This window comes from Nicotiana tabacum, chromosome 5 (genome assembly GCF_000715075.1).
Source record: "Nicotiana tabacum cultivar K326 chromosome 5, ASM71507v2, whole genome shotgun sequence".
In the NCBI taxonomy this organism is placed as follows: Eukaryota; Viridiplantae; Streptophyta; class Magnoliopsida; order Solanales; family Solanaceae; genus Nicotiana; species Nicotiana tabacum.
Genome location: NC_134084.1, coordinates 7,894,771 through 7,966,859, shown reverse-complemented (window position 1 = coordinate 7,966,859; position 72,089 = coordinate 7,894,771). Strand labels below are relative to the sequence as shown.

The following is a 72,089-nucleotide window of genomic DNA, read 5'->3' as shown; positions in this document are numbered from 1 at the left end:
CCGTACCTATACAACACACACACTGAATTTCACATTGCAAATAAGTCGAGGATCCCTATTCCCTCAAGTCAAGGTTAGACCAAATACTTACCTCAAGTCAACGAGTATTTCAAAGCTCAATCACCGCTTTACCTCTCGATTCCACCACCAATTCACTCGTATCTAGTCATCATTAACTTAATAACATCAATAAATGCTAAAGAACTCAATTTCATTGCATAATTATAGGTTTTCTAATAGTTTCCCCAGAAAGTCAAAAACTCGACACGGAGCCTGCTTAATCCAAACTCGAAATTCGGACCAACACCCGATTACCCATTCACCCCCGAACCCGGATATACAATTAATTTTGGAATCCGACCTCAAATTGAGGTCTAAATTCGCAATTTATAAAAATCCCTAGTTCTACCCAAACCCCCAATTTTTACCATAGAAATCGTAGATTTTTGGTTGGAAATTCATGAAATGTAACGGAAAAGTGAAAGGAAGTGGGTTAGGATCACTTACCAAAGTTTTGGGGAAGATTTGGTCTTGGGAGAATCGCCTCTAGGGTTTTAGGATTTGATAAATGTAAACAATGGGTGAAAATCCCGTCCAAGTTTCCTTTTGAACAGTTGCAGATATCGCATTTGCGATCAGAACTTCGCAATTGCGAACCTCGCAAATGAGAGACAAGCATCACAAATGCGAACCTATCGCATTTCTGCTACTGTCGCAACTGCGAACCTTTGGTCGCAATTGCGATGATTTGCCCCTCCCAGACTACTTCGCAAATGCAAAGAATAATTTTCAATTGCGAACATGCCCATGCCCAGCTTACTTCGCATTTGCGATAGAAGCCTCGCAAATGCTACATTGACAGTGGTCGCAATTGCGAATCCTGACCTCGCATTTGCGAGGTCTGAGGCCTACAACTCAGCTGAAGCATACCAACAATTCCCTAAATTCAAAAATCACTCTGTAGCCTATCCATAACTCACCAGAACCCTGGGGGCTCCAAATCAACCATGCACACAAGTCTTAAAACATCATATGAACTTGTCAAATCGCCAAAATAACATCTAGAATTATGAATTCAATACCAAAACTCATAAAATTTTCAAGATAGTTCAAAATTTCTATTTTCCCAACCAAGAGTCCGAATTACATCAAATTTCTTCCGTTTTTCACCAAATTTCACAAATAGGGTCTAAATACCATAACAGACTTGTACCGGGCTCCGAAACCAAAATGCGGGCCCGATATCGACAAGATCAAATATTATTCAATTTTCAAAAACCATTATATTTTCTGTTTTATAATTTTCTTCAAAAATTCATTTCTCGGGCTAGGGACCTCAGAATTCGATTTTGGTATATGCCCAGGTCCCATATTTTACGACGGACCCTCAGGGATCGCCGGAACATGAGTCCGGGTTCGTTTACCCACAATATTGATCGAAGTCAACTAAAATCATCTTTCTAAGCCAAAAATCATTATTTCTTAAATTTTTCACACAAAAGCTTTCCGGCAACGCGCCCGGACTGTGCACGCAAATCGAGAAGAGATAAAAGGAGATTTTCAAGGCCTCAAACACACGGAAACGGATTCTAAAACAAAAAATGACCTTTTGGGTCATAACACATTAATAGATATGTAGCCTTGCTTTCCATTCACAAATCCAACAATGTGACAATCTTGAATTAAGTAAAGAAGATGGAAGTTTTAAAAACTGATAATTATAATCTTGAATTCAAAGATCAATTCCAAGTTGGCAAGTGGTATCTTAGGGCCATCAATTTCCTCCCTACTTCCAAGTTCTTAGCCACCGTCAATCGCGAAGCCACATGTATTCAAGATGTGTTAAGTGATACTGTTTTGTCCGAAAATTATATTGTGTAGTTTGGTATACATTTCTCTCTCTATATATATTGACACCCTATAACTCTTATGAATTTACTTATTTATTTTTTTATTTTCTTACTGAAAATTTTTACTCCGCGGCAACCAACAATATATACCAAACAAGGGCTTGGTATAAGAAAACTTGTTGGAAAAAAATCAGATCCCTTTAGATTTCTGGGGGTCCTACAACAAATTCCAAAGGAAAAAATGGAGAAAAAACATGCAGGCCAAAACCCCACATGTCATTATATAAGTACGTGTTCATTAGGTAATAAAAATGTCAATTTTCTTCAAAATTGTGATGAGAAGTCTTGATTTGTCCTTTTGGAAAAATTAAGAGTAAAACCAGAAAAAGCTAGTAATTGACTAATAGATAAGACAAAGTCATAGTAGGAGAAATAAAGCAAAAGGACAAAGTATGCAGGTTTTTCAAACTGCTATTGAGTTCGTGAGATTAACTGGGGTTCAGTTTTGGATTTGACATCTAGGATTCTATGTTCCAAATCGACTTTATGAGAATATATATATATATATATATATATAAAATTATTTTCGTGTAACTTAAGTCACAGGTTTTAAATCAGGGTAGACGGTCTATATCCAGCATTTTGGATACGTTTGTTTTTCGATTTTTGCGTGAACGTAAGATACTTGATGCATTAAACTATTCATTTTTGTACTGATGATGTAACAAATATTTATACAATCAAGTCAATTGAAAACAATTAAAGATAAAAAAATTCAATTAGTATTAACTATAACCGAGAAAAATTATAAAGTATGTGCTATAACATACTACTCCCTTTGTCTTAATTTATGTGTTATAGTTTAGGCTTTGATAGTCAAAATTCTTAATTTTGACCATGAATGAATTTAGTCATAGAATCTTTAAATTTTTTGAAATAAAATTTTTATATTTGAAAACTACGTAAAAGTACTAACTACTTATAAATCACAATAATTAGCAATTCAAAATATTTAAAATATATATGAAAAAATTGCAATCAAAGAAAAACTCGTTTGACTTTCAAAATTCGCATATCACTACATAAATTAGGACGAGATAATACTAATAATATTTATATAACTTAATATTTGTACAAAAATATTTATGCTATAAGTGTTGTATAACTTAATTCCTTGACAAGGGGTCGTCAAAATGAAAAGGTATGTCCTTCATCTTTCCTTTGCTTTTGTATTTATTCTTATTATCACTGGCTTTTGATTCTGTATTTATATGGAGACTTCTCTTGTAATTTAAGAACCTCCACTTTAATGGCAATAATATTTAATTAATACAAACATTTTTAATTATATAGAATGTCGATTACCTATTGAACAAGGAAAGAACTAAGAATCCTACTGTATTTTAAGGTCATCTTGGTGTTGTTTTTTCTATATCCATCTTCTTTTTCGGTTGATGGTGTATAATGGAATAGATTTAATTATATACTTATTTATTCATTCATTTATCCAATAACTTTTTGTAATATGTAAAAAAAAATTATCGGATAACATTTACCCAATAACACTTAACCGATATTTTTTTCCGCTTATGTGACCATGGTATTGTTGTCTTTGTCGGTTGACCTATAGGCAGGGGCGGATCTAGAGCTCAAAGACCAAATTCACCAGTAGCTTTTATTTATATCTTATATATGTACTAAGAAATTCATTAAATATCTATAAATATTATATTGTGAACCCATAAACTATTGTATGTTAAGTTGAGATCGTTGTACGAACTCATTAAATTTAAATCATAAATTCACTTTTACTTATAGGTTATGTGTTCGAGTAATAGAATCAATCACTCCGATGGATAATAGTACTAATTAATATTGAGTTCTCCAAGTAATTAAAGATGTCGTGAATCTACCACTTCTACTAAAAATTACTTTTCCTACCTGAAATTTTGCACTCACTTTTCCTACCTGAAATTTTGTACAACTTTCTACCCATCAATTCAAGTACCTAATCCCAACTCCTTTTCCTACTTTAATCTTATATCTTTTCTGAGATAAATGGTTGCATGAGTTCGATTGAGATGCTTTTCTCAAGGATATAAATTCATGAATTTAATAAGATTTTGGAGTAATGAAAGTGCTTCCTATAAAGAGAAGGTCTATATATAGATGCAATCAAATAAGCTACTGATTTTCACCCCAAAAAAAGAGAGAAAAAAACAGATAAATTGTTGATTTGAGGTGAATCTAGAATTTAAATTTATGAGTTTCTAAAGCGATCTAAGTTAATGTATATTGATAATTATCATTATATATTATTGATATTAAAATTTTCATAACTAGGAGTCAAACTCAACAACAACCTAGTGAAATCCTACAAGTGGGTCTGGGGAGGATAGTGAGTACGCAGGCCTTACCCCTACCCCGAGGGAGCAGAGAGGCTGTTTCCGAAAGACCCTCGGCTCAAGAAGACGAAAAGAGACAAATATATCAGTACCATCAACAGAAACCATAGAAATAATAACAACGACATAAGAACTAGAAAATAGATGAAAAACAATAACAATAACAAGTAGATAAGGCCCGATACTATAAAAATAGGAGAATAATGTGAACACAATATTTACCACTAGCAATCTAAGATGAAATCCTATTAGGCTAGCCTCACACCCGGTACGAAGTAGAAAAATGCTCAACTACCTCCCAACCTACCACCCTAATGCTCGACCTCTACACCTTCCCATCAAGGGTCATGTCCTCGGAAATATGAAGTCACGTCATGTCCAACCTGATCACCTCTCCACAATACTTCTTAAGTCGCTCCCTACCTCTTCTCGTACCCGCCAAAGCCAACCGCTTACACCTCCTTACCGGGGCATCTGGGCTTCTCCTCTGCACGTGCCCGAACCATGTGAGCCTCGCTTCTCGCATCTTGTCATCCATAGGAGCCATGCCCAGTGGCGGATCCAGGATTTTATGTTCGTGGGTGCTTAATTTTTCTTGATGTGTCGTAACTACTTAATTTTTTGGTTGGTAGGTGCTTTCTTTTACTTTTATATCAGATGCCTCAAATTTCTTATATAACTATACCTATATTGTGTAAAGTTTAATGGGTGCTGAAGCACCTAAATTTAGTACGTAGCTCCGCCCCTGGCCATGCCCACCTTCTCCCGGATAACTTCATTCCTAATCTTATTCATTCTAGTGTGTCTGCACATCTACCTCAACATCCTCATTCCTACTACTTTGATCTTCTGGATATGTGAGTTTTTGCTGGCCAACACTCTGCCCCATACAACATTGCTGATCTAAACTAGAGTCAAACTCATGACATAAAATATTTTTTAATCCATTTTGCCACTACACTTTTGTTTTTGTGTGTGTTAATGAAATTCAACAATCACACATCAATTAGCTAGCTCGTAATGAAAACACATGAAGTTGTATATCAAAACTATTTTTAAAAAAAAAAAAAACAAATAACTAGTAGTAATGTTTTAATGTTTATTATTTATCATTTTAATGTCTTTTTAGGAATGGAGGGCCATGAGCAGCTATTATTCAAGACAGGTGGACCTAAGAAATTAAATAAACTCATTTTTTCCATTTTCATATTTTATAATGGTCAAAGAATGAACAACCTCAATAACTCATTAACTCTGCAAGTCAATTCTTTAGGCAACTTCACAAATATATTAATAGAGCCATAGGCATTTGTATCTAGTAGACAATGGACTTTCTTTCTCCTCTTTTTCTTTCTTCTCTAAATGGGACAGAATAGTCTTAGCATGTGTGTTAGCTGCTCATATTGTATAGTTTCTCATAATATTCTATATTGAAGTACGGCGGGAGATAGCAGGTATTAAATAAATAGTCGAAATGTATACAAACTGATCGGGATACCATCATTATTCCAAACAAAATCTATAGTGAAGCAAACGAATGATACTAATTTATTTAACGTTTGTAAGTATCTAAAACTATCTATTTAATGCAGAGGTGATTGTCACGATTCGAATTTTTCACCGTCGGGATCGTGATGGCACCTAACATTGCACTCGCTAGGCAAGCTAACGTTACAGAATTTTACACCTTTTTCCTTTGTTCATTTATAACTAAGGTCTAATAAAACTAAATCAGCGGAAATAAAAGCGAAAGTGCATGATTTAACTAGCTACTCTTATACTATTAAAGAAAACAGAAGTAAATACCACCCAGAAACTGGTGTCACGATTTACGAACAGTCTACGAACACCTGAATGCAGTAACTGCAACCAACCTTTTGACCAGCCACTAGCTCCAAAATCTGCATTGGAAGTGCAGAGTGCAGTATCAGTACAACCGACCCCATGTACTGGTAAGTGCCGAGCCTAACCTTGACGAGGTAGTGACGAGGCTACGGCGGGGCATAACAACATATATAACCTACAACAGTTGATACTAAACCAGAACGAAAATACATAATGAAATATAACAGTAACTTGCATTAAATAAATACGAAACCTAGTCTTCTACTAATACTTAGCTATAACCAATCCTTAAGGGAGATTCAACACTACAATAATGAGCCTCAGCAGAAATGAATATATAAACAACAATTGAACAGCACGCATCCCGATCCCACCATATAGTCAATAACGGTTTAAATATTCACTTTTGTTACTCCTTCTTGCGGCGTTCAACCCAATCCCACCAGTCCACCCTTATTACTCCTCAATATATCACCCTTATTCCTCATGTTGCCGCGTGCAACCCAATCTCACATTTCCATCCTTATTACTCTTTGTTGCGGCGTGCAGCCGGATCCCACCAGACAATCGCATTCATCCTTATTCCTCTTATTATATATATATATATATATATATATATATATATATATATATATATATATATATATATATATATATATATATATATATATATATATATATATATATATATATATATATATATATATATATATATATATATATATATATATATATATATATATATATATATATATTAACTCAAATCCTCCACAACACTTATACCTCAATCCAACACAATGGAATATCACTACAATTATGAAACTTCACCAATTGAAACTACACAGCGAGACCAACCGAAGTGTACCATGAAGCACCAATAAACCAATATAAACAACCAGTGTGATATAATGGAACAATTAACAACACCAATAGAGAAGCAATATTTAACAAGAAGCAATTAGACATGGAAGTATTAATAAGCAAGTAGCAAGTAAGACAAGAGAGCAATATATAGGGAAACGGGGCAACAGAACAGGCTAAACAAGTAATTTGGCGAAGCACAGGTGCTCGTCACCACAACTATACGCCACACACATGGTATTTCACATAGCAAGCAAGTCGGGGATCCCTATTCCCTCAAGTCAAGGTTAGACCAAACACTTACCTCAAGCCAACGGGTATTTCAAAGCTCAATCACCGCTTTACCTCTCGATTCCACCACCAACTTACTCATATCTAGTCATAATTAACTTAATAACATCAATAAATGCTAAAGAAATCAATTCCAATGCACAATTATAGGTTTTCTAATATTTTTCCAAAAAGTCAAAACTCGACTCCGGGCCCACTTGGTCCAAACTCGAAATTGTGGACCAAAACCCGATTACCCATTTATCCCCGAGCCCGAATATACAATTGGTTTTGGAATTCGACCTCAATTTGAGGTCTAAATTCCCAAATTTTGAAATTTCTTAATTCTACCCAAATCCTCAATTTTTACCATAGAAATCTTAGATTTTTGGTTGGAAATTCATGAAATATGATGGGAAATTGAAAGAAAGTGAGTTAGGATCACTTACCAAAGTTTTGGGGAAGATTTGGTCTTGAGAGAATCGCCTCTAGGGTTCTAGGATTTGAAAAATGTGAAGAATGGGTGAAAATCTCCTCTAAGTTATGTTTTGAACAGTTGCAGAAGTCGCATTTGCGACCTGAGCTTTGCAATTGCGAAGCTCGCAAATGCAAACTTGTCGTATTTCTGCTAATGTCACAAGTGCGAACCTTTGGTTTTGCGATGATTCCCCCTTTCCTGACTACTTCGCAAATGTGAAGACATGTTCGCAATTGCGAACTCTGCTGGCTCAGGTCTTCTTCGCAATTGCAATAAAGACCTCACAAATGCCATGATTGTTAATCTCGCATTTGCGAAGCCTGATCTCGCAATTGCGAGATTAAAGGCCTGCTACAGGTATCAGATGCAACAATAGATTTCTAAGTTCCAAACTTACTCCGTAGCCTATCCAAAACTCACCGGAGTCCTCGGGGCTCCAAATCAAACATGCACACAAGTCTTAAAACATCTTATGAACTTGCCCGCGCGATCAAATCGCCAAAATGACATCTAGAACTATGAATTCAACACCAAAACTCATGAAATTTTTAAGATAGTTCAAAACTCCTATTTTCTTAACCAAAGGTCTGAATCACATCAAATCACTTCCAAATTTCACAGATAATACTTAATAATCATAATGGACATGTATCGGGATCCGGAATCAAAATACGGGCCTGATACCAATAAGATCAAATCTTTTAAATTATTACACTTTCAGTCTTATCAATTTCTTTCAAAAATTTATTTCTCGGGCTAGGGACCTCGAAATTCGATTTCGGGCATATGCCCAGGTCCCATATCTAACTACGGACCTTCCGAAACCGTCGGAACACGGGTGCGGATCTGTTTACCTAAAATATTAACCGAAGTCAATAAAAATTATTTTTTGAAGCCAAAAATCATCATTTCTTAAATTCTTCACATAAAGGCTTTCATGCATCGCGCCCGGACTGTGCACGCAAATCGAGGAGAGATAAAAGAAGGTTTTCAAGGTCTCGAAACACAAATTCGGCTTCTAAACAAGAGATGACCTTTTAGGTCATCAAATTCTCCACCTCTAAAACAATCGTTCGTCCCCGAACGGACATAGAAAAGTACTTGAGTCGATGAAAAGATAGGGATATCTACTTCGTATATCGAACTCGGACTTCCAGGTAGCTGCCTCAACAGGCTGACCTCTCCACTACACGCGAACCGAAGGGTAACTCTTCGCTCTCAACTGACGAACCTGCTGGCCTAGAATATCTACCGGCTCCTCCTCGTAGGTCAAATCCTCGTCCAACCGGATTGTGCTGAAATCTAACACGTGGGATGGATTGTCGTGATACTTCCAAAGCATGGACACATAAAACACTGGATGTACTGTTGATAAACCTGGCGGCAACGCAAGTCTGTAAACCACCTCTCCCACTCGATGAAGGATCTCAAAAGGCCCGATGAATATAGGGCTTTGCTTGCCCTTCTTCCCAAATCTCATCACGCCCTTCATGAGCGACACTCGAAGCAACACTCGCTCTCTGCCTGGACTAAGCTACCCAAAGTCTATCCTGAATAATCTTAACCTTATCCAAGGCACCCTGTACTAAATCTGTACCCACAAACCGAGCCTCCCGCGGCTCAAACCACCCAACAGACAATCGACACTGTCTACCATATAATGCCTCACAATGAGCCATCTGGATGCTCGACTAGTAACTGTTATTGTAGGAAAACTCCGTTAATGCCAAGAACTGATCCCAAGAACCTCCAAAGTCAATAACACAGGCGCGAAGCATATTCTCCAAAATCTGAATAGTACGCTTGGACTGTCCATCCATCTGAGGATGAAATATTGTGCTCAAATCGACCCGCGTACCAATTCACGATGTACTGCCCTCCAAAAATGCAAGGTAAACTGCGTACCTCGGTCAAAAATAATAGACACAGACACACCATGAAGACGAACGATCTCCCAGATATAGATCTCAGGTAACCGCTCTGAAGAATAGGAAATTGCCACAGGAATGAAATGCGCTGACTTAGTCAGCCTATCCACAATAACCCATACTGCATCGAACTTTCTCTTAGTCCGTGGGAGTCCAACAACGAAATCCATAGTGATACGCTCCCACTTCCACTCAGGAATCTCAATCTGCTGAAGCAAACCACCAGGTCTCTGATGCTCATACTTCACTTGCGGACAATTCAAACATCGAGCTACATATGCAGCAATATCTTTCTTCATCCTCCTTTACCAATTATGATGCCTCAAATCCTGATACATTTTTGTGGCGCCTGGATGAATATAATACCGGGAACTATGGGCCTCCTCTAGAGTCAACTCACGAAGTCCATCCACATTAGGCACACAAACACGACCCTACATTCTCAAAACTCCATCATCTCCGACTGTAACCTGCTTGGCACCACTGTGCCGCACTGTGTCCCTAAGGACAAGCAAATGAGAGTCATCATACTGTCGATCTCTGATACGCTCAAATGATGAAGACCGAGCGACTGTACAAGCTAGAACACGACTAGGCTCAGAAACATCTAACCTCACGAACTAAATCCTGGACATCCAAAGCAAGCGGTCTCTCATTGACTGAAATATACGCAAGGCTACCCATACTAGCCGACTTCCTACTCAGAGCATCGGCCACCACATTGGCCTTCCCAGGATGATACAAGATGGTGATATCATAGTCTTTCAATAGCTCCAACCACCTTCTCTGCCTCAAATTGAGCTCCTTTTGCTTGAACAAATACTACAAACTCTTATGATCCGTGAACACTTCACACGACACGCCATATAGATAGTGCCTCCAAATCTTCAACACGTGAACAATGGTTGTTAGTTCCAAATCATGAACTGGATAATTCTTCTAGTGAATCTTCAACTGCCGTGAAGCATATGCAATCACCTTGCCTTTCTGTATCAATACCGCACCAAGTCCAATACGAGATGTGTCACAATATACTGTATATAGCCCTGAACATGTGGGCAATACCAACACCGGCACCGTAGTCAAAGCTATCTTGAGCTTCTGAAAGCTCACCTCACACTCGTCCGACCACTTGAACAAGGCACTCTTCTAGGTCAATCTAGTCATCGGAGCTGTTATAGATGAAAACCCCTCCACAAACCGATGGTAGTAACCCGCCAAACCCAAGAAACTCCAGATCTCTGTAGCTGATATGGGCCTAGGCCAGTCCTTGACTGCCTCAATCTTCTTAGGATCCACCTGAATATCCTTTGCTGATACAATGTGACCCAGGAAAGCAACTGAACTCAACCAAAATTCACACTTAAAAAACTTAACATATAACTGGCTGTCTCTCAAAGTCTGAAGAACGACTTAAAGATACTACTCATGCTCCTCTCGACTGTGAGAGTAGATCAAGATATCATCAATGAAAACAATTATAAAGGAATCCAGATAAGGCCTAAACACTTGGTTCATCAAATCCATAAATGATGCTGGGGAATTTGTCAACCCAAATGACATCATTAAGAACTCACAATGTCGGTACGGAGTCCGAAAAGCTGTCTTAGAGGCATCGGATGCCCTAATCCTCATCTGATGGTAGCCAGATCTCAAATCAATCTTCGAAAATACTTTGGCACCCTGAAGCTGATAAATAAATTATCTATCCTCGACAATGGATACTTGTTCTTGATGGTAACTTTGTTCAACTCCCGATAATCGATGCACATCCTCATTGATCCATCCTTCTTCTTAACAAACAACACCAGTGCGCCCCAAGATGAGACACTAGGACTAACAAAGCCCTGATCAAGCAGGTCTTGCAACTACTCCTTCAATTTTTTCCACTATTGTAGGGCCATACGGTATGGCGGGATAGAAATGGTGCTGAGTGCCCGGAGCCAAATCAATACAAAAGTCAATATCCCTGTCGGGTGGCATCCCCGGCAGGTCTGCAGGAAACACCTATGGAAACTCCCGAATAAGTGGCACAAAATCCATAGAAGGAACCTCAGTACTAGAACTACGAACATAAGCCAAATAAGCCAAACACCCCTTCTCGACCATACGCCGAACCTTTATATAAGAGATAACTATGTTGGTAGTATGACCAAGAGTCCCCCTCCACTCCAATCGGGGCAACCTCGGCAAAGCTAAGGTCACGGTCTTGGCATGACAATCCAATATGGCATGATAAGGTGACAACCAATCCATCCTCAAAATGACATCAAAATTAACCATATCAAGAAGTATGAGATCTACACTAGTCTTAAGACCCCCAATAACAACCACACACGAGCGATAAACACGATTTACAATAATAGAATCACCCACCAGCATGGACACATATACGGGAGCACTCAATGAATCACGAGGCACAACCAAATATGATGTAAAATAAGAAGACACATAGGAGTTCGTAGACCCTAGATCAAATAAAACTGAAGCATCTCTACTATAAACCAAACAGTACCTATGATAACTGCATCGGAGGACTCAGCCTCAAGCCTGGATGGGAAAGCATAACATCGTGACTGGGCCCCACCATGTTGAACCATATCTCTAGGACGACCTCCTGCTAGCTGGCCTCCACCTCTAGCGGCCTGGCCTCCATCTCTAACGGCCTCACCTCTACCTCTAGCGGGCTGACCCCTACCTCTGGCCCCTTGACCCCTACCTCTAGCTGGCTGGGCAAGCGGTGCCCGAATCATGGCTAAAGAACTCTGCTGCTGTGAATAAATACCCACTGATCTCGGACAGGTCCTCCGGACATGCCCATACTCACCACACTCAAAATATCCATCTAAATACTACGGCTGACAAAATTGAGACTGAACCTGATAGGCTGGATGACCGCGATAATAATTCTGAAGATGAGGTGCTCTGATGGGAGTTGTTGGTGCACTATAAGCTAGTTGTCCTGAAGGAGGTACATAAGGACCACGATCCCCTGAAGCTACATGGGATGTCTGAAGTGCTGAATGAAACGGCCTGGGATGATGGCTCCTACCAAAAGTACCTCGACCTCCAGATGAGGTCCCAGTGAATCCACCAGAGTGATGAGGCCTCTTATCAAACCCCTGACCACTCCCCTGAGCTAAAACCATCTCGACTCGCTTGGCCACATTGGCTGCATCTTGGAAAGAAATCTCACTCCCTGTCTCCTTAGTCATCTGCAATCTGATAGACTAAGTAAGTCCCTCAATAAACCTCCTCACCCTTTCCCTCTCGGTGGGAAGTATAAGAATAGCATGATGGGCCAAATCAACAAATCTGGTCTCGTACTGAGTGACGGTCATAGAACCCTGCTGAAGGCGCTCAAACCGCCTCCGATAGTCCCCTTTCTGAGTGATAGGAAGATACTTCTCCAAGAATAGATATGAGAAATGGTCCCAAATGAGAGCTGGTGACCCCGCTGGTCTGGCCAAACAATAGTCTCTCCACCATTTCTTGGGGGAACCCGACAGACAAAAAGTAGCAAAGTCGACCCCATTGGTCTCCACTATCCCTATGTTCTGTAGAACCTCATAGCAACTGTCTAAATAGTCTTGGGGATCCTCTGAAGATGTACCGCTATAGGTAGTAGTGAAAGCTTGGTGAACCTGTCCAACCTCCACAAAGCCTCCGAAGACATAGCTGATCCATCACCGATCTGCGCTACAATACCCAGCGGAACTTCCCTAACTTGATGAGTTGCTGGAGTCTGAAACTGGGGAGTCATCTGCTCCGGAGTGTGAGTAGAGGGAGTTTGTGCACCTACCCCAGTCCGAGAGATGGCTGGTGCTACAGGAAGTATTCCTGCCTGAGTAACACTCTCCATAAGGCCAACTAGACGGACCAAAGCATCCTGAAGTACCGGGGTAGCTATGAACCCCTCCGGAACCTGAGTTGGGCCTGCTGGAACGGTCTAGGCTGGAACCTCATCATCAAACTCTACCTGAGGCTCCCTGCTGGTGCTGCTGCTCGAGCTCTAGGTTGTGCCCTACCCTTGCCTCGGCCCCCGTCCTCTGCTCCTCATAGGAGCTTCCACTGGGGGCTCGGACTGCTAATCAACTAATGAAGCGGTACGTTTTCTCGCTATCTGCGAAAGAATAGAGTAGAAAGTTCAATTAGCATTGAGATATCAAACCGCACAACAGAGATGAATAGATGGGAAATTGTTCCCAACTTTGTAGCCTCTAGGGGATAAGAACAGACGTCTTTGTACCGATCTCTTAGAATCTACCAAGCTTGTCCGTGAATTGTGAGACCTAAGCAACCTAGTGCTCTGATACCAACTTGTCACGACACAAATTTTTCACCGTCGAGACCGTGATGGCACCTAACATTGCACTCATTAGGCAAGCCAACATTATAGAATCTTACACCTTTTCCTTTGTTCATTTATAATTAAGGTCTAATAAAACTAAATCATCAGAAATAAAAGCGAAAGTACATAATTTAACTAATTACTCTTGCACTATTAACAAAAATAGAAGTAAATACCACCCAGAAACTGGTGTCACAATTCACGAACATTCTACGAATACTACAAGTAATGGTTTGAAAGAAAATACATTTGTCTCGAAGAAAGTAAAACAGAAATGAAGTAAAGATAGGAGGGGAAGCCAGGGCCTGTGGATGCCTGTAGGACTACCTTGGGTCTCCTGAATGTAGTAACACCAACCAACCTCTCAATCAGCCACTAGCTCCAAAATCTGCATAGGAAGTGCAGAGTACAGTATCACTACAACCAACTCTATGTACTAGTAAGTGTCGAGCCTAACCTCGATGAGGTAGTGATGAGGCTATGGCGGGGCATAACAATATATATAACCTGCAACATTTTATACTAAAATAGAAAGGAAATACATAATGAAATATAACAGTAACTTGCATTAAATAAATACAGAACCCAGTCTTCTACCAATACTCAACTATAACCAATCCTTAAGGGAGTTTCAACACTACAATAATGAGCCTCAGCAGAAATGAATACATAAACAATAATTGATGCGGCGTGCATCCCGATCCCACCATATAGTCAATAACGGTTTAAATATTCACCCTTATTACTCCTTGTTGTGGCGTGCAACCCGATCCCACCAGCCCACCCTTATTACTCCTCAATATATTACCTTTATTCCTCCTGTTACGGCGTGCAGCCCGATACTACCTGTTCACCCTTATTACTCCTTGTTACGGCGTGCAACCCGATCCCACCAGACAATCGCATTCACCATTATTCCTCTTGTTGCAACGTGCAACCCGATCCCAATATATATATCAGCAACAATCACAAAAATAAAGACAAGTGTTTCACAAGTTAACTCAAATCCTCCAAAACACTTATACCTCAATCCAACACAATGGAATATTACTACAATTATGAAACTTCACCAGTTGAAACTATACAACGAGACCAACCAAAGTGTACCATGAAGCACCAATAAACCAATATAAACAACCAGTGTGATATAATGGAACAATGGAACAATTAACAACACCAATAGAGAAGCAATATTTAATAAGAAGCAATTAGACATGGAAACATCAATAAGCAAGTAGCAAGTAAGACAAGAGAGTAATATATAGGGAAACGGGGCAAGGGAACAAGCTAAACAAGTAATTTGGCGAAGCATAAGTGCTCGTCACCACAACTATACGCTACACACATGGTATTTCACATAGCAAGCAAGTTGGGGATCCCTATTCCCTCAAGTCAAGGTTAGACCAAACACTTATCTCAAGCCAACAGGTATTTTAAAGCTCAATCACCATATTACCTCTCGATTCCACCACCAAATCACTCGTATTTAGTCATAATTAACTTAATAACATCAATAAATGCTAAAGAAATCAATTCCAATGCATAAATATAGGTTCTCTAACATTTTCCCTAAAAAACCAAAACTCGACCCCGAGCCCGCTTGGTCCAAACTCAAAATTTTGGACCAAAACCTAATTACTCATTCACCCCCGAGCTCGAATATACAATTGGTTTTGGAACCCGACCTCAATTTGAGGTCTAAATTCCCAAATTTTGAAATTCCTAAATTCTACCCAAATCCCCAATTTTTACCATAGAAATCTTAGATTTTTGGTTGGAAATTCATGAAATGTGATGGGAAATTGAAAGAAAGTGGGTTAGGATCACTTACCAAAGTTTTGGGAAAGATTTGGTCTTGGGAGAATCGCCTCTAGGGTTCTAGGATTTGAAAAATGTGAATAATGAGTGAAAATCCCGTCTAAGTTATGTTTTGAATAGTTGCGGATATCGCATTTGCGACCTGAGCTTCGCAATTGCGAAGCTCGCAAATGCGAGACTGGCATCGCAAATGCGAACCTGTCGAACTGTCGCAAATGCTAACCTTTGGTCACAATTGCGATGATTCCCCCTTCCCTGACTACTTCGCAAATGCGAAGACATGTTCACAATTGTGAACTCTGCTGGACCAGGTCCTCTTCGCAGTTGCGATAAAGACCTCGCAATTGCCATGACTGTTAAGCTCGCATTTGCAAAGCTTGATCTCGCAATTGCGAGATCAGAGGCCTGCTACATGTATCAGATGCAACAACAAATTTCTATGTTCCAAACTCACTCTGTAGCCTATCCAAAACTCACCCGAGCCCTTGGGACTCCAAACCAAATATGCACACAAGTCTTAAAAAGTTATATGAACTTGCTCGCGCGATCAAATCGCCAAAATGACATCTAGAACTATGAATTCAACAACAAAATTCATGAAATTTTCAAGATAGTTCAAAACTCCTATTTTCTCAACCAAAGGTCTGAATCACATCAAATCACTTTCGTTTTTCACCAAATTTCACATATAAGGCTAAAATATCATAACGGACCTGTATCAAGCTCCGAAACCAAAATACGGGCCTAATACCAACAAGATCAAATCTTTTAAATTATTACATTTTCAGTCTTATTAATTTCTTTCAAAAATTTATTTCTCGGGCTAGGGACCTCGGAATTCGATTCCGGACATACACCCAGGTCCCATATTTTACCACGGACCCTCCGAAACCGTCGGAATACGTTTCCGGGTCCGTTTACCCAAAACATTGACCAAAGTCAACAAAAATCATCTTTTTAAGCCAAAAATCATCATTTCTTAAATTCTTCACATAAAGGCTTTTCGGCATCGCGCCCAGACTATGCACGCAAATCGAGAAAATATAAAAGGAGATTTTTAAGGCATCGGAATATGGATTTGACTTCTAAACAAGAGATGACCTTTTGGGTCATCACAGTGATTCGGGGTTTTAAGTTAGGGATACGATTTTCTACGCAACCATGGAGTTGAAGTGTGTGGGCTTATTGTGTGTATATACATACAAAGGGATTTGCATATATACCCAGTTTTGGGGTCATTAGTAAAGTTATACCCGTATTGTACAAAAAAATTACATGTTTATCCGCTTTAGGATCAACTTTAGATTTAGCGGGTCTGAAATGGGAAAAACTTACTTCTGAAGTTGCAAATTTAAGATGTACTTACTATTTTAGTCTGACGTGTGGCTAATTTTTTCATGCACTTAAGATTTTTTAGTCTGAAGTGCAAAAATTGTACTTAAGATGCACTTAAGACTTAATTGGTATGAAGTCCAGCTAAGGTTTGCATGTACTTAAAGACTTTTTAGTCTGAAGTACAAATTGCCTAGAAACAGAAACTCGTTATTCGAATTTTAACAATATATCCAGCATACAATTCAACACACAAATATACTCCAAATGAACTTAAATTTGAAACATAACTTTTAAATATCATGTTGGAACAAACTTCAATCATCAATTTAGATGGTTCGGGCATGTGAGAAGGAGAAGCCTAGATGCCTCAATGAGAAAGTGTGAACGGTTGGTGCTGGCAGGTAGGAGAAGAGGTAGAAGGTGGCATAAGAAGTATTGGGGAGATTTGATCATGCAGGACTTGGCGTGACTTCAGCTTACCGAGGATATGGCCCTTGACATGAGGGTATGTATGTCGAAGATTAGGGTAGAAGGGTAATAGGTCATCGCGTGTTTTTCTGATCTATTCCAGGTTTATTCAGGCTAGCTCACTAGTACATTGTCTTTGATTCTTAGAATGCCAATATAGGGTAGTTTTAGTACTATATTGTTTCGATTTTCTAGTACCCTATCGTGTTATTGCGTGTGGCTTTTGCTTTTGCTATTGATAATGCTTTCTTCCATTTATTTTTTCTCTGGCTCTTACATTGTTGATATCATTTTCCTCGTCTTGTTGTTGTTATTTACTTGTTTCTATTCTTCCTCTCGAGCCGAGGGTCTTTCGAAAACAACCTCTCTGCCCTACAGGATAGGGGTAAGGTCTACGTACATATTACACTCCCCAGACCCCACTTGTGGGATCTCACTGGGTTGTTATTGTTGTTGTTGTTATTGTTGTTGTTGTTGTAGCAATTCTAACAAATTCATTTTGCAATTAAGAGGAAGAGGAAAAAGAAAGCCTAAGTAGTAGCAAATAGTGGAGCGCCACAATATCTCGCTATTATAAAATATCATAAATTACCTTAAAACATGCTCACAAACATTATGTAAATTTACGGTCACCTTTGTTTTTACAACAACTAAGAAAAAGAAGAAAAGGAGGAAGAGGAGAAAAAGGTTTGAAATTATTTGTACTCTAATTAAGTATTAGTTAAACTTTTTTAAAAGTGAGTACAAATTAAATGGGATACATAAACTAAAATTTATATATATATATATATATATATATATATATATATATATATATATATATATATATATATAATAATAATAATAATAATAATAATACTTTCATTTGTTGCCATTCAATATAAAGTTTAAGGGAAGAGGACAAAAACTTATATAGTTATATTTTTTCCCAATTCACAATGTTGTTTCATATTCGACATTGTTGATTGCTACACAAATGAAAAACCTAAGTTTGCCTCCTATTATTTAGAATGTGTACGGTGTACCGACACCTTTTTTGTTTCATCATGGGTTCATATGGTTTGTTCACATTTAGCTTTAGACCAACGCCTTTTTATTTATTGAAAAATACAAAAAAAAAATAAAAAAAAACAGTTTACTTGACTTCAACACTAAAATATAATGTGCGAAAACTTTTGAGTTTTAAGATTAATTTATTTAATTAATAGAATATTTCGTGTTGATTTAAGTTGAACCACTGAGCTCAATAATTGGATACTATTTTGGTATATTAACCTGACAGTTTATTTTTCAAATGTCTATAAAATTAAAATGAAGATTAACTATTAATAAATATGGTAGCTAATTTAGATTGTTATTTCACCTTATCACTCCAAATCTTGAAAGGTTATCATACAAGAATTAAGTCAATTATTAATTTTAAGCATACTATTAAAATAAAAGCAAAGACAGTGTGAATATATTTAATTACATAATATTTAATTTTTAAATGTTCCGAAAATATAATAATTTTCCAATCAATATTGTATATGTTTCAGTGACTGAAACTGATATATTCCTTTTTTTTAACACTTACCCAGACAATAGCATGTTCTGTTGATTATAAATAAAAATAAAGGTGTATGCCTTTGTACCTTTATTTATTTGTTGAATAACAAGTAGCTATAAAGAATTAAAGTATAAAATCAAATGCTATATGTTTGTTCAACATAGATGTATGGGGGTTGAATTCCTAAATCCAGACTACCAAACAAGGCATAATAAATAAATGCCTCATCTCTAATATTTTAACTTAAACTTATAAAAAAAACAAAATTTATTAGCATAAAATTAGAGTAAGTGGACGCCTTGAGTTCAGAATCTCATATGAAAAAAATTAACACAATTTTTTGACTTGATTGGCCAAAAAAGGCCAGATCAGCACAATAGAAAATATGTTATAAATCTAAATATTGTGAAAATAGTCATTTTGGAATAATCATTTTTTTTAATTCATTCTTTGACTGGTCTGCTTTACGAAACTACTAAGATACTACTATTCATGCACGAGTTGCATAAATATGGTATAATGAACTTTAATTGATTATTGACCAACATGAGAGAAAAAATCAAAGAATTATTGAATTATAATTTAAATAATTTAAACTTATAAATGAGACCGTTCACACACTCTTACACATATATACTTCATATAGCTTTTCACTCTTTTCCCTCGTAGCAAAATAATAGGTTTTATTACCTACAAACTAAAATACTTGCATTAGCTCTTCCTGAAAGGAGAAGGAAGGCTTGTGTGCCAACATGCAAAGGCGGACCTATGGCTTACGTTGAGGGATCACTAGACCCCGTAAACTTCGGCAGAAATCTTGTATATCCATATGTATATGCTTTGAAAATGGTTAATTTAAATCACTTGTATCCTTAACACTAAAAGCCTTTAAGGGGCACTGATTGAACAGAATATTGTACCCTCGTCGCATCAAAATTTCTAGGTCCGCCTCTACCAACATGCGTCTATTGTTTGATTCACCCGACCCCTGACTCATTGTACTAGTTACTACTATAGATAGTGTTGTATTGGTGTATAGCTAGTAAACTTATAGAACGGACTATAAGGGTCGAAAAAACAAGATCAATCAAGAGATAATGGTTCGATTTTTTTCTAAGCAAAAATAGACGAGTGACGATTGGCCGAGAGGCCTATCAATATTTATTTATTTTTGGTTTTTTCTCTGATATTCTATACTCGCTTTTGAGTCAGATTAATTCGAATTTGTGCCAAATATTTTATTTAAAAAGGTAAAGTGCTCCCTACCAGAAACGAGTGAGGTCAAACCATTGGTTCTTATGCAACAAATGCCAAAAAATAAGCGAGTCAAGCAAGGATGGCCCAAAGCAAAAAGAAGACTACAAAGAAAGCCGTCCAGGGTGGTTTGAAGAGGACAAAGGTGGGATCCATCCGCCGCTGCTTCCATCTCCCACTTGGCCACTCTTCCCCATCCATTCATTTTTTTCTCTAATATAAAATTAATTTAATATAAATTAAAATATTAATTACAACTATAGTCTCTCTCTTTTTTTATAATCATTTAATATTAAAATTTTCGAACTCACCAGCCCTATTAATTCAGATTCGCATAAGTAAAAAAATATTTGTTGTCAGGGATTTCTCCATTTTTAGGGTTTGAGTCCAAATCCTTGATTAGGAGTGAAGTAATCTCATTCATTCACTATATCCACTGGTAGTAACGACGGAATCATGATTTGAAGTTTATGAATTTAGGATTCTAATTTTTTTATATTATAGAATTCTAAATTAATAATTTATAGATATAATAACTTTTAAAGAGAAATACATATATTAAAATTATAGGATTTGATCAAACCCGTAACTCGAACACTAGCTCTGTGCTGGTTGGTGGTGTCTCTCTCATCTTCACGTTTTTCTCTGAGTAGCATTAAAGCATGGTCAACACTTTGATATCCTTAACCATGATTAAGTTTTGTACACCTCACAAATCAATCAAACCACATCTAACCCTACCCACATAAATCTAAGCAAGGTTTTCATATAATACTAAAATATATTCCTTCATTATCATGTTTTTTTTATATAAAAATAATACAATTGTAAAACATGAAAGCCATGATTTTCTACGCACCCCTAATACAACTTGCTTCTAATTTCCTAAATATTGACTTCTTATAAACATTAGTAATAAATAATTCTCATTCATTTCACACAATTTTTATAATTTTCAACTATTTACTGTCACCGGCCACTAATATTATCCGCTTTTTTATTTTTTATTATTTTGTGTCTCTAGATTTAGGATTTTGCCCGGGACTCGGTGGAAGCAGAATTTTTACTACGGAGATTCAAAAAATAAAAAAATTAAACACGCCAAGTACTAAACAAAAAATATGAACCAAGTTTTCAAGAAACAAAGAAGAATAAATGAGCATTTGTACTAAATTCGTTGACATAAATTTACATTAGTCTTACCTAATTGAGGATAAGGCTTAGTTTCTGTCTTATATACGTCAACATTTATAATTTATAAACAAGTTGATATGAAAATTTAGTTTAATCAGCTATATAACACGTTATTGTAGTATATATTTGTCAATTTAATTTAATGGTGTAAATTAAAAACCTATAAATTGTCATTACACAAAAAATGAACTCTTTTTTATAAGATTCTCGTTTCTTTTTAGACTAAAATCTAGCCAGAATTCAGACTCAAAACTAAGGAGTTTATATTGTTCTTACATTTCATTGTCAACGTCGATTAATTTCAAACCAAAGAATATATTACTAATAATTTTAACCAAAAAAAAAAGTATAAGAATCCATTTGTCAACTAACGTACTCTATCAGTAAATCTGCTTCTTTCAACGCTCTACTTAACAAGTTTATTTTACCACCTAATCATATTGGATTTAATTTGTATAAAATATTAGTATATTATTAGTGTATTTTAATATGTTGTAGTAAGTAATTTATTGTATTTTTAGGATACTAATTTAAGTTATTATAGATTGTTACATGTAATTATTTTTTATTATGACCTAATTGTGTAACTTTAATATAATAGCGGAGCCAAGATTTTCACTAAGAAGAATTAAAATATAAAGAATTATATAAGCATATATACATAAATAAATTGTCTGGCTATACAATGCAATTTTCCGACGAAGTGTGTCAATCCTTAGACGAAGACGGTTCCGCTACTACACTATCGGTATATAAAAATTAAACTCTACTAATATTTCTCTTTTAATAAAACCTGTAGTAGTTGAATAAACAAAAAATTTTAAATCCCTTATTATTTTAATACTTATATATTTAAACTTTAGGGTGAGAGAAAGAAATGACTGCGTTTATTTGAGTCTTTGTCCCCCTCTCTCTCCCCTCTCTCTCCCCTCTCTCTCTCTCCTTCTTCCTCCCTTCCCTTTCTTTGCACTCAAAAACCAAATCCCCATAGCACAAACTGCAGGCAACTCTTGTTTTCTAATCTCTATATTCAAATCTTGATATTAAAAAAAAAAATTATCCCATCTTTTTTTAAGCCTTATATTTTTCCATTTTCCTCCACTTCCCTCTATTAAACAACAAGAAAAAAGCAGTTTTTTAAAATATTTTTCTTTTTTTATAGTTTTCTTGAATTTTCTTGTGTTTGTTGTACTTTTGATGTTTTGGTCAATATGGCTGGTTTGGATTTAAGCACTGCTTCTCATTTTGTTCATCAACTTCACCATCCATCTGACTTTAATCTCCAAAGACAACCTGATGATATTGAAGTTAACTACAAAAATCAATTTTCCGATGACCATCACCACGGCGATAGTGGCGGCGGTCACCAGAATCAAGGTTAGAGAGAACATACTTTTATTTACTTATAAATTATATTTTCGGTCAACACGTCCATCACCCTTGAAATCTTGAATCCAAGACCCTTTGTCTGGTATTATATTACATTGAGTTATGCGACACTCTCGTCGGGAGTGTCGTCGGGTAGGGTAAGGTCTGCGTACACTATATTCTCAGACCCTTCACCTGTGGGATTTTACTTTGTCGTTGTTGTTGTTGTTGTTATGTATGCGATAGTCTCATCTAAAAATTTAAATTGTTGGAAAGAACATACTTTTATTTACTTAATTATGTTTTTACAGGTGAAATTGTTGGTCGGCGACCTAGAGGCCGGCCACCGGGGTCCAAGAACAAGGCAAAACCACCAGTAATCATCACTAGGGAAAGTGCAAATACCTTAAGAGCACATATATTGGAGATTGGAAATGGATGTGATGTTTTTGAGTGTGTTTCAACTTATGCTCGAAGAAGACAACGTGGGATCTGTATATTAAGTGGTAGTGGGACAGTAACAAATGTGACCATTAGACAACCTGCGGCAGCTGGTTCTGTAGTTACATTGCATGGAAGATTTGAGATTCTCTCACTTTCTGGTTCTTTTTTGCCTCCACCAGCTCCTCCAGGTTCGAGATTTTATGACCATCTCATCTAAAATCTAAAAATTTAAAGAAAATCAATGGCAGAGCTAATTAGTTCGACGAAGAGGGTTCAGTTGAATCCCCTCGGTCGAAAAATTATACCCTAATAATAGGGGAAAGTCAAACTTTTGTGTATATTTGTATATTTAATGAAGTCGGTTCCTTATGTTGTGACAATCTCATCTAAAAACTTATGCTGTTAGAGAAAATCAGTAGCGCACATAGCTAAGTTCAAATGTCCTGCTATTACTTGCTATCAGTTCTTCTTCCATCTTTTCTTTAGTCGAGGGTCTATTGGAAACAGTCTCTCTGAATCTTTCAAGATAGGGGTAAGGTTGCGTACATCTTGCCTTCTCATACCCCACTTGTGGGATTTACACTTTGTTGTTGTTGTTGTTGTTGTTGTACATAGCTAATGTCAATAAAGGCTTCCTTTGTCGAAAAATTATACTGTAATAATAGGGTAAAAACAACTTTTTGTATATCTGTATGTAATTGAATTTCCTTGACATAAGGAAATTAAAGTCTTAAATGTAGTGGTAAGAGGGGTTCAAGAATTATACTATTAGATATGGCATTCTTATTTTTCTATTGAATCCCTTTATTAGGATTCTTGGTTCCATAACCGATGAAAATACAGTTCTATTTACTTAATTATGTTTTCAACAGGTGCAACAAGCTTGACGATATTCTTGGCTGGTGGACAAGGACAAGTGGTAGGAGGAAGTGTTGTAGGGGAATTGATTGCTTCTGGACCAGTTATTGTTATAGCTTCATCTTTTACAAATGTTGCATATGAGAGATTGCCATTAGAGGAAGATGAAGGAAGTCTCCAAATTCAACCACAGGTATCACAAGTTTCTAGTGGCAATGGCCCTAATAGCGGTGGCGGCGGTGGTGGTGGTGGTGTTAATAATAACCAATTTCCTGACCCTTCATCTGGATTTCCATTCTTTAACCTTCCTTTGAATATGCCTAATGGTCAGCTACCATTTGGAGTCTGAAAACTACTCCCTCCGTTCCACTTTACGTGACGTATAGTTTGCAGTACGAGAGTCAAGCTGACTAATTCTTGAAGATTAGAGTAATGGATGTTGAGTACTATCATTCAAAAGCTCAAGTCGCGTTGTTTATATCGAATGAAATCGATGAAGAAATTAGGGTTCTTGAATCATAAAAAGGTAAGAGAATTAGTGTACCATGTTTGTACTAGTAGTCTTAGTGATTGTTGGACTTATTTTCCACTTCTATATTAGGGGTTTTTAATTTTTTTTTTTCTTGTTTATTGTTCTTGGTTTTGTAACTCTATGAATTCTGAAAATACTTCTTCACTCTTTAATGTTCTGAAATGGTTTGAGAATGCAATCCTCATATTCACTTTTGTTGTCATGGGAGTAACACAAACATATATATACTTATACTTACTAATTATAGTAGTGCTATTACTATAACTGATTAATTGATTTATGTGTCTCTTCATGTTTTTCTGTTTTATCAACCATAGATTATTATATAGAAAGAGATAGAATCTTTTGCCATTAGCCTAAGGAGATCTTAGATAGAAAGCCTATATGTTACGGGTTCAAACCGTTGAATTAGTCCGTCAATAATGCTTGTATTAGGCCGGTTGGTTGCCTATATTACACCCCTTGGGGTGCAGCCCTTTCCAGGATCCTGCGTGAACGTCGAATGCTTTGTGCACCGGGTTGTCCTTTCATTTATTTTTAATAGTAATTAACTATACTTGAGCTGAGGGTCTTTCAAAAACAGTCTCTCTACTCCCTTTGGGTAGGGTTAAGGTCTGCGTACACACTACCCTTCTCAAACTCCACTAATGAGATTTTACTGGATCGTTATTGTAATTAACTATCGCGAAACATTAAAAATTAAATGTATGTAATGGCAATAAACTTTTTAATTAGTTCTTGTGCTGGATAAAAGCTCATGTGATGGGGTTTCTATTAATAACATGTCTTACATTAATGTTTGAGCTGAATTTTCTTGATTTTGCTACTAACTTTTTGGGAATTTGATCCCACTGGTCTTTGCTGAAAACAATGCTTATTTCTCTCAGCTAATTGACCTTTAGAAAAATGGCATTTTCATCTGAGACACATGACAAGTTTTCGGTACTTGTCTTTCAAATGTACAATCAATTAACCTACCTCTCAATCTGAAAGGAATTCAACATCTACTATATATACATAAAATAAAATTTTGACCTTATATATACGGCGTGATTTTTCTGGCAAAAAGGCTCGAATGAACCCTGTTCTGCACCTCTAGCTCCGTCCCCGCCTCTACCTCCTAGTTAGCTCATTATTTTCTTCCTTACTCTTTCTTTGTGTCATATGTGACATTATACTCCTTATTCAACAATGTAGCTAAGTTCATCTCCTTGTATATCAAGCACTATTCCCATTTTAATACATGGTTTCTGACGATCGAGAGACGAATCTAGGATCTAGACTTAACGAGTTCAATATAAGAACAAGCATATAATATGTATACATTTTAAGTTTCTTTTATTTTGCACATGATCATATAGATCGAGTTAAAAATAATAAATTCAGTTGAATCACATAACCTGTTTTTCCTTAATTAAGTAAGAAGTTGTTTATGAGTGAAATTTAGATTGTCAGTATTGAAAAACACAACTCCCATTGTTTTTCCTCTTGTGTTTGTTTTTTTCTTCTCTTCTTTGGGGGAGAGGAGAATATAAGAAGACGAACCGGATCTAGGATAATTTCTTTAGGTTCAACTGAATTCATTGCTTTCTCCTCGAACCTTATTATACATATGCAAAAATATACTTAAAATGTGTACGTATAATTAATTACGTACAATAAAATTACATTCATTCTTAACCTACCGACTCTAGATCTTGATTGCCTCCGTTAAGAAGAGGCCTCAAGTGTACAACATACTTTGTGAAATACGTGGGGCTTTTAATATTTCTAAAATGCAGATAATATTCTTCACCATAACCTTATATTAATCACTATTAATTAAACTGAATGATTCCATTTTGTCTTCCAATAAAGAAGATTTTCACTTAACAGTGGACTTTACGTCCTCAAGTAGAGCTTTATTCTCCACTGGGAATAAATTCAAAAGGAGCTATTGATATAAGAGATCTTTAATGCACTGAATTAGCTGTAAAAGATTCCTTAAATATGCTTAAAATCCATATTTTGTACCTCAAATATTCTTAAAATCCATATATTAATTGATCTCTTGAGGTCACGCCTATAGGCTTTAAGTTCAGATTAGTGGTGGGATTTGTTTGAAAATTGAAAGAATCATATTATATTATACAAGATGATAAAGATAGAAGTTAGGTATTTTAGTTATATAAATAGTTTTTACATATTTATTACTAGTATATATTCATTTTCGTTAAAAGATAGATTTCTGCTGGTTTCAACATCCTCTTTGGAGTCCCCATTAATTCAAATTCGTGCCGCATAAAACGAGAAAAGAGAAAGCATTTCTTACTAGAACTCACAAAATCTCTGGTAATTGAGAGATTTTATCCGTCTCATCACAACTCTTAGTAGTAAAGTTGTAGGAATTAATATTGATTTTATAGGAATGTATTGCAATTACTTATTTGCATTTTGTTATTTTGTCTTTAGAGGCTTTATAAGAATTTTGATAGAAGAGATCGTGCTTTCCTTTTTTTCTCGTACAAGAGATATTCATGATTTAAAGATTTTTAATTTCTATATACCGATAATGCACAAATTTTTATATCATCTGGCTGAAATGTCATATAATAATAGATGGATTTCGTCTATAGTAATTCTAATTTGATATTAAAAAAGAAAACAATAAATAACTTGTTAAATTTACCTGAAAGTATAAAATTCTTTACCATATCAATGTATTATATAAGTTAAACCCTAATCTAAAATGGAGATGTCATCAATTTACTGTTGTTTTCTTTTTTCTTCTTTTTGATAATTATGGAAGGTGTTAGTGTTACATATTACTACAAGATTATATCCCCTAAATCAACCTTGATCTTGTAACACATGAACATAATAAATCTAAGAATAGATTGGTAGTATTTATTAATTAGATACCTCGCAAATGTACCTATAGAAATTTAGTCTACATTTGTTTTAAATAAAAAATGGCCACTTATCATTCCCTTATCTAACTTTTGCTAATTTTTATTTTCTTATAATCGTAGTGTTCGGGTTATTTTGCTCGCATCTGCATTAATTTTACGGGATACCTTCTATCTCTTTACAGCACATATACTAAGTAACTCTATTGCTAGAGCTTGTACAAATAAAATTCTCTTAATATTTTTACCTCCACTGAAATTTGAACGTGAGACTTTACAAATTATTTTGTTAAGGGGGTGGGTGGGGGTAGAAGGTGTTGCTTCCAATTATGAGTTGTTAGGACATAGATATCTTAGCTTACCAACTAAATTTGAATAAAATAGGGATGAATTATTTAAGGAAGACTTGAACTCAAGTTAATTAAATAGTTTTTTGTCTTTTTATAGGCTATTATTAAACTATCAAACAACTTGTTTAAAACTAAAAATAACCCAAATAAACTATAGAGCTGACCAAAAACACGTCTGATAGTGATCTATAAATTAAATTGTAAATTATAACCTCCATGCTTAGCCCTCCGTTTACTCAACAAGCTACTCTAAGTTTAACGATTATTTTAATGAATAAATTAGTGGCAATTAATTTATGTCCAATAACAATTATTAGGATTTGATTAGGCCATTATTCTAATTGAAATGACAACTTATTGTTATTAATATATGGCAATTAATATATGTTCAATATTGTATAAAGAATTTAAGCTATTATTGCAATTAACTTGTTATTTCAAGGTATGTTTCATTTATTATAGGTCAACATGAAACAAATACTTATTTAAATAGGATTATTTATAATTATCTTTTATATAATATGATTGTATAAAATCTTACATGGTCAGTGTATAAAAATTAAACCTCTTGATTATTTTGAAACAATATAAAATGCTTTTTGCAAATCTCAACTTCGTAATAAGACTTTACTACTTATAGTTTAAGTCAACTAGTATTTAACCCCTCTATATTTTTATATACTTTATTTTATTATAACTAGCTAAATTTTGATCTTTACCTCGACTTTATTCCTCCATATTTTTCTTTATTTGACAAAGTTCCTTATTAATATATAGCACTTAATGCCATTAGCAGGCTAATAGCCCTAATAGTGGGAATATATATAAAGAATATGCCAAGGACAGCCAAATATTGAAGAGTTTATGATTACTTTAATTTGTCCAAAATTGGTAAATTATTAGATTTATTTGACCTATCATAATTGATATTAAGCCTATTATAGTGATCTAGAAAATAGAGTAATAACCTATAATAGCCGATTAAATTATGTTAATGGTATACAAAAATTATACACAGTAAATGTGTATAAATTAAATTCAATAAGAAACTATATATTCTGGCAAGAATGGTCTCTTCATTAATATATGCAGTCTGGAGTGCATTGCTAGGGTGGATATCTCTTTTTAGTCCCAATTAGAATTTTTCAAAAAGTTTATCTTTTTGCAAATATTTCTCTTCAAAGAAAGTGAAAGAGAGCTTTGGCGTCGTCATGTAATCAGGAGGTTATATGTTCAAGTAGTGAAAATAATATCTTGCAGAAATACAAAGTAAGATTGTATATAGTAGACGTAACGTGGTTGGAATGTCCTTTTATTATTATTAACTTTAGGAAAATTTAAAATTATCCATAGTCCCAATTATAGTTCGAAACAAAGAAAATGACTATTAATGATTGTCGTGGGATGGATAGGATCCTTCCATCCTTAACTAGAACCTCTAACCAGTGGTCTCAGATCTGAGCCTTGCAAATATATGGGGAAAAATTCTGGCATAGAGCATTTTTTTTTTCTTTAATGGGCCTTACATAGCATGAGTCCTAATTAATCGGCTCCAAAATTGGTACCGAACACTAAATGAGAAACCCAATAAAGAAAGTAATGTATAAGTGCAATGCTCTAATTGCCCAACATTTAGACTTTTCAAAGTTGGAAACCTAGGACAATTGCCAAGGCAAAGAACCCAAACAAATTGATTGAAACCTCAAATCGCACAAAGGGAAAAGCCCAAATCAACTTTAGGAGTGAAAATAGCACGGGCTAGTCAGTTATCGGATTGGTAATTGAAAAATAGTCAACGTTTGCAAAGTCATTGAAAAATAGTCATTATTTTGCTGCAACACAAAAAGTTCCAGCATAATATACTGGAGATTGGTGCACTTGTGTATGAACTTCCAGCATATTATGCTAGAAATCTAGTACACGAAAAGTTCCAACATAATATACTGGAGATTGAAGCACCTCTGTATGAATTTCCAGCATATTATGTTGGAAGTCCAGTATATTATGCTGGAAGTTCACATGTAAAAAATTCGAACTCCAGTATAGTATGTTGGAATATATTTCGGATTTTGAAAAGTATTTTCGTTCACATTTATCCTTACATGAAAAGTGGCTAAATTTTAATTATTTTTGAAACCGTGGCTATTTTTTAATTACCACTTGTAAATCTGGCTATTCTTTAATTTCACCCGCTTTAGGAGCCTCAAACAAGCCCATATACATTTTTGAAGGAACTTGTGTTCGTGTAAATATACAACGGCCCAATATTTTGGCCCATTAAGAAACCTTACTATGGTGCAGACCAGTTTTGGGAAAACTACGTAATATAGCCGCTCCAAAAATAATAGCTAGCGAAATAAATGTGTTTTTGTATATTAATTTTCGTTCAGATTTATCTTTACATGAAAAATGGCTAAATTTTGATTACTTTTGAAACTGTGACTATTTTTCAATTACCATTTGTAAATCTGGTTGTTTTTGAATTTCATCCGAGTTGTGCCCATTCAATTTTCCTCCCTGATTTATTTGGTAGTCCATTTATTTCTCGGACGAAATGCAAAATGGGTTGGTCGGCTTTCATGTTTTCACACCAACGTGGTTGTTTTTTACTATGCAATAGTAAATATTATTAAGTTGGACAGGAAATATGGTAAAATTGGGTTACTGAATCGTACGAAAGTATCATGTAAAACCCCTACATGCTGAAACAAAGACACAAAAGGGATTATCTATTCTTAACGGGCAAAGCGAGCACTTTTATTCTGAATTTTTTAATTTAGAATGAATTAAATGTCCCCAAGTAGGATTCGATCTATGGCCAATCGGCTAACAGCTGACCGTTCTAACACTAAGCTATTGAGGAATAACGGGAGATTTGGAGATTCGATCTCATAGAGCTTAACTCCCGTTCTCAATCCATGACTAATATGAGCTCGAAACTTCTTCATAATGGGTCTCTTACAACCTTCATTTCAGAGAAAACCTCAAAGTGGCTCTATTTCATTATATTTCATTAAAAAATAGGTTGCTATTTAGACATTTACTTGAATTCTGTTAAAGACATATGGTATATATGATGATGAATTTATTCAAATATTTACTAAAAATTCTGTTAAGAATATAGATGATATGATGATCATTTGTCTTTAATGATATCTCAATTTTTATTATCGTCATTTCTATCAACATGTGAAAGAAAAAAAAAATATACCGAGAAGCAAAATAATTAGAGATTCCTCATTTTTATACAATTACTTGCCATTATGAATGCAGAAGGGAATTATAAAATTGACATAAATATCCAAATATTTATCTTTGAACTGATCTAGGAAGTAAGAAAAAACAAGCAAGAGAGACACAATAAGAAATACCATTAATTTGATGAAAATAACATAGAGGAGCAATAAGATAATATTACTTGCCAATTAGTATACATTTCTTTCTAAAATAATCAATTTTTGTCTTTCTTTATACAAGAGGATAGAGATAAAAATGTGTTAGACTCGAAGAAAAAAAAGAAGGAAAAAAAAACATAATACCTTCTTGTTAATCTATGTAAATTTCTCCTCATCATACGAAATGGACCTATAGACAATCTAAGTAAAATTCAATCTACTTCTAATATCGAATCAGGATCGTATTTTATTCTTTTAATAACTATCTTGAGCGTAGAAGTCAATAATTTCCTTGAGATTAAGCTCAAATAAAGAAGAGAAATCATTTTGCATCAACCACAACATATGCTCAAACAAGATAGAATCCACATCCACAAAAATCACTTTGTTTTCTTTAATATTCTCATTTACTTTCCATTTATCTTCTTTTTTTCTCACCATTTCAATCAAAACCCTAAAAGGGCTTTCTTCCAATACACATGGCTCCACCAAGAATTCTCTCTTTTCCTTCCCCACAACTACAGTCACCTGATCAGTATTTGAATCTCCATAACCATTTTCAGATAGTGATTGGTAGCCTAATCGGCCTGAACGACGCCTTTTCAAGATTGATACTGGAATTATGCAATCCATAAGGTGGATTTACAAAGGCTCTAGCTAGGAAATTTGTGTATTTAGCTAAAATACTTGTATGAGAATTTTTTTTGATATTTTTTGAAGGTGTTGGGACTTGGTTATAGTTGTTATTTGACTTGTTGTGATAGATGAAGAGTTGTTGAATGAGGGTATGGATTGAATTGGCCAGCCAAAGGGTTAATAAAATGTGTATATATAAAGACAACATATAATACAATTCTATTGTAGATGATAGGAATATGGAAAGTGACAGACAATTTGATAAATGGAAAAGCTACTAGAGCTTGTGAAAGATAGTTGTGACAGGTTTGTCATTGGTGTGAATTAGTCCCTATATATCTTAAGTTTGAAACATGTCACATGCATGCAAGGCTATACTAGGCAATTTGGGGTAGTTAATTTTACCGGCAGAATTCAGGATTTGAAATTTATGAGTTTTTACAGCAATCTCAAATTAATATATATAATAATTACCAATTCATAGTAAAATATGTATAAATATTTAGTTAATTTCTTAATACATATAACAAAATTACTATGTTCAAGTGAACTCATATATAATACTAAGCTAGTGCTTGGCCATAGATTTCCAAATTTATTTTGAAAAATCTAATTTGGGTGAAGTTTGGTTTGAAGATGAGAATGTGTTTGGACATAAGCTTTCAAAACATATTTCATTTCTTTTTTTGAAAAAATATGAATAGTGACTTATACCACAAGTTCTAAAAATTATCACAAATACCCAATAGTACATTTATCTATAACATTCATTATATTATCGCAAACTATAGTCCTGAACATAAATAAATTTGGTACAAAATTATTATTTTTATGATGAACTACATAATACACTATCAGATGACCGAGAAGACGAAGCATCATTATTACAAAATAATAAATTGTAGGCTCTTTTATAAAATACAAAATTTTGGGGTAATTTTAAAAAAATGTAATAGTGATATTTTGGGGCAAAACCAGCTCTTGAGGTGGTTTTAGGATTTGGGTTTTGGGAATTCGTCAAAATATAGATAAAATCTATGGCCAAATACGTATTTGTCAAAAAAATCCTAAATATATTTTGACGAAATTTATGGTCAAACGGGTCCTAAGGATCAACCCCTGGCTAATTTCACATCAATTGTCAAATTATATGATTATAGTTTTAATTTTTTTTCACGAGTCGAGCGCGTGAAAAAAAATTCTTATAATGAATGGCAGTGAAATTTGAACTTAAGTTAGAGAAAAATGCTTAGACATTGTTTAAGGAAACTTAAGTGGATATACAACCTCCCCAACCCCCCCCCCAAAAAAAAAAAAAAAGGATATACAACTTTATCAGTTTCTGATACTCCAACTAATTCTTGGCCAATTAGCAACTGCAAAGAGTTAAGTTTCAACTAAATCAAACACCACCAAACTTTTGTGCACTACTTAGAGCATTACTTAGATTTTACTTTGATTCAGGGTAGTTAGTACACATGAATGAGCAATATCTGGTTCTTGATTTTGACTAAAGAATGGAGAATAATTACTCTTATAGAATAAGTTTAGTGGTAAGTACACGTAGCCATCTGCATTAAATTTGGTACAATTGTGGTATTAGAAGTTACTGGTTCATGGCTTTGACAGCTAGAAGACAACTTACGGATTCGATCGAACTCAAAAAATATATTCTAAATTTTGTATTTGCGTTAGGGACAAGGTGGGAGTGGCCTCGGGGGAGAACAAGTTGCTGAAATCGAGGTTGCAATAGTTCGAGCATGTGAAGAGGAGAGACATAGATGCAGGCCTGAGGAAGGGTAGGGGTAGGCCAAAAAAGTATTGGGAAGAGGTGATTAGGCATAACATATCATTGCTTCACCTTACCGAGGACATGACCTACTATAGAAAGGTGTGGAGGTCGAGGTTAAGGTGGTAGGTTGACAGGTAGTTGTGAGTTTCTCCTATGCTTACCAGTACTACTAGTACTATTTTTATATTCTCTTATTCCTGGTTCTTTATTACTTGTGTCATTAGCTTCCATTATCCTATTACATTGTTGTTGCTATTGCTTGTTGCTTTATTTTTACTATTCCTTGAGCTAAGGGTCTATCGGAAACCAGACTCTCTACCTTTATAGGGTAGGGGTAAGGTCTGCGTATACACTACTTTCCCCAGACTCCACTTATGGGATTAAACTGGGTTTATTGTTATTAATAAGTTAATTATATATACACAAAATTCAAATTTAAAATTCATTTATTAGTACTTGAAGTCGTTATAGAATTCAAAGCACATAAAATTTAAATCTTGAATCCGCCTTTGATTGACACCACCCCTACCAGACACCAACTTGGCCAGGTTGAAGTTGAAATTTTGCTTGACTCAAACCTAAATCACCAATTGTTTTGTCACTGTTTTCCAGCATATTTTGATATTTGGCAGAGATAATTATTATTTTCATTTTCCAACCAACCTGACTATTGACTAGTTGATAGCTTCTGCTTATTAAATGTGTTTTCTTCTTTATTTTTCCGTATTTATTAGTCCAGATGTATATTTGAACCTTTTCCCAAAAAAGGAAAGTACTAAATATAGCAATTACAACAGCAAATTTATCATGCATACCAGCTTCTCATGACTAAAAAAGGGGGCAGCCCGTGCACTAAGCTTGCGCTATGCGCGGGTCCGGAGAAGGACAGAACCACAAGGGTCTATTATATGTAATCTATCCTGCATTTCTGCAAGAGGTTGTTTCCACGTCTCGAACACGTGACCTCCTACTCACATGGCAACAACTTTATCAGTTACACCAAGGCTTACCCTGCATTTCTGCAAGAGGTTGTTTCTACGTCTCTAACCCGTGACCTCATAATCACATGGTGGCAAATTTACCAGTTACGCCAAAGCTCCCTTTCACCAGCTTCTCATGACTAAAGTCTTAAATTAGCAAGTTCTAAGTGAAAGAAAAGAGGGCAAACTTCTAATTGGAAATAGAAGAATTATTATAGCAGAAATAGTAATTGCATTGAGACCTAATCAACTCAGTTTATGACTACCATATCTAACAAATACCTAGAAAAGAAAGTTATAAAATTGGTTTGGCAATCAGAGAATAAGTAAATACTCAAACCACACAGTCACCTAAAATATACTAAGACTAAGGTGGTGAAGAAACCATGACTTGACTTTCTGCAAATTAGCCATGCCTTTTGACCTATCCTACAACTGATAAACTAAAGGGTGAAGACCAAGCAAGGAAAAAGAAGAAAAAAGAGAGATAATCAAGCTTAAGTCAAAACTCGATATGACGGCTATAATCTGCTGCCAATGATCAGTCGCGGATCAAGAAGTCAAATACCCTTGGGATCGTCGTGTCAAGTGAAGGAAGCATTTTCACATTGTTTGGCCCCAGTACGTTGGCATACCGTGCATTGGTTGAGCAGCATTACCGAAAGGTCCTTGTTCGTGGCCGAGAGGACTGCCACCATTCTCATCCGATGAGTCGCTTGAGGCACCCTGGGAAGGAGAGCTCGCCTCGGTGACCGGAGCACCAAAATTCAACATATTGGAAGGTGGAGGTGGAGATGGTGCCTTAGACTTGGGCTTTTTCCCTTCCGCAATAAAGCTACCCACAACCACCTGGTAGTGAAGAAGAAGCCGTTAGCAAGTAACACGATATGCATACAGCGGCATGCGGATTTTTCACAAGTGGAGTCGACATTTAAAGAAGACTAGAAGAGCGCAAACACGCAAATCAACTGTGTAACATTATAACATCTTCAGTTTTTGTGAAGGGGCTTTATTTAGCCTATTGGTTTAGTCGAATCTTATTTCTAGAGGTCAGGGTTCGGTTTTGTACCACCTTTATTTTTTAAGAAAAGAGGCTAAAAATACATATGCAGGTTGAGGTTCGAACCCCTAACCTCTATTTAAGCAAATGAAACGCTTGACCAGTGGACTAGGAAGCACTATTCATTGAGCAGTGTCTTTGTACATTATTTGTTCCAACTTTTTGCACATTATTATATGTAAATTTAGTAAAATTTTCCGATGAAGAGGCAGTTAGAATAGCACCTGTACCGGAGTGGCAGCCATAAGCATTCCTGCAACTCCACCGCCCAAAACTCTACCATCTGGCCCAGATAGTGACACGCTTAGACCACCTGTTCTGCTACGGCTACCATTACTTTCTGATAGCAAGAATGAACCCGATAATGAGATGATTTCAAATCGGCCCTGCATATAAAGAATAACACAATGCTCGATGACCAATGCCGAAAAAGGTATGTTAGAAGACAATTGGTATACATGCAATCATCAGCATTAACATACAGCAGACACTTCACAACTTTTGCAATAAACGCACATCAAATTACTTGTGAAATATGCAATACATAAGATAGAGCCATCAAGACAATCCCATTAACTGAAAATTAGTATGGAAAATCGTTCCAGATAAGTTTATTACTCAGAACTACCCAAAGCAATGGTTTTCCATTGTAGCAGCTCTCATTTTTTCTCTCAGTCTCTTCTTTTGGATAAGATTGACAACGCATGAGTTGATGTCAACATAACAAAACCACAAGGTCATCCGTCATAAAATAAAACGATCAGATACACCTAAACTCGTATTAACCAACTACTGCAAAAATGACATTTCAAGGGGAATAATTATGCTTCATACATGAAGAAGAAGTCTCTGACATCAACAACAACAACAACAACACTCCCAGTATATTCCCACAAGTGGAGTCTGGAGAGAGTAGTGTGTACGCAGGCCTTACACCTACCTAGTGAAGGTAGAGAGATTGTTTCCGGTAGACTCTCGGCTCATAAAGGTGAGAAGAAAGACCAAAAAGGGAGAAAAAGAAGCCTCAACTGAATTCATTCTTTTCGTGTGGGCTTAACACCATCTGTTGAAGGTTTTATTGTGTTTCATCCTGCTTCAAGTACATTCATGGCTCCTATACAAACACTTCTAACAGAAAGAGAACTACCAGCCAAAAGGCTGTAACATATACAATTATACATAGGCTAATTAAGAACTACTACACATGCAACAGCATAAGGCAACAGAAAAGGCAAGTGTCTTGAAGCTGAAACTCATACAAACCTCATAGGTCACAGTGCCACCACCCATTGCAGGTTGGCGAAGGGTGACATTAGATACAGCTCCATTTGCAGATAGAATACAAACTGCCCGTGGTCCTTGCTGTGAGAAAGCCATTACCTTTGACGATATGTCCTGCGTCCAAGGTAACAGATTCGCAATCATAAAGAAAACTCAACCAAAAATTCACAAGGCTGGGACTTCAACTAAAGCCAAACTTAAACAAGAAGTTTGATTATAGGTAAGATATAAATATTACGTATTAGTTCCATTAGACTTTTTATTGTTAACAAATGGAGCTGTGAACCCCACAAAATTTCAGTTACCATTCACCATAAACAACAACTGATGCAACAACATGCGCGATTTAGATATGGTAGCACCTTTAGTAAATACAAAAACCAGGTGCATGGGTTTTAAAGAAATTCACCACCAAAAGACGCTCCATATCCCACTTTAAGTTTAACCTAGATCACCAAGATACTACCTCTGTTTAAAGTTTAAACCTTGAAACCCACAAGCAAACAATCTAATGGAAGCCAACTCTGATAACATCTAATCAAAAAGCTGAAAATTACAACCTCCAAGTAATTCATTAACATGTTTGAGATATAAGGATGCATAGGAAGGAAAAAAACTTAATGCAACTAAAAAAGAGAAGTCAAGACGGAAGAGCCAAGATCTTGCCTGTACAAATAAAAGGAAAGAGACTAATGATGATTGGAACGAAGAACACACAAATGAAACTCTGATGTCTGACATGAATTAACAACAGTACCTTATTTAGCTCATGAAAGACAAAAAGGTAAAATTTTCAATTTCCAACTTACAAAAGATCCAAAAAATATCTCATCCTTCCAAACCACTGTATTGCAACTCGGAAACGCTGCACAAAATCATACCTTTATTTCACCATTAGAAACTCCATCAAATATTGTATATTGGTTCTTTTAATTCATCCTAGAATACTTGTCCATCAATCAGTTATTGGCGTATCAACCCAAAAGATTAAGAAGGAAGCCAACGAAAAACTATATACAGAAGTATACTGAATCTTCATTTTTCTCTAATAAGAAACTTGAGACTCTAGCCGTGATAGAACAACAACATACAGCACAAAAAATATGCAGACTCATGCATGTGTAAAATACATAGGTTAATCAGAGTTTTGTAAAACATGCTGTAAAAAATTGCATGCTTTACCCCAAAGATCAATAAGCAAAAAGATATTTTACCTCGCCAATATTCACAGTGATTAAATGTGGTGTGAAGCCAAATCCAACTGCACCTATCAACCATCAAGAAACCCAATAATCACTATGTTGCAGGTGCTAAATTGGTAAACACAAACCTCTGTCACAAAACGTTTGGCACTTTTCACTTCCCAAGATTTTTTTCAATTGACCAAACTTTGACCAGCATCTTAAGATTTTTATTTCACCCTTTTCCTACAAGAATTGCAACTTATAGTACTTTGCATATCCACATACTAAATTTTAATTTTTCAAATTTAAATTTTTCCAATATATTTGGCCCCTAACCAGACTCATAAGCAAATAGTGCCAAATAAATTGGGACATAGGGAAAGGTTGAGGAAATAAAAAGGCAGTACAAAAGTTTAGCAATAATAAGCATATGTATTTCCAAATGAGTTTTTAACTTTTATGCGTTGATAGTGTAAATGGCAGGTTAACTACATGTAACCATCTATAAAAAGTGGGGATTAGGAACCCGGAAAAATAAGGCTTACCTACTACAACAACTTGAACTACACTAATATAGTAAAAATCTTTACATTATCAATGTAAATAAGTTAAATCCTTTCCAAATGAAGTTAACTTCTATGCATTGACAGTGTAAATGTCAGGTTATCTACATGTAATGTAACCGTCCATAAAAAGTGGGATTATGATACTTATAATCCCAATGTATCATATTAGTAACCTAAAAAATAAGGCACGTTACCTAATACAAAAAAAAGGCAATCCTAAAATATTGCAATGATAAACAAAATTATTTTCCAAATGAGTTTCAACTTCTATGTATTGATAATGTAAACCCTCCATAAAAAGTGAGATTAGTAACCTGCAAAATAAGGCAAGTTACCTGCCACAACAGATTATTCTTTACATTATCCGTGTATATAAATTAAGTTGTTTGCATTACCAATGTATATAAGTTAAATCATTTCCTAATTAGAAGCTCAATACATAATTTGTTTTATGACGGTGAGGTGTGCACCCTTCAACTATTCCACCAGGTACCTGCTTACTCCCACCAGCACAAGTATGGAGTAACTCTACCCTCCAAGGCTTAGGCAAACGCGAATAAATCACTACTATTTTTTGTCTCTACTAAGATTTAAACCTAGATACATAATTAAATCAGCTAGATACATAATTAAAGCAATAAAGAAGACAAATATATACCAAAAGCTTCTACTTGTTTCTTTCCCGAGCCAGGAGGCCTCCCGCGGGACTTCTTAGAAGGGTTCTCTCCATTATTACCAGCAGCAGCAGAATCTGTATGACTCACCACTGAAGGAATTTGAGTAACTGGATTAGGAGAAAGGCCTAAAGCAATGTTATTATTATTATTATTATTATTATTATTATTATTATTATCAGTAGAGTACTTTCGGGGCCTGCCTCTTTTCTTCTTAGCAGGCTCAATGCTTAAACCTAAAGCAGCAGATGATGATCCATCAGAGTAATCAAGATTGGGTTTTGGGTTTGGTCCAGAAACTGAATTGAAGGGAAATTGTAAGTTTTGTTGTTGGGATTGTTGCTGTTGCTGCTGCTGCTGGATATTGTTGTGTGTGGGAAAGGTGGGTTGTTTTTGTTGGTGGGGTTGGTGGGGTTGGTGGAATTGGGGTGGTGGGGGTGGGGGTGACACCATTGATCCATGGGCATGTGGGGGTGGTGGTTGGTGGTGGGGTGGTAGAGATTGAAGGTGGGGTGGGTGGTGAAGTGGTGGGGGTTCTTGAGAATCCATAGACAAAAAAGAATATACTGATGCAATGTGAAAAGGGTTTTTTTTTTCACAGTGAAGTTTGGATTTTGTTGTGCGTGTGTTGTGGGGGGCTAAGGTTTTGGGGGGTGGGGGGGGGGGGGTTGTCTACTGAAAACTCTGTTTGAGAGAGAGTGTGTAGTGTGAAAAGAGAAAAAAAGGAGGAAAGGAAAAGAAAAAGGAAAAAGAAAGTGGAAGGAGAAAAAGGGAAAGAAAGTTTGGAATATTAGGGTTTTTATGAATTAGTTTAAGTTAGAATTTGAGGGGTGAAAGGGGAAAGAAGGTTGTTTGGAATTTTAGGGGTCATTTGGTATGCGAATAAAATTATCTGGGAATTATAATCCTGGAATTATAATTCCTAAATTAATTTATCCTACCTGAAAGGTAAGATAAAATAATTTCAAATTTGATGTGATAAGGTGGGATAAGATATTCATAATTAAGTGTGAGATTAAATATATATTATATTTGATTGACGATATAAATTTATCCCACGATAAATTGGGATAAATTTATATCGTCAATCAAATACAATATAAATTTAATATCATACCTTATCCTACTTTGTCTCGCTTTATCATGATCAAAGAACCCTTAGGATTTTATGAATAAGTATAAATAATTAGAAGTTTCGATTTTGAGCTCTAAAAATAAAAAACTTTCTCATAGGAGTCTTTCTTCCGGGAATGGGTCTTATGCGAATTTGGGTTTAGTCGGATTACTGTGTTTTTGACACTTGATGTATAAATATTGGAATTTTTACATTCCTATTCCATATAGGAAACTATATTACCCTCAATGTTTAAGGTTTGATTTAATTACATTTAGTATACCTAATTACCAATTTAATACCATAATGTGTTTTAACTGTACAATTAATGTACCGTATATCACTCCTTAATTAACGATATCGTATATTTCTCCAAATCTCCCACCCCCCACCCCCCATTTCTCTCTCTCAAACCCACACTCATACCCACATATCTCCCCACAGCCACGCTTCAAACCCATTATTCCCTCTGCTAAACTCAGAGAAACATATGTAACACCCTTTCATTAACGTCCAATTTCAAGCTTTTTTATTCTAAAATCAGTCAAAATTGAAGTCAAATCTTCAAAGTTCATACACACATTTACCTTCAGCTTCAAATTTTCTCAATGAAGAAGAACAAACCCTTAAAGAGACAAGAGAGCAGCAATTCCACAATTGACAGCCATTAAAAAGCTTTGAAGCTTTGAATTCAAATTTGGGTTTTCAAAATTCATTATTTGTTTTGATTGGGTGTTGTTGTAAATAATTGGGAATATGTTTTGGAGTTTATATCTCAATTTTGAAGGGTTTTGGTGAAGATTTAGACTTGGTTTTGGCTGAATTTCAGAAGAAGAAGAAGAAGAAGAAGAAGAAGAAGAAGAAGAAGAAGAAGAAGAAGAAGAAGAAGAAGAAGAAGAAGAAGAAGAAGAAGAAGAAGAAGAAGAAGAAGAAGAAGAAGAGGAGGAAGAAGAAGAAGAAGAAGAAGAAGAAGAAGAAGAAGAAGAAGAAGAAGAAGAAGAAGAAGAAGAAGAAGAAGAAGACATGATATACATTATATTGCAGCAATTATAGATAAATTATAGACTGTTTTTTGCAGAAGATTTGTAGAAGTTTTAGTCGTTTTTTATTTGTGTAAACAGAAAACAAAGCATCTACAATCAGAATACAAATAATCTACAATTTATCTACAAAATATCTACAAACTGGATACATTGAATTTTAATATCCCAATTCTCATTCAATTGTAAGTTAATTGGTATTTTCGACATAATTGCATTTTTTGCAGAAGATTTGTAAAAGTTTTGGTTATTTTTGATTTGTGAAAACAGAAAACAAAGCATCTACAATCAGAATACAAATAATCTACAATTTATCTACAAAATATCTACAAGCTGGGTACATTGAATTTTAATATCCCAATTCCCATTCGATTGTAGCTTAATTGGTATTTTCGACATAATATCTTTTTTTGCAAAAGATTTTGTAGAAGTTTTAGTCGTTTTGGATTTGTAAAAACAGAAAATAATGCATCTAAAATCAGAATACAAATAATCTACAATTCATCTACAAAATATCTACAAACTGGGTATATTGAATTTTAATATCCCGATTTCCATTCGATTGTAGTTTAATTGGGATTTTCGACATAATTGTGTTTTTTCAGAAGATTTGTAGAAGTTTTAGCCGTTTTTATTTGTGAAAACAGAAAATAAAGCATCTACAATCAGAATACAAATAATCTACAATTTATCTACAAAATATCTACAAACTGGGTACATATTTGGAATCGACATGCTTCCCCTGAAATGTATGTTTCACATTTTTTATACATATTTTTGTCCAAAACAGTACTAAATCATCCACTTTAATACAATTTTTATACAATGTTGTTCAACTTTCATACAATATGTAAATGAATAAAAGATAAATAAATAAACAACAGCCTGCAATTTTTCTACAATTTCTGCAATATGTCTTCTTCTTCTTCGAGTTTCAATTTGAAATTCAGTCAAAACCAAGTCTAATCTTCACCAAAACTCCTCAAAATTGAGATATGAACTCCAAACTATATTCCCGATTATTTTCAACAACACTCAATCCAAACAAATAATGATTTTTGAAAACCCAAATTTGAATTCAAAACTTTCAAGCTTTTTAATGGCTGCCAATGGTGGAATTGCTGCTCTCTTTTCATTTGCTTTGTATTACTGAAATTTGCGATTGAGAAATAGAGAGAGATGTAGAGAGAATTTCTGGAAACAGAGTGTATTGCAAAAACAGAGTATGAAAAATCTTGTTCTGCGTTGTGGAAGATCAGAGTGAAGCCGACGATAATTATGGAATGTGCGTGATTTGCGTTGAGGAAGATCTGGAAAATATTTAATTCCCCTTTTTTAGCGCGCAAAATAAGGAATCATAAAGCTACATTGATTCATTATTTAATGCATTGTATATATTAGGTAGAAATACTATTAGCATGAAGGGTAATAAGCAAACTATGAACATATTTGGTAATATAGTTTCATATATGGTATATATACGAAAAACCTCTAAAATATTTGTATAGCTAGGTCACTTATAAGGTAACTATAATTAAATTTTTCATAAATATTAATTACTAACCTAATAAAATAATAACTAACATATTATCATAAATCAAACTATATTAAAAATACAAAAAAAAAAAATTGTCATAACTAGTGCATATAACTTAAATCCTTAGAGAAGTCGTCTTGACTTTATATTTTAGGAAAACTTCATGGCACTGTCTTGAAATTCGAAAGGAGGCAGTTCAAGCTCCATGAATTTTTCCAAGGGTTTGAATTGCATATTTCGAACTCCTCGCATATAGAAGTTTTGAACACCAGACACACTATGCTGGAATTTTTCTGCGTTTTAGCTATAAGTATTTTTGTCCAAACTTTATTTTCGCATCTAAAAAAAACTAAAAGTTGAATAGTTTTGAAAAGGTGGTTAAATATTACGTAATTAGCAATTTGAAAAGTGGCTATTTACCTAATGCTTCCTGTCTAATCGCATGTATTTCATAGTGCTAATTCCTCTTTGTCTATTCAACTAGGTATTGTCTTTGAAATTTTTGCTCCTTGAACCACTGTTAATAATGTAAAATGTTTTTCATACTTTTCTAAATCATTTCGAGGTGACAGTTTTAAGAATTGTCACAACATAACATACCTCCAAATCATTGAATAAATAAACCAAAACAAGCTTCATTAAGAAAACACAGAGTTGCCATTGTGATAATCCATAGATGATTCAACGAATAGGATAAATTTCAATTAATGGAAGGTTAAATTTGCTCAGTAAACATATAAGATAAGAAAGAAAAATGATGGGAAGAAATTGTGGCTGCAGCACCAAATTACTAACACCAGCTTCTAATTCATTTCCAGGAACCCGACAAAATACAGTAATTTGTGTGGGAAAATATATCAAACAAACCAACAACAATAGAAACATAAGGACTACGCCAGTTTTAACCAAAGGCTTCTTCTTAGTCCTCATAAAGAACTCACCACAACAAAAAATTTAAAAAATAATCAAGCTCGGCCTCAATCCCAAACTAGTAGGGGTCAGCAAAGGGACGAAACACGAGAACTCTCCAAAGGGTCATCCATCCTAGTACTACACTCGCCCAAGCACATTTAAAGTATAGAATCTGGTGCGTAAGTGCTGGTATGATTGCATCCTTCGAACATATTACTTTAACACTGGGCATCAATCTACAACCGCCTCAAACTCACATAAGCTGTTTTATCTTAGCACCTTATCTCATATGAACCAGCTTTAGTGATGTAACGAACCCATTCAACTGTGTTGTAGCCACTCTTCTCCCACACCTGCACGGAGCTAACCACATGAAGCTGAATTTCATACCAAAGAAAAGCACTATTGAATTGTAATTTTGCCAAACATACCTTGAGAAACCGAACACGCAATCCAGATGCTGTAAACATGGGAACCTGCATCGAACAAGGAACTGGTAAAGAATACTAGCGCCAAATAAACCACAATAAAACATGTTATCATGCCAAAATTACAAACTGCAGAGGAACACAATTGTCATGTGGTAGGGCAAATATGTACCTGAAATTCCATCTGAATTGGCGGCCGAGTCAAGGACTTCTTCTCTGTAATTGTCGAAATTAACTCAACCTCAGCACTCAATGTTGACTCAGTTTGCCCCGGAAATTTTCTTATTCTGCACCACATTGCCCATATATTGAAAATTCTACTCTCGGAAAAACTAGATTTAATGCAGAAGAATGCAGCAAAAACAGATAAGTGACTACTGACAAAAATAGAACATGATCATTGTATAATTAAGTTGTATTAACAACAAACTCCTCGATCCAGAGAAAAATGAAAGTAAACACACTTGTATGCTTTACTACAACAACAACAACAACAACCCAGTATAATCCCACTTAGTGGGGTCTGGGGAGGGTAGTGTGTACGCAGACCTTACCCCTACCCTAGGGTAGAGAGACTGTTTCCAAATAGACCCCCGGCATCCTTCCCTCCAAGAACTTCCCACCTTGCTCTTGGGGAGACTCGAACTCACAACCTCTCGGTTGGAAGTGGTTGCTTACCACTTGTATGCTTTACTACGAACTAGAAACCTGAAGTAGTATATATATGAAATATAAACATAACATAGAAGAAAGAATCCGGAAGGAAAAAGAGACGCAGGAATTTTCAAAATTGAGCCATCTATTACTATATACATCCAGGACCTAGTGAAATGATCCTCCTTTCGCCAGATTATCTGATGTTACACACAACTGATCTTAGGTTAATTCAATTCCTCCAATTAGTCCCAATAGGACGAGAAGTGTGAAAATTGGCTTCTCCTACTCTCCCTCAAGAGCACATGAAGTTGTCGGAGGCAAGCAACTCATGCAAAGAAAATACCATATTGTTCTTAATAGAGATGAGTATCGTACATGAGTGTAAGGTTTTCTACATTCAACATAAACAAATTTACTAAGATGAAACTGTATGCACTATGCAATTCTAGTTGCTACAAAGAAAGCATCCATAGGAATACATGTGTAAATACCTGTGATAGCATGTGCACACAGACACTATGCATGTGTAAATACCGGTACATGTGATAGGCACACCCTAAGCTAATGGTTCGGCAACAAATAATTCAATTGCTCCAGGTTGAACAAAATGGAGCAGTGTGAACCGTGCATTATTATCTAGAGATGAAGAATTAGGAAAACAAGCTCCTTAATTGTGTAGTCATTTTCAAAAACAATAAAACAGTGAAAAACAAAGAGATTAGATGTGGAAACTCACAGATTAATATGGTCGAGAAATATCTTCCCGTCCACATAATTGTTATTTCTGTTTTTTAGTTAATTTTCTTGCATTATACATACACAAACATGCACTAGCTTTCTCATTTTCTCCTTTCTTTGCTAAGGCCCGCACTTTAATTGTGCTTTGTCCTATAAGTCCTAGCAAAATTTGGCGCTTCTCTGTGCTTTTAGTTTTGAGTTTTGACAACACCAAGTAGCAGATAGTAATAAAAACAGATTTTTTTATCGGTTAGTAATTAGAAACAGATCTGTAAAGTTTAATTAAGTGAATATGAATGTTGCTAGGATGATCCAAGAAATTCTGCTGGTGGGAGAATTTGAAGTGATGAAAGAGCTGTGAATTTCTATGCATAGTTCGGTTGAAGGACTGCACAAGTCAAAATGATTTCATTAATAACCCAACACGGTGATGCCACAAATATAGACAATATGAGCATGTAGGCTATTTTCACCTAACCCTACGCGATTATGTATATAAAGTGTATCCTCTTTACACCAAAGGCATAAGAGAACAAACTCTTCATGTTTCTTAGTTTTATTTTTTCCAGTCCATTGAAATATCCTTCAATTCCTTTCCTTCCATTCCTTTTTTCCAAGTCACAATTCCTTTCATTGGAAATTGACAAAAATGACATGCTGGCCAAATCTGAAGCTCCATCTCGGGGATTTTCCAGAAGCAACTAAACAACTATGTTGATCACCGAGCAGACAAGTATATTGAGATTGACTCCTGATTCCATAAACACCAGCTCAAATAATAAACAATTATGGCTAGACACAATAGCATCTGTGAGAACATCTATAGCAACTTAAGAAAGTATAAGGTTCAGGCCTCCAGGACTTTGGCCTAGTGGTATGAGCACACCTTGTGATGTGTGGTTTAGGCGAACGACACAGGTTCGATCCGTGCTGCAGACCTAGTATTCAAGTGGAGAAGGTAGAAGGGCGGGCCCATTATCCACCGAGTTTCAAACCGTGCGACACTGGCCCTCAGAAGTTTCTTGGTTACAACACAAAAGTAAGCAATTCAGGCCACTCAGCCATGCAAAAGGCAAGCCAATCAAGTCAGATGTGCTAGAAGATGAAGGGTTTACCAGAATCTACAGAAAACCTGTACACAAAATATTATCCCAGTTTCTATACAAGGAAGACAAATCCAAATTGGCTCATTTAGATATTTTCACAATAAATTGATTCATTTGTAATGGAGTACATCCTTAAAACGATTTTTAATTGACTAACAGAGTTGTCCTTCCTTTTTAGTGTCTGATACACTTTACTTTAGAAACCCCTTCGATCCCCCATTTCTTGAGGAGGTAAGGAATGCCGAAACCTCCATATAAATTTTATTTGCTAGTGATAAAGAGGAGGATTCCATTAATAAAAAAAACCAAAGAAATCAAGCTTTTTAATTGAAGATACAAACAGATTAATTGCGTTTCAATAGTATATGTCAAATTTGCTAAGGCATCTGGTCTAAATGTGAGTCAAACGAAAAAGAATGCTTCATGATAAAAGTTTGACCACATCTTCAAGAAATAAATCAAATGGAGGTAAAAATTTATGCCAACCATGATTAAGCCATCGAATACTCACTTCCACACCAAACAGTCAATGGCTGGATTATACTTTGCTCTCCCTGATGTCACCTGGAAGCTTGTTTTTGCAGTTTGCTTTGGCACAGGAATTTTAATGACAACTCCCAGAGCAAACATTTTTGCACCAAACACACTCTTAACCTGAAAAACAACACAAGTTTGGCAACAGTAAATCAAATAAGACAGATGCTTCAAATTGAAATACATTCCATGTCAAACCTTAACATTCACTTCCATACGTGTACGACCTAATTCCTTGATAGTTGGTAATACCCGGAAAGGAAGATTTACTCCTTCAGTAATACGGTACCTGAATATAAACAAATTTCAGGTGTTATTATATAAGATTATGGCCATGATTATGAGTATAATCTGTAACTACTTCAAAATCAAGGTGCCTACATATTTTGAGCTTAAAGGCCCAGACCCAATCTTTATAGACTGGTCATCACTTTCCAAGTGATCAAAAATATGTAGATGATATATCTAGCCCCCCGAGTTGAAACTTGCTCATCACTTCAAAAGATTACAGTATTTCAATTTCAATTGCTCAAAGATATAAAGGATTTTTTTTCATGTACTTCTCTCAAATTGAATATTCTGTTAGAACTTTCAAGCTGTTTATATAATACTTTTAATTTTCCCACAACTTATTTAGAGTTTGGAACGCAAATGATTACTTACGAGTGGCAACATGAACAGACTGGCAGCAATAGGAGGAGAAAGAATACTTTTGATTTGTTGGGATACTGGAATGTAGATAATAGAACCCATCAAGTTCTTCATTGCATAAAATTAGAAGTAAATATTCCATTTAAGGGAGAAAAAGACATTAATTTGAAACACCCAATAATAGAAACCATTCAGTTTTAAACAAAATAGCAGTTGGAGTTTCAATTACCTTGGTAATAGCAAAAGAAGATACTAAATGCACTTTAAAATCTCTGAGTTTATACTTCGCAGTGAAAGATCAAATCATAATTCAAACTTAAATTCTTCGCAGTTGTGAAAGGTATATAATATTGACTTTTGTAGGATGCTTAAAATATTCTACAAGGTCTAAAAAGGAAATTTGTTATAAAATAATAAAAGGGGAAGGAGTGATATAGAGAGAGAATTGTAGAGATTCTGATTATCAAGAATATTGATGCATTGGGGTGAGGAAGCCTCCTATTTATAGGAGAAGAAAGCCTTGTTCTAGAAAACAGTGCCAACTTTTACGGAAAGAATTCAAGCTACCATATAATATCTTTCCTTCTTGGAAACTTTTCTTTCCTGCGGGCTGGTGGATTAGTCATGATGCTCACAAACTGGCTGGGACACCACCGTTATTAAGAAAAACAATATTAATAATAATAACAATAACGGACTCCTTACCACGACATACTGAAAACAATTTCTGGGACAGACATACTTGATAGTTGTGCTGCCTTAATTATTGTACTATTAATCTAATTTGACATTGAGCAACTTTTCAAGGACGTTCAGAATTTTACTACTAGAACAAATGAAGAACAGTAGTTAAGCCTTCTGGTTTGAGAAGAGAACAAAAAATAGAGCCCAAAACAACGATGAACAGAAGGAAGTACAAACTTACTTCATCAATTCAAATTCACCATCAGGCGGCACAAAGCTGACAGTCTTTTCTGAGTTGAATCTTGTCAAATTTACACACTGGTGGAAAGTAACGTCATCAAGCTCAATCGTTTTGCCGCTGCACGGGGCGGGGCAGAGAAATATACCATGTTAAAAACAGAAATAACTATCTAAACATGCAGCTGCTGAAACTAATATGGAGTCCATACAGCTAGATAATCACAAAGTCTGAAGACAGTTAGCATTATGAAACTGCAGAAAATGGAGAAACAACTGAAAGAAGCAGAATGGCACGAAGTGAACTGTTATCTTCACTCTTTAAGGTTATAAGGTTAACTGATATCAGGTAACCGTTGAAAATTTACAAACACATACTCAAAGGCACCTGCAAAAATAGATGCTCTATACTTGTAATGTCCTATAATCCAGAACATCTGAATTGTGTTCCAATGGAAATCCCACTTTCCTGTAATGCTATAGAACTGACAAATTCTCAGGCAATTCCTATTACTACGTCTATATACTATAGCTTTCAAATCTTAGGAATCGTGAAACAGTTAAATGTAAAAAGAAGCACATTTTACAAGTAGTAGAAGCCTCTTTCTTCCATTCAAAAGCATTTTACGACTCTTTTCTAAAATATTCAAGAGGATACCATAACATTCGGTGTAGGTTAGGTAATGTATATCTCACCTATAAAGATACATTACCAATCTCATAATACACGATTATTACTCAGAAGCAAAATGCTGAACCTCTAAACCTACTGTCAGTGGACGATGCACGGACCTACCAGTTTCAGAAGGTTGCTAGTAATTCTCTAAAACTACTAATCCCTCGTTCCATTTTTTAGCATAAATGTTCTTCCACAACGAAGTGCAATGATAGGGAAAGATAATGTTCAATTTTTTCCTGTTTGAGGAGATCAAGTTTAGACTTTGAAGAACTAAAAGAATCAAAAGAAATGGAAAGAGTATAGTAACCTAGAGTTCACAAACATTCAAGTGACATTTCCTGAAACAACTAGCTCAACAAGGTATGTCAAACTGACATAATCACAAAGGATGAAACACACGATTATGCAGACACTACCTCTTAGCAGGACGGGACTTGAGCTGTGACTCTTTCTCAAGACCAATTTTATCATTTAATCCCAACTTCAGATCAGGCATTCCAGAAAGGAAGCATTTCATGAGAATTTTCCCAGTTACATCACAACGGAGGACGCTACCTGCAATTGTAATACATTAATCGAGAACCAAAAATGGGAAGGAAAAAAGCATCCACCAAAACTACAAAACTTTATACCTTTTGAAGACATAAGGAGATTAACACTTTCCACAATATCCAGAAACACCTGTTGAATATATAAAGTTTCATCAGAAACCCAGGTATACTTGGGAAGATAAACGATCTAAGAGATTAAGAAAGATAGCAAGTAAACCACCTCATTCTTCTTATAATGAAGACCCTCCCTGCGCCAACCAACCGCACCAGTAACTTGTAATGTTGCATTTGGAACTGGCTTATCTACATGCTGCAGGATTGTGTGCAATTGTGAAGGGAGAAAGTGAAAGATATTATACTCAAAATTCCTCGTTTATCTCATTGCCGCGATATATCTCAAGAATGAATTTTATAAATGTAAATCAAGCAGAAAGATCAATCTCAATCTACTTTTCAAACCACTTTGGTCATAATATGGAAGCAAGCACGTAAAATAACTAACCTTGGATGAGAAGGATGACCGAACACCTTCCTGAGTAATATAGAGTTTCAAGATTTCAGGTGAAAGATTTTGAGGGTAACCGAAGTCCATAATTTCTGTGTTTTTATACAAATAAAGAAAAAAATCAATTACTATTATACACATAAAAGGTTACTTCATAAAAAAAGGCTTTTGCTTGTCAAACCCAGATAAAAAAATGTCAGAAACTAAATAATCTATGAAAAGCTTACCGTCCAATAGCTCATAAATCAAAACAAAATTATTACGAATGGCATCTTCATCAAAGGCACCACCAAAATATGATTTGAATAATGTAACAGCCTGCGAGAGAATTGGAGATTGCAGTTCTATTAATCTTGTGGTAAAACCGAATCATTTACAGAACAACAAACAGAAAAACACATTTAGGCAATAAAGTCATGGTTATGCCATTATGTTTCTAACCTCCATTTCTTATGGGGTACCAGAAATGCCCCTTTATAAGACAGATTGTATTAGTACATTTAAGGGAAGGTCCACAAATTCTATATAACTAAAGCATTGGAAACTATATCGGTACCGGAATGCTTCTTATCCATAAGACAAATACATTTTTTGATAAGGTAAAAAAAATTTAATAATGGGTTACAAGCAGTATACCAAGAAGTAGAGAATCTACAACATAATATGATTTTCTATGAATAACACCAAATCCTCTATACGAACTGGAACTCTAAAAGCTCTTATATATCTCTCCTTCCACAAGACCCAAATGAGTGCCAATGGCACAAGTTCCACGCTCTCAGAATTCTCCTTCTAAAAGTCCATCTAGCAAGTGCATCCTTTACTGTGCTCATTGCATCCTGAAGCATCTCAACATCTCACAGCACGGGCGAGTATCCACTTGACAATGTAGGAGGAGGAGATCAACATCTTCACCAGAACATATGCACATAAAACACTAACAAACATATGCAATCCTCCTTTTACAAAAAAAATCAGCACTCAGGATTGCTCCTCACACTGCCAATTAAAAAAGCACACCTTTCTTGGTGTCCTGGGAATCCCAAACTGATAATTGCAGAAAACTCGATTCTTCCCTCACTAAGAGCTTATGATAATACGACTTCAGTGAAGACAATTCATCGCTTCCTGCTCTTCATCTCCATTGAATAATGTGTGATGTACTTAGCTTGTAAAGCATTTCAACTATACCTTGGAATTCATCAGCCTCCCAGCGTTGAAGGCTCCTCCTAACCTTTATAACCCATGAATTCCTCCCCCCTCCCTCTCCCCCTCCCCCACCCTCCACCTTGTAACCTTTGGATATGTCGTACTATCGACTCCTTCTGGCTTGAGAAGTTGCAAATGTTCAGGAATGTGAGTTTCAAATCTCTTCTCTACACCACCTGTGACTCCAAAAGCTGATTTTACTGCCATACCCAACCTTGAAATTTATGTTGCTGATGTAATCTTCCATCCCTACATAATATTCCTCCAAAGTCCACACTCAAAAGAAGTTTTTAGTCCTCCATCCCCATTCCGCCACTCCATACTTTTCCACTATCACCTCCCTCCATAGAGAATCTCCATAACTAATACCCTTAGAGACTTTTTGAAAACTAAGCGATGTTTCACCCTAGACCCCCAGTCCCCAAATTCCTTAGGAGACATAACATCCTCCCACCTTACTAAGCGGAACTTCCTCTCCCCATTTGTTGAATCCCACAGAAAGTTCCTATGAAACCTTCGTAGTTTACCTATGATATTGGCTAGTGCATTAAGCAAAGACATGAAGTACGTAAGAATGCTCGACATAGTGCTCTTAATTTGGTACTTCTTTCTCCCCTTTGGACAGGTACCTCTTTTGTCGGCCTGCTAGCCTTTCCTCAACTATCTCAATCACTGAGTTCCATACTGTTTAGTCTTTGTTGGGCGTACCCAGAGGTAAATTGAGATAAGCAGTTGGAAGAGCTCCAACCCCGCAATTGAGCAGTCGTGCTAGATCTTCAATATTGCCACATCACCTACCAAAATGATCTCACACTTCCTAACGTTACCTGGAACCACATAAGAATCTACCTCAGATAACTCGGCCGGTTTATGTCTGTATCACAGAACTAAAGTGATGTCTACTTCTCGTTATGGAACCTCACTGTGTGTTGCCCCTCAAGAAACCATCTCCCACTTCTCTATCCATCATTCTACCCAAGGCTTCCATTACCTGAATGAAAAGCATGAGAGGTAACGGATCCCCTCAAGCTACCCAAAAACCACACAGGCTGCCATTCACTAAGATTAAAAATCTGACCATGTGGATATGCAGAACTTGATCCCATAAGACAGATATATAAAACAGCTCATTTGAAAAGGTTTCTTTTTAATAGCAGCCAAAGGCTATTATTTGTCACTTTAGTGAACCTAAAAGAAAAGATAGCACAACTCAACTAGGAATGGAATTAGTAGCCGAAAAAAAATTAAAAAAAGGAGGGGTGGGGGGTGGAGGAATAGAAAACTACTCCAACCATATTACGCAACAAAATACTTCCCGTCTGCATCTTAACAACAAAAACCGGATGTTCAGAGAGCAATAATGTACCTTATCCACTTACCCCCCCCCCCCCCCAAAAAAAACCACCACCACCACCCCCAAACAAAAAGGGGAAAAAGAACATGAAAGCTTTCGTAGCAAACAAATAAACAGCAGTGCTTGAGACCGGAATTATCAGGTGCACAGGTGAGATTCTGATACCAAGAGGAGTGTTACCTCAACAACAAACTTGAATGCACATGCAACATTTGCATTGCTGCTAACAACAATCACAATATAGACATTGCTAATTCTCATGTACAAAAAAGAGCAGCCTCCAATCTGCCGGACAGGACATGTACCAAGTTCTTTTGACTGCATTATATGCATCCGGAAAGCATCTACCATATTCCCTCTGATAAAATTAAGAAAGGTTCATAGTTAAATGAGAAACATAACAGAGTAATGTAGTAAGCTACGCGGACATCAGTAAATGGAGTTTATACCAAAAAACAGATAGTATTATATTACTTATGCAGACCTATACACTAAAATTCATACATGGTCAGAGTAATAAAAAATTTGCTTTAGCAATGCACAATTTTAACCAGCAAACAGTATTTTTAGTTAGGCAAAATTTTATGCATAAATAATTTTTCGTATACAGCAATACAAACAATGCAAAAGGTTCCAGCTTTGAGCTTATAGCACCACACATTACAAAAACGAGCAGCAAAACTCTAATTTATTCATCAAAGTTCAAAACTGAACAATTAATTATCTTAAACTAATTCCATAAATCAAAATAAACAAAAAGTGAGTCGAAAAATAAATAAATAATTGGGAATAAAATGAGAACATACCCAACATCATCGCGGTAGAGGCGATTTATAAGTACATCTCCACGAAGATTCAAAAAATATATTGCTGAAGCCGCCACTGGCATGGCTGCTAATCAGAAATGATCCAATTCTACAATAATAGCCACCAAATCAGATCAAAATTTGAGATTTCTAGGGTTTTTCAGGTGATTTGGGGGGGAAAAGTTGTTCGATTTGGGGAAAGAAACTGTTTTGATTAAAAAATATGAAATGAAATGAAAATTTGTTGTTGAGATTTTAATTATGCTTTTTGATTATTATAATTTATAACGCATGTGTTCAGTTCCTCCGATGAGCTGGTTTTACATTTTAGAAATGTTTATAAGGAAAATCTGAAAGTGCTTATCCTCCATGTTTTTATAAAATTTTTCATTTTATAACGTCCAAAAATATTTAATACAAATTTATTTATCCACCACTTCTAAATTTTTAACATCACATTAACTTTCCAATTACCTACTCCCTCCTTCACTTTTAACTTTGTACTCTCTTTAAAAAAAAATATATGAAGAATATCGTAATAGTAATAGCATTCCAAAAAGTCTTGGAAATGATTTAGGGATTTAATAATTAATAATAAGGGTAAAACATGAAGAAAAAAATTATCTTTGAAGGAAAAATATTTTATTAAATCTCTGAAAGCTCTCTACAAATAAGCTATCAATACCCTTATTTATAATAGTACGAAAATCTATTTAACTAGAAATAGGAAAGCTTATTCATATATGTAACGACCTGACCGGTCGTTTTGAGCATTTTCATCCCGTTCAGCTATTTGAAGTCTTGAGTAGCATCGTTCTATGTATTATGACTTATGCGAATCGTCAGTTTTGGTTTTCAGGTTATTCGGAATTGATTTGGAAGAATGGTTCTCACCTAGGAAGCGTTAAATTGGAAGAGTTGGCCAAGTTTGACTTTTTAGTATTTGACATTCGGTTTTGATAGTTCTGTTAGCTCTGTTAGGTGATTTTGAACTTAGAAGCACATTTGGGTTGTGATTTGGAGAACCGTAGCAGAATTAGGCTTGAAAGGGCGAAAGTTGAAATTTTAGAAAGTTTGACCGAAGTGGACTTTTTGATATCGGGGTTGGATTTTGATTCTGGAAGTTGGAGCAGGTCCGCAATGTCAAATGTGACTTGTGTGCAAAATTTAAGGTCAATCGGATGTGATTTGATAGGTTTCGGCATCGATTGTGGAAGTTTCAAGTTTCAAGTTCATTAATTTTGAATTGAGGTGTGATTCGTCGTTTAGATGTTGCTACTAGTGTTTTAAGGCCTCAAGTAAATCTGTGTTATGTTATGGGACTTGTTGGTATGTTTGGACGGGATCCCGGGGGGCTCGGGTAAGTTTCAGACGGGTTTCACACTATTTTGGACCATGTTGTTATTGCTGGTTTTCTGGTGTTTCAGATGTGCTTCGCTATCGTGGATGGAGAAACGCGTTCGCGATGGGTACTTTGGTTAGTGCAGTGGTTTGTTATTCGCAATCGAGCTTCCTTGGTCGCATTCGCAATGGGTTAATGTGGTGTTCTTCGCGTCCGTGTGTAAGGATATGCGTTCGGGTAGTGTTGAGGTTTGGCAGCTGGTAGTTGGTGAATTCTTCAACGCGATCGTGAAATGTGAGTTGTGTTCGCGAAGTTTTGGCACTTGTGGTCATCACGCTTCCGTGGGGTGTATCGCAAACGCGTAGAGTCTTTTGTTGGCAGTGTGATTTTGTTCATCGTGAACGCAATGCATTTCGCGCGTTCGCGTAAGAGAAATGCCTAGGCAGATTATAAAGTATTATATTTCGAGGGTTTCGGTCATTTTTACATTTTTGGAGCTATGGAGCTCGCATTGAGGCGATTGTTGAAGTATTTTTCACCATATGAATTGGGGTAAGTATTTTCTACTCGGTTTTGATTATATTTCATGAATTTTTCTTCGATTCTAGCTTTTGATTGATGAATTTCAAAGAGGAAATTGGAGGTTTTGGCCTAAAGTTTTATAATGTGAATTTTTGAGTTTTGAACATCGATCCGGAGTCGGATTTGAGTAAAATTAGTATGGTTGGACTCGTTATCGAATGAATTATCGGATTTTATAAGTTTTGCCATGTTCCGAAGCGCGGGTCGGGGTGTGACTTTTGGCCAGTTTTGGGTTTTGATTAAGGATTCGATCTTTATCATTTGGAATTATTTCCTTGGGCTTTAATTGATGTATTTGAGTTGCTTTTGGCTAGTTTTGAGTCGTTCGGAGGTCGGTACGTACAAGATAGTATTCTTGGAGCATCGTTTGGTTGGCTCGGTATTGGAATTAGTTTTTTCGAGGTAAGTAATACTTCTAAACTTAGTGCTGAGGGTGTGAAACCCCGAACTACGTGCTATGTGATTGATGTTAAGGTGACGCACATGCTGGGTGACGGGCGTGTGGGCGTGCACCGTATGAATTGTGACTCTGTTATTTCTGTGGTCTGTGTAGTTACCTGATCTTACCTGTAACCATGAAATTTTTACGTACTTGAGTTATTGAGCTGTGATCCATGTTTGAATCCATTCTAAACTACATGATTATCCTGTTGGGACCCACTAAGGTGATTGTGAGGATTGAGTGATTGTGATGACTGAGTGACTGAGAGGACTGAGTGAATTGATACTCTAAGAGTATGCATATAGTTTTATCACTAAGATACATCGCATTTGGCATGCACACTTGACATACATGCATAGAGATGCATTTTTCCTCGTGTTGTATGGTATCACGTCATCCATGACTTCTCACACATCTTGACATATGGGCATAGAGAGTTATTTTACATTTACTATCTGAAAAGAAAATAAAACATCATATATTTATTATTGAAAGAATTTTTGGGAAAACTCACAGTTTTTAAATTTACTCATATTTTCGGCGGTTTTGGTAAGAGATTTAGAATTTTCACCGATATACTTGAGAAGCAGAACTATTTTTTGGAAGTCATGATTAAGCTGAGCATGTTAGCTTTGAGTTACTTCTTTTATTACTTGCTTTACATTGTTATGAACTGTTGTTGGCTACTGGGTGTTGGACCTGACCTATGTTTCATCTCGTCACTACTTTCAACCTAAGGTTAAGTTTGTTACTTATTGAGTACATGGGGTCGGTTGTACTCGTACTACACTTGAGGTTTCCTATTATAACTTTAATTTAATTTTCCTTCATTCTCCTGTAATTCAATGTTGTATACGTCTGACTTTTTATTGTTGTTGTTGTAATGGAGAATTTCTCTCCAACTTCCACTTTTATTGAAGACATGTATCTAACCCTCGTTGATGCACTTTGTCACCAACACTCAATTTTGGTGAAACACTTGTATTCAACTCTCGTTATGCACTTTATCACCAACACTCAATTTTGTTGAAGCACCTGTCTTCAACTCCCGCTAATATACTTTGTCACCAACACTCAATTTTATTGAAGCACTTGCTTTCAACTTCCATTGATGCACTTTGTCACCAACACTCAATTTTGTTGAATCATGTGGCTTCAACTCCTTGTTGATGTACTTTGCCACCAACATTCAATTTGTTAACGCACCTGTTTACAACTCTCGTTATGCACTTTGTCACCAACACTCAATTTTTTGAAGCACTTGTCTTCAACTCCCGTTGATGCACTTTGTCATCAATACCCAATTTTGTTGAAGTATTTGTCTTCAACTCCGTTGATGCAATTTGTCATCAACACCCAATTTTATTGAAACACCTGTTTTCAACTCTATGTTGATACACTTTGTCATCAACATCCAATTACTGATGCACTTGTCACCAGCTCCTAATTGTTGAGGCATTTGTCCCCAACTTTCAATTTTGTTTATTCAACTGTAATTAACTTTCAACTTTTTAATAATTCTCTTCAATTTCTAGAGAAAAGTTTATTCTTCTTGAGCTATTTGCTTGCTCCTTTTAAAACTGCAGTTTTTTTCTCAATTTTTTTAGACATGATTATTTTCCATGAATATACAGTCGACCCGACATTTGCCAACGTGACCTTTGGCCAGATGGGGGCACGCATTGGCTAATGCCGCCAGCCGACAACGGAAGCTACTCGATTCTCTCCCAAGATCACTGAACGCTCTAATACCAATATAACGATGAAAAATATTTTATTATAAATCTATGAATATTTCTCACAAACTTCTCCACCAATCTTCACACATAAAATAAGTTACCAATACCCCTATTTATAACAACATGAAAACCTATTTTAACTAGAAATAGGAAAGTCTATTCCTATATTAATTCAGACTACAAATCTTATTTAGACATGAATTAAATAAACTAGCAAATATCAAATACTAAACGATATCTTGATTTGCTAAGATGAACAAGTAAAAGTAAAATATATTTTTAATATAGTGAACAAGTAAAAGTGAACTAAAATATTATTATTCTATTATTTTTTTAATTGTGTTCATCCAAATAGCATCACATACAATAAAATGAAAAAAGTACTATGCTTGGAACACATTATAGTAGTGAATGTACTACATGACTTGATTTTATGCAAATGAATGACTTTATTACAAAATAGTTTAGTAACTTGCGTGATATAATAAAAATCGACAAAAATCTTTTGGCAAACTCCAAAACTATTGTGATGAAGATTTAAGCATGATGGAATTGACACAATTGAGAAGGAATACATCATAATCGACAAGATGAGGTTCAAAATATTTTGCCTGAAAATTGAACCCTTCTTTGGAAGTTTTGCCTGTTAATACAAAGATTTAAGTTATATACGTGATCTGATGGTAGGGATATCAATTCAAAGGCGGACCTACATGGTCACTAGAGGGGTCGCCGGAACCCGTTAGCTTTCGCAAAAATCTCATGTGTGTGTGTATATATATATATATATATATATATATACATCAAGGACCCACAAAATAATTTTAATGTGCCCCCTCAAACACAAAAGTTGGATTGTTGGGCTGGTTTATCATGCAACATTTGTTCCTCCCTCTCAAAATGACTGAGGTTCAAAACCCAACGCTAGAAGCAATGACGCTCATTTTCATTTTATTTTTTTCCTCTTTGAATTCAAGGTAGTTTAATATTCTGTATTTAGTGCTCAATTTAGTTTTATTCTTTTTATCTTTTCTGAGTTCAAAAATATTTTAGCACTAGTAAATATAGTGAACTTAGTTTAGCTTTTCCCTCTTTAAATCTCTCTCAAAAGCCTCCAACCAAGCATCTCTCCACAATTAGTTCTTTAAAGTTTCTACATAAAATAGTCAAAAACTCTTTTGCGAAACGTCATTCAAGACGTTGAAAAAGGTAATAGAGAGACATAAAAAGATGGGAGGAGAATAAAATATTCCATTAGCAAGACACCAATTATATTCTTTATCTTGACAAATAAGTTTATAAGCATCACCATTCTTTTGACTTATACTGAAATAAGTAATTCAATAAAATTCCCCCCACTCCCAAACCAAAAAAAAGAGTAATAGAAAAACTCCAAAATACTTATGCCTTCAAAAATTACTTCGGCAAAGTAGCATACCTCTGTCGATTTAGTGATGGCGGTTGAGACTCTGGTTGAACTGTGCTTAATGAATATTTTATCTTGATTTTATTTGAGTAAGATTTTAATATTTTAAAAGATTTTTTTGATCACTAACTCATTCATAATCATTAAGTTTCCAAGGAGTTAGTATGCTAAATTTTGTTGCTACTACCTTATATATCTATATTGAAGATAGCGGTGCCCTCGCTGTGCTCAAATTGCGGGTCTGCCTCTATCATTGGATATGTATAAGTCTATCTTATACAGACTTGCCCTCCTTTTCCACTTACTACCCGACGCCCTCTATCCCACTAAATTTGAAATTTTCCACTTAAAATCTACTAAGGAAAAACTTTTCCTTATTTTCAGCCCCCCATTCCTTTTTGTTTCCCATTATATATTATTTAAAGACACTAATATCCCATTAACAAAACACTAACATTAAAAATATTATCCTAACTGTTTCATTCCCAAATTACCCCTGAAACCCCTTAATATTACTGCTCATCAGCTGTACCAACTCACCTAAGGAGGAAAGCTAAGCATTGACTAAACTAATTCCCAAATGATCACCTAAATTACTACAGCTATAAACTAATTCCAGCTAGTAATTTTAAGGCAGAAAAATACATCAAATACAAGAGTTTGAGTGATTCAGAACAATGCTTATAATCAAACAGAATCTTAATTAATCAGACAACTAACAATTGAAAAACTATAAACAACAGAATGCCAAATGATTCAAACTATATGAACGACCTAATCAACGAAGCTTAATTAATCGATTACATATTACAATTGACACTAAACAATCAGAAACAGAGAATCAGGCAATTCACGAGTAATTTCAGTGGTATTGACAGAAACAGGGACTAACAGGAAACTAATTAATCGACGCAACTTATTAATCGATTATACATAGACAATTGGTAACAACAAACATAATCAAACATACAAACATGGTGATTCATGGCTTTGGACAAAGCAGGGGACTTATGAAACTAATTATTCGACGACATTAATCAAATAGAATGTGTAGTTTATAACAGGTACAATTAATCAACAAACAGAAAAATCGACCAACTAAAAAGGTCACTAGGGATGAGAAGATGAATTGATAAAGAATGGAAAAATCAACAAAACAAAACTAAACAGATACACAGATAAAAAAAACAAGGGAAAAAGAAAAATACCTCAGAACATCAGAACTATACAGACCCAGGCTCGAACTCGGACTCGGACACTTTGAGGTCGAACAGACCTTAGTCGAAGTGTTCTCAACTGAGAACACTTCGATCAAGGTCGATTAGACCCCAAATCCTCATTTAATTTGGACGGATTCCATGATTTGGAATTTCTAGGGTTCCTGGTTTTCGACTTAGGGTTCGAATGTTTCTAGGCAGATTTGAACTGAACCAAAGTCATTTATGGTATGAGGGAGGTCTGGGGGTTGCCTGGTATGAATTTGGAGTGGATTGGGGTAGGTTCATGTTTGGCTCGAATCTTCAAATGAAGATTCGAGGAGTTTCAGGAAGATTCGAGCCAGATAGTTAACATATTTGGAGCGAGGGTGGTCTGATGGTCTTATGGTGTTGATTTGGTAACCGACGGCGTTGTTACCGCTGGTTTTTAGGCGGTGGGGTGTCATGGCGGCTAGGGTTTCGGTGAGGGGTGTTTGGTTCAGTCTCTGAGTTGAGACGATGAATAGGAAGACGAGGGGGGTGTTTGGTTAGGGGGGCTGGGGTAGGAGGTTGAGTTTATATAGGGGCGGGGTTGTTTGATCCTGGTCATTCGATCAAGCACGATCTATGTCCTGGATCGTTTCATTTAATGGCACGACGCCATTTGGTCTCTATACAAAATTGGGCCGATCTTGGGTGAAAATGGGTCGGGTATAGAGGAGGCCTTGAGGCTGTTGGATCAAGATAGATGAACGGCTCAGATTTGATCACCTAAAATGGCGTCGTTTCAATTATGCAGGGGCTGAACTGGACCGTTTGATTGAAACAAATCAACGGCCCAGATTTGAGACTCAGAAACGACGTCGTTCGAGTCTTCTGAGGGACTGGCTGAAATGGACCGGGTTTTTTGAATGTTTGGGCCTGATTTTTGGTCTAAAATTTTGGCTCAAATCCGATTTGCCTTATATTTTTAACTCTTTTCATTTTCTTCTTTTAATTAATAATTAACAAAAATTCTAAAAATAAATTGTAAAACCAAAATTAAACTACAAAATATTAATTAACTCTTAACAACAATTAGCACACAAGTTAAAACATTTAATTAAAATAAAATCACAAGATGGCACACTTTAAATGACATAAAATAGACTAAATGCATATTTTTGTGATTTTCTTCTTTTAAAACCAAATTATGGTTCGATTAGTTCCTAAATGCACAATCAAATCCTAAATATGCATGCAACATATTTTTGTTTTTTGTATTTTAATTAATTAAAACAGGATAAACATTCACAGATAAAAACACAAATAATTATCCAAAAATGTCACGCAAATTCTAAAAATTGTACACCAAGGAAATTTGTTTTAATTTTCGATTTCTTTTGGAGTAGTTTTTTCGTGAAGCAAAAATCACGTGCTCACAGCTGCCCCTCTTTGTCCGAAAACACAAAGAGTTTTTGTGCAAAGATAAAGTGAGCGGATTCGAGCGATTTTTGCCCGTTGGAATACTTCGTGTGAAGCATTTTTTTGAAAAGGTTTAACCGAACCTTTGCTTCAAAGGTTTCCTACATATCCCTGGCTAAAAGGGAATCAGGTTAATGTAGTTCAGGAAGTTTTGGTAGCTGAGACTACCATGGGACTGCAATTTTGTTGTTACTGCTGTTGCATGTTGTTACTACAACTTACTGATCTCCTTGTTACATTGTGCTCAAAAGAAAATAAGAGGCTAGACTAAACTAGGAATTGCAAAATCTTATCTATCTTCCACTCGCTCTGGTTGCCTTTCTTTCTTATCGGCTTGTGTTTCCTCTGGTGCTTTTTCTTCCGAAAACTGCTGGGGATGACACTGGCCTTTTTCTTTTCTGAACACAAGTTTTATCATTTCGTTCTGTCTGTTGGGGACACTGCTTCCTACATTAAAGCTTGTTATGCTGGGGATTTTTGTTGTAACCCTTCGCATTACTGACTTCTGATTTGATCTTGAAATGTATTCCTCTGTTCTGCAGGTGTGCTCCTGACTCCAACTTGACTTTTGAAAGATGACACAACCTCCATTCTCCAGGCAGGCTCCTGACTTCAACAGTAATTCAAAAATATAACAACCTCCATTCTACAGGCGGGCTCCTGACTTCTTTCACAATTTAAAAATATAACAACCTCCGTTCTACAGGCGGGCTCCTGACTCCTTCAACTTTTTAAATGTAACACTTCCATTCTCCAGGCGGGCTCCTGACTTTAATAACTTCTTAAATTTTAACACCTCCATTCTCCAGGCGGGCTCCTAACTTCCACAACAACTTTGAAAATAAATCAGCCTCCATTCTCAAGGCGGGCTCCTGACTTCATCAACAACTTTTTAAATGTAATACCTCAATTCTCCAGGAGGGCTCCTGACTTCAACAACTTCTTAAATTTTAACACCTCCATTCTCCAGGCGGACTCCTGACTTCAGCAATAATTCAAAAATATAACAACCTCCATTCTACAGGCGGGCTCCTGACTCCTTCAACTTTTTAAATGTAACACCTCCATTCTCCAGGCGGGCTCCTGACTTCAATAACTTCTTAAATTTTAACACCTCCATTCTCCAGGCGGGCTCCTGACTTCCACAACAACTTTGAAAATAAATCAGCCTCCATTCTCCAGGCGGACTCCTGACTTCAACGATTCCTTAAAAATAATTCAGCCTCCATTCTCCAGGCGGGCTCCTGACTCTTCAACAACTTTCTTAAAAGTAACACCTCCATTCTCCAGGCGGGCTCCTGACTTCAACAACTTTTTAAAATAATTCAGCCTCCATTCTCCAGGTGGACTCCTGACTTCAGCAACTTAAATCATCTTCTTTTAACTGCTTCCCTCAAAAACTGGTGTTTTATTCCTCTGAGAAACTGCTGGGGATAACACCGATATTTTATTCACAAATATATTTTTTTCTTCTTCAAAGACTACTTCCTTTAAAGCTGGTGCTTTCACTTCCCTGAAACCTGCCTGGAATAACACTGCTGGGGAATTATCTTCCTCCTTTAAGACCAGTTACTCTCCTCTTTTTAACAATGGTGGGGATGATACTGATTCAAAAACCACTACCCTTAAAACTTGGGTTATCTTGCTTCTTCCAAGATTGCTTTCTTTAAAACTTGTATTCTTTCTCCCGTAAACTACGGGGGATTACACTTCCTTCAAAACTTGTGTTATCTTCCATCTTCCCCAAGTGGGTATCTGATTTCAAGAAAATTTTCGCAATGAGAGAAAATTTTCTGCCCCAGTTTGATAATCTTCTTTGCGGCCATGTCTTCCTGCTGTCGATAGCATTTCCTTTCCCTACTTCAAATCAAAGAAAAATTTGTTAGTTTAAAACATGGTGAGTGGTCGTGCCACTCCTGCCGGGGATGGTTTTTCCCTTCTCCTTTTTCCCTGCTTTGCTATAAAACTTGCTGGGGATGATATTATTTGTTGGGGCTGATATTCCTGCTGGGGATGGTTTTTCTTTTCTCTTCCTTCCCCGCTCTGTGTTGTTCGACCATTGTGGAACTTGTCGAGAATCTGTCGGAGTTGTTCCTGTATCTCGCAAATCTGCTGGGGATCCTCTTGGAATTTGATCCATAACTTTTCCGGGAAATTTGGTCCTCTTGGGATCTAGACCCATTCGCCATTTGGTCTTGCGATAAACTTCTTTTCGCTTTGTGGCCTTATCTTTGGTCTGTCCTATTCGCATTTTGCTTTGCACCATTTTGGCCACTGGTAGTAAGCTCTGAAAATCCTTTTCAAAAACAAACTGCTGGGGAGGTAAAGTCTTTAAACCAAGAAATGAAAAAGTGATGATTTCAAAAAATAGAAAAAGAAGAAGTCTTTCTGAACAAATGTTGGGGAAAAAGAAAGAAAAGAACTTATCTGAATGATATAACTGATCCTCAACGATCATGTCGTGTATTCCGGATTAATCAACCCAGTCTATTCGTATCAATCAATCTTTCGGACAGCTTCATCTTGTTGGGGATAAACAAACACTCAACTTTTGCCAAATGTGGACCTTTTCCGCCGATCTTGCCTTGCCGCCTCATAGTGCCCTTCGAGGGGTTTTCACTACTAAGACTCTCTCATTTCTCTTAGCTCCCGTCGTCTTATGGTGCCTGTAAAGGTTTTCACCGATAAGACTCTCTCATTTTATTTTATCTTTTCAGTTGGGGATTTGGAGTGTTGCCGATATGACTCTCTCTACTGGGGATTCTTTTCGGCTATCAATTCATTTCCAGTCCATGATCCTTTTCTCTATTGGGAATCGAGGTGCTATCCCCGACTTCCGTTTGCATGACTTGGCACTTCTCGAATACTGATCGGGAGGTCTTTTTTGGACATCAATAGGGGGTTTTGTGTATGGCTAAAAGGAAAAGGGGTATCAAAAGTTCAAAATAATTTTTATGGGTAAAACAGTACAACTCTTGGAATCAAACTTTCTTACCAAAATTACAAACGCAAACTTCTGCCCCAGTTTTTCTTGCTTGGGGATTTTTATTTTTTGTTACACTATGTTACATTATGCACACTATGTTACACTATGACCGAGCAGTGAGGCGCCTACGTATCCTTCTTTGAGGAATCAGGTCAAACGTAGTTCCCATTCCTTTGTTTTTCTTGTTACCCTTCTTTTGTCTTTATTACCATTATTTTTCTCTTTTCTTTTCTTTCATTTTCATTAATGATTCCAAAAGAGGGGTATGAAAGAACAAATAAGGCTCAAAAGGGGAAGCAAAGGTTAAAGTATTTGGATAGAAGAAAGAATTGTCTCCGTCATTTCATTCTCCGATAAATGCCAAGTACAAACAAACAACAATTACAACTAAAAGAAATCATACATAATATCTCTTAACTGCGTCAGAATTGATAGCCATGTGGACGCATTTCCCTTCGATGTCTGTTAAGCATAAAATGCCATTGGACAACACTCTGATTACAATGAATGGCCCTTGCTAATTTCGGGCGAACTTGCCTTTTGCTTCGGCCTGATATGGCAGGATTCGTTTCAACACCTGCTGCCCCACTTCAAATTTTCTGGGTCACAACTTCTTGTTGTAGGCTCTCGCCATTCTCTTTTGATATAACTGGCCATGACACACATCTGCCAATCTCTTTTCATCAATCAGGTTCAACTGTTCCAACCGGGCTTTGACCCACTCGTCATCATCAATCTCAGCTTCAGCGACAATCCGAATGGATGGAATTTCAACTTCCGCCGGTATTACTGCTTCAGTTCCATATACCAACAAATAAGGAGTTGCACCTACTGAAGTCCGAACAGTAGTGCGATAATCTAACAATGCAAATGGTAATTTCTCATGTCATTGTCTGGACCGTTCTATCATCTTCCTCAGTATCTTCTTTATGTTTTTGTTGGCTGCCTCAACTGCTCCATTCGCCTTGGGACGATATAGGGTGGAATTGCAGTGTGCAATCTTAAACTGTTGACATACCTCTTTCATCAAATTGATGTTAAGATTAGCACTATTATCCGTGATGATCACTTTTGGGACCCCCAATCTGCATATGATATGGGAGTGAACAAAATCCACCACTGTTTTCTTGGTTATCGACTTGAAAGTTTTAGCTTCAACCCACTTAGTGAAATAGTCGATGGTCACCAGAATGAACCTATGACCGTTAGTAGCTGTCGGCTCAATAGGTCCAATGACATCCATGCCCCAGGCAACAAATGGCCATGGTGCTGACATTGTATGCAATTCTGTCAGCGGAGAATGAATCAAATCTTCGTGTATCTGACATTGATGGCATTTCCGCACGAAATTGATACAATCGCGCTCCATAGTGAGCCAATAGTACCCTGCTCGAAGAATCCTCTTCGCCAACACACATCCGCTCATATGTGGCCCACAAACTCTAGCATGTACCTCTGTCATAACTGTCGTGGCTTGACTAGCATCTATACATCTCAGTAATCCCAAATTTGGGGTTCTTTTGTACAACACTCCTCCACTGAGGAAGAAACCATTTGTCAATCGTTGAATGGCTCTTTTTTGGTCTCTAGTGGCCTGTTCCGGGTATATCTCCATCCTGAGGTACTCCTTAACATCATAAAACCATGGATCACCATCCATTTCTCCCTATCACGTTGCAATAAGCATGCTGATCACGAACCTGGATATGCAACAAGTCAACATGAATTTTGTTTGGGTGATGCAACATTGATGCTAAAGTGGCCAAAGCATCGACAACCTCATTGTGAACTCTTGGGATGTGTCTGAACTCCACTGATCGAAATCGCTTGCTCAGATCGTGCAAACATTGTCGATATGGTATGAGCTTCAAATCCCGTGTTTCCCATTCACCCTGAATCTGATGCACCATGAGGTCCGAGTCTCCCAAGACCAAGACGTCCTGGACATCCATGTCTGTAGCTAGTCGTAGACCCAAAATGCATGCCTCATACTCAGCCATATTGTTGGTACAATAGAAATGCAGCTGAGCCGTAACAGGATAATGACGTCCTGTTTCAGAGATAAGTACCGCTCCTATTCCAACTCCCTTCACATTTGCGGCTCCATCAAAGAAAAGCTTCCAACCTGGTTCCTCAAGTAATTCCAACTCATCTATATGCATCACTTCTTCGTCAGGAAAATACGTCCTCAACGGCTCGTATTCTTCATCAATAGGATTCTTAGCCAAGTGATCGGCCAGTGCTTGGGCTTTCATGGCCGTCCTTGTCATATAGACGATGTCGAACTCCGTGAGTAATATTTGCCATTTTGCTAACCTCCCTGTGGGCATAGGCTTCTGGAAAATATACTTTAGTGGATCCAAGCGTGAAATGAGATAAGTAGTATATGATGACAGATAATGCTTCAATTTCTGGGCCACCCAAGTTAGGGCGCAACATGTCTTCTCGAGTTGAGTGTACTTAACCTCATATACTGTAAACTTCTTGCTGAGATAATAGATGGCTTGCTCCTTCCTTCCTGTAATGTCGTGTTGCCCCAGCACGCAGCCAAACGAATTCTCCAAGACCATAAGATAAAGAATTAAAGGTCTCCCCGGCTCAGGTGGAACCAACACAGGTGGATTTGATAAATATCCTTTGATCTGGTCAAATGCCTCCTGACATTCTGCCGTCCATTCTACCGCGACATCCTTCTTCAGTAGCCGAAAGATGGGTTCACAAGTTGCTGTGAGTTGAGCAATAAATCTGCTGATGTAATTCAACCTTCCCAACAGACTCATTACTTCTGTCTTGTTTTTCGGCGGTGGCAAAACTTGGATAGATTTGATCTTTGATTGGTCTAGTTCAATACCTCGCCGACTGACGATGAATCCCAACAGCTTTCCAGATGGAACACCAAAGGCACATTTGGCCGGGTTGATCTTAATATCATACCTTCGAAGTCTTTGAAAAAACTTCCTTAGGTCTGCTACGTGGTCTTCTTGATGCTTGGACTTTATGATCACATCGTCCACGTACACCTCAATCTTTTTGTGTATCATGTCATAGAACACAGTAGTCATTGCTCTCATGTATGTTGCCCCAGCATTCTTCAAACCAAATGGCATTACCCGGTAGCAATAAGTCCCCCATGGCGTAATGAATGTCATCTTTTCCGTATCTTCTTGATCTATTAGAATTTGATGATACCCAGCATAGCAATCTACAAAAGATCCGATCTCACGTCCGGCACAATTGTCGATCAAGATATGGATGTTGGGTAAAGGAAAGTTGTCCTTTGGTCTTTCCCTATTCAGATTGCGGTAATCGACGCACACCCTGATCTTCCCATCTTTCTTCGGCACCGACACCACATTAGCCAACCAATCAGGATATCGAGTGACTCGAATAACCTTAGCTTGCAGCTGCTTGGTTACTTCTTCTTTAATCTTCACACTCATGTCTATTTTGAACTTCCTCAATTTCTCTTTGACGGGAGGGCATGCCGGGTCAGTGGGCAATTTATGAACCACTAAATCAGTGCTTAATCCTGGCATGTCATCGTACGACCATGCAAAAATGTCTTTGAATTTAATGAGTGCTTTGACTAGTTCTTCCCTGATATTTGGTTCAATGTGGATGCTTATTTTAGTTTCCTTGATATCGTCTGCATCCCCTAAATTGATGGCTTCTGTGTTATTTAAGTTGGGCTAGGGTTTTTCTTCGAACTGGCTTAATTCTCTGTTTATCTCTTCGAAGGCTTCATCCTCATCGTATTCCGATTCATTATCATAATCGACCTCTTGTATAGTTAGTTCGGAATCAGATTGATCTTTTAGACTAGGTTTAATATCCGTTGTGCATGTCATGTCATTAGAATCAGTATGAAAAGAACTGTTCAGAAAAAGAAAAGAAGAAAACAGAATTAAAACAAAAACAAAAATAAAGAGAGAATTTTTTTACTTTATTAAACTGCGGGATAACAGAGTTTCACACTTTTGCGGAATAAACCAAAAACTGGATTACAACTCTGAGTAATCCCAAACACAAGAAAGAAAATCCAAAGCCTACTACCAAGACTCCCTTCGGGTAGGAAGAAGAGTGGATGTCCAATTGTTGACCTTGGCCCTAGGCCCCACAAACTGTATGTCTGCCTTACTGGAACCTTTTCCAGCTTCTATCATGTTGACATCAGCGAACAGCCTTTCAAAGCCCTCATTCAAATTTCCATCTAGCCCGATCAGTGGTCCGAGAACTTTCAGGACCGACAACTCTCTTATACCTGCTCCGACAAATGATCTGGATAGGCGTGAGATTGGCTTAGGGAGGACCTAGACTCTTTTCTTCAACTTGCGGGCCCGTTTTACATCCGCTGCGGTAGGCTTGAATCCTAACCCAAAAGTATCCAGGTTCTTGGGCAAGGAAACTGGCTGGACAATAACCTGCAGATCAACCCCCAAACCTTTTCCCGGTACAAATCCGTTGTTCAACATTTCTGAGGCTATCATGAAGGTCGCAGCTGCGATTCTAGGAGTCGGCAGGCCCCTACCCTCAGGAATTTTGTCTACTGAGACTGCGTCAAAAACCTTATAAACCCATGGACCTTGGTCATCGTCGGTTTCTATAAAGGGCACAATGGCATCACTAACGGCATGTGTACCGTCATCCCCGTGTACCACAATCTCTTGTCTATCCCATTCAAATTTGACCATCTGATGCAGTGTAGAAGGCACTACTTTGGCTGCATGGATCCAGGGTCGTCCCAATAGAAGATTATACGACACCGCCACATCTATCACTTGAAATTCCATGGTGAACTCGACTGGACCAATGGTTAATTCCAGTACGATATCACCCACTATGTCAGTACCGCCCCCATCAAAACCTCGGACGCAGATGATGTTCTTGTGAATCCTATCATCATCCACCTTCAAATTGTTCAGAGTGGCCAAAGGACAGATATTGGCATTGGACCCATTATCAATCAATAATCGAGTGACCACCGAGTCTTTTCATTTCACAGTCAGGTAGAGTGCTCTGTTGTGTTTTGTACCCTCTACCGGCAACTCATCGTCAGAGAATGTCACTCGGTTTACCTCGAAGATTTTGTGCGCTATTTTCTCCAAATGGTTCACTGAGAGCTTGTCCGGGACATGGGCTTCGTTCAGAATCTTCATTAATGCCCGACAATGATCGCTTGAATGGATCAACAAGGATAGCAACGAAATCTGGGTTGGGGTCTTCCTTAACTGCTCTACAATGGAGTAGTCCTGTGCCTTCATCTTCTTCAAAAACTCCTCTGCTTCCTCCTCCGTCACTGGCTTCTTTATTGTTACAAGATTGGACCTTCTCAATTCTGTGGGAGAAAAACACCTTCCTGAATGAGTTAACCCCTGGGCCTCGCATACTTCTTCCACAACCTCCTTCCACTTATGCATCACCGTCACTTGACTGTAACTCCATGGCACAACTTTCTCACTTGTTATCGGCAACTGCATTTGTAACACCCCAAATTTTTTTACAATATTTGCATTCTTGATTGAGCATTTTTTTTATAACGAGGAAATATTTTACTTTGCACTTCTTAAATATAGAGTGATCAATATATGAAAATTTATTACTTTAGGTTGTGTTAATATTGGCAATGAAGTTCCATGATGTTGCTATATGTAACACTTAATATTATTTTGACGAGTTGTTAGTAAATATAGTATATAATTAAGTTTTGGGTTTCCAACCTTTTGTATTTATCTAAGAATATGTAGTAGTTGGGGAACCATTTTATTTCATATCTGTCCATAAACTCCCTATTCTTCTACTCTTCAAAAACAAAGAAGAATAACTATCTACCTCTCTCTCTTTCTATCTCTATCTTTCTATCTCTATCTCTCTCTCCCTCTCTCTCCTCCAAAGGAATAAGAAGCTGAAGTTTCATAAATAAAAAAAACAAAAAAAAACCATGGATTTCTACTAAATCAACGCGCAAAATTCGTTTTTGGTGAAGATCAAGTTGCTCCTCTTGGTAAGGTTCTAAACTCGTTTTTTTACTAGACACCTACTAGTATTTTCTATATATCATTTTTTACAGAGCTCTGATTCAAGTGATCTAGGACTTTCTGGAAAGGTATTTCATAAATCTATAATTTTTATGAAGGAACCAAAATCTAGTTTTGTTGGTATATACCTCAAAAAGGGTCAAAAAGTACAGGACAAGTGCTGCCCAGATTTTCAGTTTTTGAAATACTCCATGTAGTGCTGTTTGTAATATTAGCATAACTTTTTGTTCAGAATTGATATGGTGGTTATTTAAGATGTTCTGAAACGTTAAGACATAGATCTACACCTTTTGTGAAGACTATAAATTCTAGTTTGTCCGTATAGATCTTCAAAACTGAGTCACAACTCGGAATAGTGATACTGTCCAGAATTTATGTTTCAAACGTTTTTGGGTAATTTTCACCAATATCATGTTTAGTTGACTTGTTAAATCACTGAACTTATTTAGATATTTGATTATGTATTTAAGGTATATAAACCCTTGGAAAAAATCAAAGGGGAAGTGTTTGAGGAAGTGGAC

General features: G+C 36.3%; 3 protein-coding genes across 5 annotated transcripts; 1 reads left to right on the top strand and 2 right to left on the bottom strand.

Moving 5' to 3' along the window:
* Positions 1–22,476: 22,476 nt before the first annotated feature.
* On the top strand, positions 22,477–25,007 carry LOC107786133 (AT-hook motif nuclear-localized protein 23-like). Its single transcript, XM_016607571.2, has 3 exons — positions 22,477–22,983; positions 23,286–23,606; positions 24,291–25,007. The coding sequence occupies exons 1-3, from the start codon at positions 22,818–22,820 to the stop codon at positions 24,623–24,625; spliced, it is 822 nt and encodes a 273-aa protein (XP_016463057.1). The 5' UTR covers positions 22,477–22,817; the 3' UTR covers positions 24,626–25,007.
* A 10,059-nt stretch (positions 25,008–35,066) lies between these two features.
* On the bottom strand, positions 35,067–40,248 carry LOC107812242 (AT-hook motif nuclear-localized protein 10). Of its 3 annotated transcripts, none has more exons than XM_016637297.2 (6): positions 39,818–40,247; positions 39,599–39,706; positions 38,405–38,457; positions 37,173–37,304; positions 36,134–36,295; positions 35,067–35,698 (listed from the first exon to the last, which is right to left on the bottom strand). In XM_016637297.2, the coding sequence occupies exons 1-6, from the start codon at positions 40,161–40,163 to the stop codon at positions 35,453–35,455; spliced, it is 1,047 nt and encodes a 348-aa protein (XP_016492783.2). In that variant the 5' UTR covers positions 40,164–40,247; the 3' UTR covers positions 35,067–35,452. The 3 variants fall into 3 exon arrangements, with proteins under 3 accessions (XP_016492783.2, XP_075109400.1, XP_075109399.1); XM_075253299.1 differs by having other exon boundaries at positions 39,599–39,691; XM_075253298.1 differs by having other exon boundaries at positions 39,599–40,248.
* A 3,844-nt stretch (positions 40,249–44,092) lies between these two features.
* LOC107812244 (AP-2 complex subunit mu) lies at positions 44,093–54,735 on the bottom strand. Its single transcript, XM_016637299.2, has 13 exons — positions 54,357–54,735; positions 53,731–53,908; positions 51,215–51,305; positions 50,985–51,079; positions 50,703–50,792; positions 50,564–50,612; positions 50,348–50,486; positions 49,257–49,373; positions 47,879–47,969; positions 47,658–47,800; positions 44,818–44,932; positions 44,649–44,693; positions 44,093–44,570 (listed from the first exon to the last, which is right to left on the bottom strand). Exons 1-13 carry the CDS (start codon positions 54,437–54,439, stop codon positions 44,490–44,492), a joined length of 1,317 nt encoding a protein of 438 aa, XP_016492785.1. The 5' UTR covers positions 54,440–54,735; the 3' UTR covers positions 44,093–44,489.
* Positions 54,736–72,089: the final 17,354 nt, after the last annotated feature.

Excerpts from the sequence above, each read along its gene's own strand:
- LOC107786133 (XM_016607571.2), top strand. The coding sequence starts at position 22,818 with ATGGCTGGTTTGGATTTAAGCACTGCTTCTCATTTTGTTCATCAACTT. Across the intron at positions 22,984-23,285 it reads CGGCGGTCACCAGAATCAAG|GTGAAATTGTTGGTCGGCGA; the intron begins GTTAGAGAGAAC and ends ATGTTTTTACAG. Across the intron at positions 23,607-24,290 it reads GCCTCCACCAGCTCCTCCAG|GTGCAACAAGCTTGACGATA; the intron begins GTTCGAGATTTT and ends TGTTTTCAACAG.
- LOC107812242 (XM_075253298.1), bottom strand. The coding sequence starts at position 40,163 with ATGGATTCTCAAGAACCCCCACCACTTCACCACCCACCCCACCTTCAA. Across the intron at positions 38,458-39,598 it reads GAAACAAGTAGAAGCTTTTG|GTGCAGTTGGATTTGGCTTC; the intron begins GTATATATTTGT and ends GATGGTTGATAG. Across the intron at positions 36,296-37,172 it reads GTGGCACTGTGACCTATGAG|GGCCGATTTGAAATCATCTC; the intron begins GTTTGTATGAGT and ends CTTTATATGCAG.
- LOC107812244 (XM_016637299.2), bottom strand. The coding sequence starts at position 54,439 with ATGCCAGTGGCGGCTTCAGCAATATATTTTTTGAATCTTCGTGGAGAT. Across the intron at positions 50,613-50,702 it reads TTCATTATAAGAAGAATGAG|GTGTTTCTGGATATTGTGGA; the intron begins GTGGTTTACTTG and ends TATATTCAACAG. Across the intron at positions 44,933-47,657 it reads ATTGACTGTTTGGTGTGGAA|AATAAGAAAATTTCCGGGGC; the intron begins GTGAGTATTCGA and ends AATGTGGTGCAG.